Source organism: Natrix helvetica, assembly GCF_964273705.1.
Source record: "Natrix helvetica genome assembly, chromosome: 2".
Lineage (NCBI taxonomy): Eukaryota > Metazoa > Chordata > Lepidosauria > Squamata > Natricidae > Natrix > Natrix helvetica.
Genome location: NC_138552.1, coordinates 266,291,390 through 266,363,478, shown reverse-complemented (window position 1 = coordinate 266,363,478; position 72,089 = coordinate 266,291,390). Strand labels below are relative to the sequence as shown.

The following is a 72,089-nucleotide window of genomic DNA, read 5'->3' as shown; positions in this document are numbered from 1 at the left end:
AACAACAACAGCAGGAAGCAACAAAAATAAACAATTGTTGGGCTACTCTGCCTCCACTGGGTGATGTAGGTGGTAAGACATGGGGGAGAATTTGTCAACAGCACTGCGGTTTTTAATGAAGCAGGGAGCTAATTTGAAACTTGGCAGCACCCACCATCACTTTCTTCTAGAGACTGTTGCCATATTGCATCATCTGGATATATGCTGCTTTGATTCATCCTATTGTTTTTCTCCCCCTGCAGTTACAGTGCAGCAGACTCTTCAAAGTGCAGTGAAAAGGACTTGCTTTGAAACGTTAAGCTAGAAATTTTATAAAGGGAAAGTGTGGGTAATGAAATATTGGCTGAGAACTGGGATGACCCAGGTTCAATCCACCTTCAGCCATGAAATTTCAAGAGGTAGGTTTAGGCCAGTCACTCTCTCTCAGCCCCATCCATCTTGCAGGCTGTTGGCATCATTTGCACATTATCTGTATTAAGGGTAATCATCCATAGACTCTTTTTTTCAGAGGAGTGCCTTTTCTTTCCAGTGATTAATTAAAGAAATGCAGATTTTGATTTATATCGAAAATAGGCATAGTACCGCTGTTTGGGCATTAGCCTGTACTTTGCTGTTTTGATTGTAAACTCCTTGAGCTAACAGCTTAGTCTTCTTTCTGTGTGTCCTACAGGGAATAAGACTACTCGTGGTTGGTAAAACAAGTGGCATGGCATAACTCAGTTGGCATGAACTAAATACCACAGATATCAAAATGCAACTAGTTTTATGTGTACAAGTCAACTTCCTTAATGATGGTTATTGGCACTGGAATTTCCATCACAAACTGAAACAATTAAATCAATCAGAATAGAGCTGGAAGGGACCATGAAGGTCTTCTAGTCTGGCCCCCTGCTCAAGCAGGAGACCCTATACCATTTCAGACAAGTGACTGTTCAGTCTCTTCTTAAAAACCTCCAGTGATGAAGCATCCACAATTTCGGAAGGCAGTCTATTCCTATGGTTAATTGTCCTATGTCATGTGACCATACTGCTTAACAGCAGCAGTTCTGATATTCCCAGTTAGCATTGTTAAATGAGGAGTGCATGGGTCATTAAGTGAAAATTTCATGTGACCATGACTTCTGACTTCCTGCCGGCTTCCCCAACACTATTAGGGGCAAACTGCAAAGAGGGAAGAGTTGCAATGTGTGCCTAAGCAATTCATTCTTTTTGCACCATCACTCCCTTAAACAGTGTTTTGAAATTTACCTCATGTTTTGGATGCCAGCAGATAAGTAGAACCTTCTTCTTCATTTATAATGTTTTTAAAAATGACCTTTAGAGGAGAGGTGGATAAATAGATGAAGTGTAAATAATGCCTCAGACACCTTCAAGTTCCAAATAAAGTTGGAATGGTTGATGCAGGAGTGTGATATCTACGCCTATGGTTATATGTGTGACTTGATATTTCTTTAAAACAGTCACTTGTGAGCTATACCAGTAGGGAAAAGAAGCTCAATTACCATTCTGTGGTTTTGCTCTTCCATTAAGGCTGTGCTGTCCTATTCTGGCGTTTTAATGTTTATATTTTATTCCACACACATTGCTATTGCTGGGTTAGGAGGTATTTTACTGTGGGTTTCTTTGCAATAGATTTTCTTTTTTAGTTCAGCCACATAATGCCTTGCGTTGTCTTTCTTCCTATTGTCAACAAGAAGTCCTGCTGGCTTTAAAGCTTTTGATAAATTATATTTGTTCTTCTGCTCAGGTTGGCTTATAGCAGAAACATCATAAAGCTGTTGAGGGTTGTGGGTATCTTATGACTACTGCAGACATCAGCTGCATCTGGCCAGAGGATTTCGCATGTCATACCCTCCATTGTGTTTTTGTCTCTGTTCTTCCTCCCCTCTGTCTCCTCTAGCAACAACACTAGCATCCCCCCTTCTCTTAGTCCTTTATCTATTTGAATATGCAAGTCTTTTGCTTTTCTTTTAAGCATGGTTGTAGGGGTAGTTCTGGATGTGTAATCAGTGACACAGTTCTATCATTTTCTTCATAATGTCTTCACTTGAGAGGCTGCAGGGGGTTAAAAAAAGGTTTGACTTTTCAACCCTCTTCTGAAAATACTACTGAGCTGCATGCAGAAATGAAGTTCAGTCTTTGGGATATCGAGATAAAATTGGGCAGGATTCTTGCCTGATATCTTGGGGAACATTTAACAATCAGTATCGACAATGCCAAAGTAGATGGCCCAATAATCAAACTTGATACAAGGCCCTTCCTTTATACATGTATGTGGGTTAGCAGCTCTCCTTGGTCTATAAGTATCTCTTAGTTGAAAATGAGAATAGAGATTAATATCTTGTCATAGAGGCTTTATTTGTCACTACCCTGGCAATGCTAAATTGGTTTTGAATGAGCATTTTTATAGCAATGAAAGCTTCATATAGTTGATGATTCTTGGATATTTCAGTTATTTAGATAGCATTATCAAGTGGCCTATCTATGTAGGCTTACAGTATTCTGAAGCTCCAAAAACTTTAATTTCACTGGTTTATTAAATAGCATTTAACTTGAAACCTACTGTGAAAACAAACTGGCTTTCTCAGCAAGACATCTCAGGGAAATTAATTCTCAGGGTCTGATGTTATTTCTGTCCTCTTAAGCTTCTACTCCCTGCGTCTCCCTTTGCTAATTCCATTTACTGTTAAACAAGAATTTCTTGTTATCTTCTCTTGAAATGTTTTATTCTTTGGCACAATGCCATGGCAGTCTATTCACCATTACACAGCAAACACTTCAGTCTCTGATTAGTCACCCCTATCCCAAGGACGTTTATTTATCAGGTGGCATTTCTTTAACTATGGTTTAGGTTACCTTATTCTGAATTCAGTTAAATTGCTTGGGAAAGTTCTCTCATTTTTGCCCATTGGCAATGTTTGTCCTTGGTGTAAGTGGTACATCTCCAAGATACAGGATTTTCTTTTTAACCTGCTAACACTGTCATACTTCACATTCTTAGTTTTATCGATGTATGAGAGGGTTAAGTTATTGAGTCTCAGAATAAAATTGGAGGAACCTTTGTTTACTCCATTCCTTGTTTTTTGGAAATTTCAGCCAGGAAAAAAATGTCTATAGTGATACCATGATTAAAAGCCTAGGAAATGAGAATTGCCAGGAAAATTGTATGCCCGAAATTATTGCTGGCCAAGGTTTCTGATATAGACAGCTTTGGAATGTGATAGCGATGACAGAATAAAAAAAAACACCTCAGCATTCTTCCTATTTACTCATACTCTCTAGAAAGTTCCCTCTTTTGATACCACACATTTGACATGTAACAGACTAGATCTGAAGATGCAAGGCTGAAAGAACAGTGTGATATCAGGCTTCTTCTACACAACTGGCACAAATGTTTCTGTATCAAAACAAAGCCATTCATTTGTTTGGAATCAGCAACTGTGTGACTGTTATGTCACTTATTTTATCCAATTCCTCAGAGTGACTCATATCCTTAGACATCCATGGACATGAAATACTTTCATGTTCTCTGCGTGTTTATGTAGGCTTTCACTGTTGTTGCTGTTGTTGGCCTTACTTCCCTTGTTGGGAGAGAAAGTGTTTCCTTATCAGCAAATTAAAGGAAGCAAATTCTGTAATATTTAGATATCACAGACCTTCATGTACTTTTAAGCACTGAGTTGATGCCAGTGAAATCTGTGGGTGAGGAATAAGTAAGAGTATGGTTACCATATCTACATTACAGAAATCCAAGCAATAAGGTGGGAGCAAAAAACAACAACAACAGAAAATAGTAATTATCTATCTGGATTTTTGCAATCTGGATTTAATACCCCATTTTTTCAATTGCAGCATGTTTAAAGACCTTGTGATTTCTCTCCATTGATGTCTTCCGCTTATACCTCTGTGGGAACAAGGTCGCCATGGTATATATGCAGATCAGGTTTCCTGATTGGAATGCATATATGGAATTTGGGACTGGAATAAATTGAGTAGTAAATGCGGGTTGAGATGGATGCCCACTGGGAGGTCCCAAATTAGAAAGCTGTGTTTGCAATGACAATAGCAATGCTTAGATCTTAACAGGAACTTTCAAACTGAGGAAGTTACTAGCTGCATAGGAAACACGTGGTAAAAGCGCTTAAGCAGGTACAGCTAAAAATAACCATATTAGGCATAACGCTGTATTTTAACCAATAATAAATTAGGATACTTTTATTTCCTTATACGCTCTTAATAAAAGGGGGGTCCAGATAACGTTCTGGGCCACTCGTGTATCAAGAAACCTTGTCTGTTGTCTTCATTATGAGTTAGCCCACTCTTTGCGGGGGGGCAAACACGCAACTGGTGACCCCGACGTGATTCATCAGAATCAGTCTCGGACCGTCTGTACCTACTCGCCTGGAAGAGGCTGGCCTTTCGACCTGTCTGAAACACGACCGGTTACCCGTAAGTATAGGCGGAAGATTCTCTCATGGGCAAGTTTGTACATTTGCAAGAGTTGGGAGAATCAACCGAATCCTCCACTAAAATTGCCTCAAATGGAGGGAAATCTCTCCCTCGTTTGACAAAAAAGGAGTTAATTGGCCTTCTGTCTTAAATTTGGAAACAGTGTCCATAAAATTTCGACTTGGACAAAATTGGGGGAATATTTCCATGCGGCTCTTAGAGCCCCAGTCCAAATTTTGACTACGTGGCGCGTAGTCATGGAATGATTCATTATAAATTTGATAATCAGGTGCCTGCAGAAGCAATACCTCCCCTGTACGATTCTGCAATGGCTTGCGCTCATAGTAACTGCTTTATTACAGGAAACCTCAAGAAAAGCGTTATTTTAAAAGAGAGTGTAAAAATCCAAGGAGGGGCATGTCTGTAACATCTCGCCCTCTCTTTCATCAGGGATCAAAACCCTAGTACAAAATGATTTATGTGTCTCTATTTTTTCTCCCTGTCTTCCCAGAAAAGGGAGCCTGTCGTTTTAGCAACAAATTTTTTCCTTTCCTCTCACCCCCCTCTTTTTCTCTGGTGAGAAGGCAGGAGGGGGGGGGGGCTGTGTTCTTTTCACCATTTTTTTTCTTTTCTCTCCCTGCCGAACAAGCCAGCGAGAGAAAGGCGGGGTAAAGGGTGATATTTGATGCCTGCAATTGCAGTTTTTAATGCAACTTTGACTTTTGGAAATTTTTGATATTCTCATAACCAATTAAATTTCAGAGTATTGACTCAAATTACCTTATTTAGATTGTTTGTTTTATTTTTGAAGCTGTTTTTTTTACTCTTTTATGTTTTTATGTTTGCGTGCACTTTGCATACTTAACAATTGGCACTAGAAAGACAAATTGATAATGAGGATGCCCGAGATGAACTTTCTCTGAAATTGGCTTATGAAAATGGTAATAGGAATTGTCAAAAGGTTCTTTAACCTATAGCAAATTGTCTCGGGGTTATTTTAGCTGATTTCCTTCAGGCTTGTCGCATCGTGGGTACAACTGACCACAAGTTGGGGGCTCTTGCTGCTGCGTTGCAACAAAATGGCGCGTTTCCTGCTTCTTCTTCCTCTGCTTCTTCTTCATCTGCTTCTTCCCACCCTACCGGAAATTGTTTTAATTGTGGGAAACCTGGTCATTTCAAGGCTCAGTGCCGTGCCCTTGGGGGCGGTGCAAACAAGAACAATCTACAAAGAAGCTCCAAACCAAAAACTGTACCTTTCCTCTGGAACTCTATGCATCTTTGCTAGCATTTCAACAATTTTCTGATCAGCCTTTTAATCTCATTTTGGATAGTCTGTATGTCTCTCAAATTATTTCTTCTATCTATGAAGCTTACCTTGTTATCCCTTTTTCTTTCTCTACAAATTCTTATTTCAAAAAGACAACACTCCTTTCATGTTTCTCACATCAGAAGCCATCAGCCTTTTCAAAGGCATTTATGAAACAATTTGATCTCTCTTCAACAGAAGCGGCTGCAATCATTCAACAATGCCCCACATGCAGTCGTCAAGCACATTCAGTGCCTATGGGAGTAAATCCCAGGGGCACTGAATCCTGACAGATCTGGCAAATGGATGTCACCCAATATGCTTCATTTGCCCCGTGGAAATATCTACATGTTTCCATTGACACTTATCAACCACTGCATTCGTACCTTTGCAATGTTGGGACGCCCAATTGAACTGACTCACAAACATGCCCTGAATAAATCAAAAGAGGAAAAATGCCTCGGCCTCCCAGCCCTGCAAAACAAAACTCAACCCTTGTTTAATTTACTTTGAATCAATTGAATTTTTCAATTTCTAATTCGACCGCTTATCAGAGGCATTTTCAACAAAAAACAAGTTTGCCTGTTCATCTGGTATATTTACACCAATTACCAGACAAAACATGGTTTAGGACCGATTACTTTAATTACTTGGGGGTGGGGCTAGGCTGCTGTGTTTAAATCTACAGGGTCCAGCCAAAGTTGTTGTGCCACCAACCCCTGACTCCTATCCCAGAGATGGCAACGGTGACTCTACACCAACCCGATCCTGTCATGCCAGTCATCCAGTGACATGGGGAGATGTGAAGAATTTAACCACCAAAGCACACCCGAGAATTTGTGTGCTGCAATTTTTGTGTTTAATTGATAATAACTGTATTTTGAGCTGTCATATCACCCAGACATTCGCTTGAACAACACATGAAACAAGACTTATGGGTACAGCTTGCATACATCACACAAACTGATGCCTTTTGTTTGTCTGAAGTGTATATATGGAAAATTTGCTTTCTACATGTTTATTTCCAAAACCACATCTCACGTTGCCCCAGGGTCAGGTTTATGCCTTGTATAGACAACTGCAGGGATATCCCTCTCCTGATAATAGTTCCTTTTCTAGCCCTTTGTAAGAAGATGAGTTTACAAACCATCACACTATGAACAAAACTTACTCAGTGACACTTTTTATCTCATTTCCTGTGGAATTGTGCATCAAATGGAATAATTCTGCCACAAGGAAGCTCTCCGGCATTACAGACCCTGCACAAAAATCCTTCCACTGCCTGGCACCTGTCCTGAGAATGCGAACCATGGTCTCCAACAATCCTGTGCAAACATGGAAGGGGATGGACCTCTCTGATGCCTTTAGTGGATGGTGGTCAAAATTGCCTGGTTTGCAAACTGTAGTTGCGCTTATTGGAATGATTGCTTTAGGCTGCATAATATTACCCTGTGTTTTGCCAATCTTTGTATGTACTATCTCCAATAGTTTGTCATTATTGGCTGAAAAAAGGGTAACAGCACGAGTTTATGCGTTGCTACACACTCATGCCTCCTATCAACTCCTGCCTCAGGAAGATGAGGTGTCTGCAAAAGTTCCCCTCACCTTAAACAGTGAGGATGAGAACAAGGACACCACTGAACAAGCCTCTGGCAGCATCCCCTCGCTCACTGCACCCTTCGCATTAACCAACTGAGAAGGGGACGAAGAAGAGTGTCTTTAAAAAAAACAAAAACAGAGGAGATGTGGGAACAAGGTCGCCATGGTATATATGCAGATCAGGTTTCCTGATTGGAATGCATATATGGAATTTGGGACTGGAATAAATTGAGTAGTAAATGCGGGTTGAGATGGATGCCCACTGGGAGGTCCCAAATTAGAAAGCTGTGCTTGCAAAGCTAAAGTAATATCGAAACCATCTTAACAGGGACTTTCAAACTGAGGAAGTAACAGCTTGCACTGTAGAAAATGTAGCTGCACTGTGTAGATTTCTGCATATCCTGTTCCAACCACATAACCATGAACTGTGATGTTTCTATGACTTGCCACACCTACACAGGAAACTATTGTGTACGATTCGCGGAACCCTGCCCTCTTTTTTACCCTAATAAAAAGAGCTCCCCGAGACTGTTCGGGGCGGCGATTTCATCCCGAACGGTGTCACAGCCTTCTTTTCATGTGTCTCGCCCCCGGTATGAGAGGCAGCCTCAAACCGGGCCAAATTTCCCTCAGGTCGCCACTGCTAGTGGGGCCCCATGGGATCACCGCATACCTCAACTTTGAAGAACTTCCTCAGTAGCAATTGCCTATGTCAGGGTTCCAAATAGCATCCAAAAGTAAATCAGAGTCCAAGGCAAGGTATTGCTCAAAGTTCCAATTTATTAAGAAAACCATGTTGGCACATCTGGGAAAACCTGAATCTGAAAGCTTCCTGGTTTTTCCCACCCAGTTGAAATTTCACGATCTTGCCCTCACACCCACAAGTCCATCACATGGTCCAATCTCCCACTGCCATGCTGGCAGTTCCACCCCTTCCAGTTTCGGGTCAGGTGCAGAGACAAAGGATGACCTTGGCTTTCTAGAAAGAATTTTGTTGTGACTACATAGTATGTGACTCCTTACAATCCCCCTTCCCATTTTCCCACAATAGAAAATGCATAGCGGAATTATAGAAAGTGTGGCAGGCCAAAGACCCAACAGAAAAGATGACTGCACAAAAGATGACTTTCACAAATTTGTGAAAAGCCGTGCTTTATACAAGTTGAGATGATTCAGTACGGGGATTTTTAGATTCCATATTGATCTATTGTAACATTGTTTTACTCTGGTTTTAGTGTCACCAGTTACATTTAAACACACACACACACCTCTGGATTTGTGTTATATTTAGAAGCTGCCTGAAATGCAGGAATGGGAGAGGAGGGGCTAAAATAATTATGAGCCTGCTGCTTCTCCAGGGTCCTGAATTACAACTCTCATCATCTCCAGACAGCCATAATGGAGATTGTAGCCCAGAACTTCCAGACCACCGCAAGATAGAAAACGCTGCTTAGAGAGGAAACCCTTTAGAGAAAGGGTGCTTTATGTCCATGGCCCGTTTTTAAGAGGAGGAACTTTCTCAGCTTCACACTGTTGGAAGGGAGTGTGATGAGAAAACTTTCCAGCAACAAGCCTAACCCACTTTTATGTTCTCTTTTTCATTTATTTTTTCCCCATCCTGTCATTTCAAATGCCAAGATTTTTTTGAAAGACGATAACTTTTCAGCGTCAGTAATCACTCTTCCATCTGGTCCAGCCTGCTGCTTCCAAATCTGCCTGTTCTCAGCTGTGGAGCATTCAACTTCCTGCTTGTCTTCCTCTTGGAAATAGAGATGCCAGCAGAAGTTAAATTGTAACAGCCTGGTGGGGAAGCATCTTTCAATTCAGCTGAAACATTAGAAGAGGCAATATTTAGCACCCCACCATCTTTTTTTAAAAAATAAACCAAAGGTTCTTCCTTGTAACATGCTTTTCCTCCCCTCACTTCATTTTCTATATTTTTTTAAAAAAAACAGAAAACAAAAACAAAACAAACCTTTATCCTATTGCTGGTAGCACGAATTACCTCATCGCTGTGACCCTTCACACCTCTCCCTATACAAGTTTGAAGTGAGGGACAAATATTCCATTCTTACATACCTGATTTCTATGAGGGATTTTGAATTGCACAGCAGGAAGAGCAAGCAAAATGAAACTGAATCCTGGAAGTGAACGAGATAGAGAAAAGAAACCAAGTTATCTTTTTCTTGGCGTGAAGGAACATTGTTTATATAAGAAGTTGTCAGCAGAAAGGGTGGGCTTAGAGCCTCCTTAAAAACACAGAATTTAGATGCAGCAGGGGAGCCCATCCTAAGGTCACCTCATTGTTCTTATCAGACGCTACATTCCAGCTGTAAAGGCTTTGCCTGTGATGGCGAACCTATGGCACGTGTGTCGGAAATGGCACACAGCGTCATCTCTCTGGGCACGCGAGTCGTTGCCTGTTGCTCTCCTGGGTTCCGGCATGCCAGCCAGCTGGTCTTCATGCGCACAGGATCACTGGAAAGAGCAGCCACCCGGTGCACACGTGCGCACTGGGAAGATGATCTTCTGGTTTCCGGCACACACATGTGCCTCGGCCACCTGGTCTTCGTGCATGCATGCACACCAGAAACCAGAAGACCAGGTGGCCTGTGTGCATGCGCACAACGGAAACTGGAAGATCGTCTTCCCGGCACACACATGTGCACTGGGCAGCTGCTCTTCTGGTTTCCAGCATGTGTGTGTGTGCGTGCGCGCGCTCGCACCCCTATTTCAGCACTCGGTGCCGAAAAGATTCGCCAACACTGGGCTATGCTATAATTTATCATGCTTTTGCAAATCTTATATACCATTGCAGAGAATATATAACTTGTAACCTTGTTGGTTTGGGGGCTCTGCTTCCTGATGAGGAGCCTAGTCATCTCTATGGTGTGCATGCAAAAAAAAAAACCACCACCTTGTTGCATCTTCCTTGAATTACTTTGGTTCCTAATATAAGTGGGCATTTGCCCCACAACACTGGTTTCCACTTCCTATGTTAAACGAAGCATAGATTTCTTGTGTCTCAAAACCTAAACTGGGCCATGTGTACTTCAGCAGACAAATATATGCAAAATGTTTTCCCCACAGAGTTTAACGAAATCTTGGAGGGCAATACACCCTGAAGAACACAGATGTGTGTATTTCTGTTGAGAAATCTTATTGTTTTTTTTTTTTTAACAGTGTAGGTCAGGGGTGTCCAAACTTGGGAACTTTAAGACTTGTGGACTTCAATTCCCAGAATTCCCCAGCCAGCATGGCTGGCTGGGGAATTCTGGGAGTTGAAGTCCACAAGTCTTAAAGTTCCCAAGTTTGGACACCCCTGGCACTGTAGGTTATTCAGGTTTACTTCTCATTCCTCATGAAGAGGATGACATTTCTAAAAATGTGGTCAAAAATATTGGACCCCTCTATTTTTCTCCAGAGAATCCCAATTTTCCCTGGAAATGAATTGAAACTGACAGAAGTAGATACGATAATTGTTTAATGTTCTAATTGTCAAGAAATTTTTCCTTAGTTCTAGATTGTAGCTGCTCTCCATTGTATAAATAAATAAGTAAGTAAGTAGTAAGTAAATAAAGCAAATAAGCATTGTGAAGGTAAAGGCTAGAAAACTATCTCCAAAGAGCTTCGTGTTGCTGTTACCATGTTTCAGAGGTGGTATTCAGCAGGTTCTGACCAGTTCTGGAGAACTGGTGGCAGAAATTTGGAGTAGTTCGGAGAACCAGTAAATACCACCTCTGACTGGCCCTGCCCCCATCTATTCTCTGCCCCCCGAGTCCCAACTGATCTGGAGGAAATGGGGATTTTGCAGTAACCTTCCCATGCCACACCCACCAAACCACGCCCACCAAGTCATGCCATGCCCACCAAACCACAGGCCCACAGAACCAGTAGTAAAAAAAATTGAATCCCACCACTGCCATGATTGATAAATTGATAAAGAGGTGTAAGTTATATGGAATCGCGGCCACTATCCCTGGACTTGGCCACAAGAGGAAAATTGACACTATACTGAACGGAAGGAAAACTTGAATGGTGGAGAAAAGAAACCCCAGAAGAGATCCTAGCTGATCTCTAAGATCAAGAAATAACAATATAAAGTCCGCCTTCCCTTACTGTCTTACTACCTCCATGGTAGAAGACCCAGGAAGATTAGGCTTCTGAAAGCCAGCACAAAAACCTAGATTGAGGTTTGCTAAAATCCATGTTGATAAGTCACAAGGCTTTTGGGAGAAGGTTCCCTGGATAGATGAAACAAAATTCAAGCTTTCTGATATGTTACAGCAACTCTTCTAAACACCAAGATATCTTTCTGGGTGTCTGTCAAATTCCTGAACCCGTATGGCTGTGCATTTTCTGGATATGTTTGTACAATATGTTAGCAGCTGGGAAACTGAAAAGCAAAGCACCGACCAGTGCCACCTTTATTCTTACAAACTAAACTAGGCAGGTGTCCCAGTCCAAGTTTTTGTTTGAAGTTAAGTACATCACTTGCCCAAGAAAAAAGATAAAAAGAAAGGGGAAAGTGGTTAGAAAAATATCAATTTAATCTGTTAAAATCCATTTTGGCTTTCTTTTTAAAAAAATAAATGATGACATGGTGTGTTATATGTCATGTGTTGTTGCCCATCTGAGGTTGTACTTACCTACTTTTAAGAACTGCTAAGGACCATCTTGATATGTAAAACTATAGAACTCAAAGTGGGTTTACTTTCTTTTTCTCATGACAGAATGTTAGGCTCAATTCCTGTTGCAAAACAAGGAGATTTCTTTCTGTCCCTCCCTGCTGTTATATTGCCTGCACACTTCAGTGAAGGGAAACCTTTTTCGTGTATACCAGGGAGTCCTAGTGAAATAATGGAATTGGCTTGAAAAGCATAAATATTGTTGGGCAGAGCTATGTGGTCCTGTGGTCAGAAGCAAAGAAATGGCCTGGACTTTATAGTGCAAACTTTAGGACTTTCAGGCTCATATGAATGGACAGCTGGAGGGGAGGAGAGGAACCTGTATGAAGAGAAAGGTTCCTGCTATACTGATTTCCACATGCACACCTTTTCTAACGCTATCAGGTCTGGGCTATAAAAGGCTGAATGACAGCAGCTGGGAAATGTTGTGTTCCAGACCTGGTTATGCTGTCTCTTCAGTAAAACTCTTTTTAAGTGGCTTTGTTTTGTTGTGGTATTGCTTTTGTCCTTTGCTCTCAGGTAATTGTTTTGAAGCCTGATGCAAACATTTTTATACTGTTATACATTAAAAACATAAACTGGCCTATAATTTCAATTCTTCTCAAGGAAGAGGATCACTGAGAAAATGAATTGAAGACTTGAGTGGTAGGTGACTCTTAAACTAAGGGAAGCTCTAACTTCCTACCTATGAACTTTTTCATTTGTCTTTGACAGTTGCTGGCACTCCTTTGCTTCTTCAGTCCCTGTACTTCTCAGAGGGTGCCCCTCCTCCTTGTTCCTACACCCATCTATTTTCTCAGAGAAGGCAATAAATCAAAAATAGTTGCAAGTTGAGAGAAGAGTAGCAGAACTGAAGGACTTTGTACGAGTTTCTGTCCCAGCTCTACAGGGTTGTTGCCAACATTACTGGGTCTCAGATCATGCCCAGGGATGTACATATTATGACATCACCAGAAAGTTTCCCCATCTCTAGTTCGTTAATACTAATGTGTAGACCTAGCATCCTGTGTCAGCAGAATACTACATTGTGCTAATTTCCCACTAGATCAGTGGTTGTCAACCTGTGGGTCGGGACCCCTTTGGGGGTCGAACGACCCTTTCACAGGGGTCGCCTAAGACCATCGGAAAACTCATTTTTGGTCTTAGGAACCGAGACACCAATTTGATGATTGGGGGGGTCACCACAATATGAGGAACTGTATTAAAGGGTCGCGGCATTGAAAACCACTGCACTACATTGATATTTCTGTATCAAAAGCAAACTACCCACTATATAAGCCAGGTGTGTAATGTCTTCCTCAGTCCAAACCATAGGGTAGGGGTGTCAAACTTGCAGTGTCACAACAGCGTCATGTGACGTATCGGAACTTTTCCTCCACCCTTTGCTAAACTGGGCAGGGGCGGGGCCAGCATGTGATGCATCCGGCCTGCAGCTGCGAGTTTGACATCCCTGCCATAGAGGTTAGCTTCAAATGACTAGATGGAGCAAGTCATGTTCATAATAAATGTTAGCCAATAGGAACTTGCCAGATCCCTGCCTTGGAGTGTATTATCACCCATCCTATAATGAAAGCATTGTTGATCATTTATTTAACAAGTGTTGTGCAGGATAAAGAGGAAGACACAATTTTAACAGTGGACAACTACTGATAACTTCAGGTTTCCACTACAGCAGGAATGGAATGGAATAGTTAGTAAGCATCTTCATAGCAGGTTAAGTGGGATGTGAGAATGAGACTAAATGTTTCTAGGTAACAACAGTAGGGATAACACCTTGCAAAGACAGAGTATTTTCTGATCTTCTACCTTCTTTCTGCTTTGCTACAATAATAAAGGGAAAGAAAAATATCAAGATATGGCTAGGGATTCTGAATGGGCTGTTGGTCATCAGATGTTTCATGTGGAGCTGTGCAATTGGGGGAGGAAAAAACCCTCTGCTATTTATTTTAAACTTAGCATGTCATCCACAGGTTCCTTCTAGTCATAACTAACCTAAAGAGCATTCCTAGAAACAAACTAGGGCTGTTCTTTGGTGAACTATCAAATAAGTCTACTTATTGGATGATGTAGTCAGTTTTAAAAAGCTATGGCTTGTAAACAAGCAATCTCATTATGGTACTTCTAAAGGGCAGGAGTCCTTTGAGGGATTCACTTGAATCCTTGATTTAATACAGCAGGGTACTTTTTATATTCTTGTTCTTCTGTGTTTTTTTAGGAGGTTACAAAGCCTTTTGTGTCCTTTCAGAAATTTAGGTATCTGGCTGTGCTGTGTATATTTTTTTTGTTTAAACCTAGCCTTCTAAAAGGTTGTGGAAATGTTCTCTTTGAAGTGAGGGGATCCTATTTTTAATATCTAGTAGAAATATCAAATGTTGCAAGGGAGCTGCTTGTAAATGAAAAGCGTGGGGAACGTGTTAAGTTTTAACGGCTGAAAAAGAACAATAATGAGGGAAGCTGCCCCCAAAGGGGGGGGGGAAAGAGAGGCGTAGATCAGGACAGATTTTTCTAAACTGATGCCTTCCTGATGGGTTCCTGATGGCTCATGATTCCTGCAGTCAGTCTGCATGACAAGTGATGTGAGTACTCATTCATCCCCAGGTTAATCCAAGCTCAGTTACAAGACGGAGAGAGAGAGAAATTAGACTGTTCATTTCATTTCCCATCTCACCCCCACCTCTAGAATACTCTGCTACTTTGATGAATCAACTGAACCTGACATTAAAGGAGAGGGAGGAAACTTCCTGTTTCTGGAAACTTCCTGTGATCATATAACAACTGAACAGTTTTGAGATTTCACAATGCTTTCCATTTCCTAATTAGGACACGCTTAAAAGGGAACAGTTGGCATTCCCGTTGGTGAGGGCCATGTGTTACCTGCAGCCGGCCAAGTTGAGAATGAGCCTGATTTTTCTCTTACCTTCGTTCTGCAATCGGCAGCTGCTCCGAACAGGTGCTGGCTCTCTTTAGAGCAGATGGCACCAAAAGTGAGTTTATTGGCAAGTGCCTCTGCAAAGCAACCCTTCTTCTCACACATATTGATGTGTATGCAACGTGTCACACTCAGTCAGACCCCCCCCCTTTTTTTTTTGTTATAGAGCACTTCAGTTTGCAATAGAAGGCCAGTGACTTGGCCTGATGACGATTGTGATCTAAGAAGGGTTGTAGTTTAAGGACCAGACCAAATGTTTTCAGGTTTTCCCTACTATGATATCCTATTCACTTAAAGAAACATGGATTGATGGGCCCTTAATAAGCAGTCAAATATCTTTAGATTGATATTGAACCTTGCATATTTTGAAATTTTGTTTTAAAGAGGTAGTGCAGATTATTCCAATTAGAGATACTTTCGTCAGCAAACAGACATAAAAACATGGTCCGCTGAGGTTGGTCCTAAAGTGAAGTAGGCAATTCAACCTGGGTAATATTGATTGTAGCTTACTGGCTTTGCCTAATTTCCCCTTTCCCACATTTCATTTTGAATCAGTGGTTCCCAGGTTTTGTGGCTGGATGGTCCAGTGATGAGGGAAGGGGGGAACTGGGCCATGCGAATGGCAGGTGGGCACACAACTCAATGTGCAAACAGTGGGTCATCCCGCACACGCCTCTGTGCACAGCTTGATTTGCACTTGTATGCACATATGTATGTGTGCTGGCCCACTACTCACACAGCCCGGTTGGGGACCTCTGTTTTAAATGATACGTGCCTCTGCCCTTCCCTGTACCCAAAAAGCAAGATATTTGATCAAGTAAAAAAAAAAGTGAGCGGCGTATCTCTCTAATCAGTGGTTTCTATCTTTGGCACACATTAGTGATGAACTTACAGAATTTGGTCTTTGTGAATTATGATGTGAACTATCATGTTCTCTAAGATTAGAACTACCGTATCTAAAATTTGCATTTATTTGTTCAATTTTACTGCGCAGTATTTGTAAACTTACAGTAGCTAAAATAAGCTAAGAAATATGTTTCCAGTGAGAAAATAGATATAGAAGTAACATACTCACACGCATATACAGATGTGCCAAATCCTTTTTTTAAATTCCCCATTACAGTGGAAATTGGATAGAATTAACTTCAGGTAGAACAGAGATGAAAGTGACACAGCCCATAAAGAGCCATAAAGAGACTGATTTGCCCATCATTGGCTGTCAGTTGCTTTCTACCCTCAATGAGAGAATTTAAACCTGGCAAAGGAGCCTAGAGGACGATTGGCTGCAAATTCAAGTATCTCCTTATGCCATTTATTAGTAGTCAGCAATAGTAAGTAGTACAGGAAATGCCTGATTCTTCAGGCAGTCAATGCAATGGACAAAATGTTATTTAAACTGCAACTCCTCATATAATGGACTAAGTTTATTTTTGTTTTATTTGAAGGCAATCAGACAACTTATAGATAGATATAATATATACCAATTTACTCCATGTGTATCATTACGTAAATGATGTTTTACGTGCGCCTATTTATTTACATGTTGAAATGACATAAAATTGATGCAATAGAGGTAATACACACTTACTCAAATAATGTAAAAGTTGTCAGTAACATAAATTTGGATGCAGTGGATGTTCAGATTAAAAAGATAGCCTATTTGCCCCAAATGGTATATTAAACCAAGGTTTGACTGAGAGGTGGGTTCCTACCAGTTTGGACCAGTTTGGCTGAGTAGGCAGTAACTCAGCCTGCCACACCGCCGAACCGGTTCTTTTGGTGGTGCCATAGGCAGTGCCATCTTGTTTTTTGCTGCGCACAAGGTTTTTTTAGTACTGTGCATGTGCGCATAGTAAGCATCAAGCACACCCATGCACGCAGCGCATCCCTTAGCAAACCGGCAGTAGCAATAGTCAGAAACCACCCTGGTATGACTTCTAGTCACTAGCATGGGTAGGTGAGGAAGGGGAGATAAATGATGCATTGTGACATTAAAATGCAACCTCCCCCCTTTTTTGTGTGTGGGCCATAACATATGTCAAAAGCATACATTCCATTGAATAGTCCTTGCTTGATAAGTCAGATTCTTCAAGTGTCTCTGCTATGGGCTGGAGTTTTTACAATACCAGCTTTAAATATCAGCTAGGAAAGAGTACTAGCTAATTTTGATTGGTGTCAAAAGATTGAGCTCTCTGGTTAGCATTGGAATGGGAATCCAGCAGGAAATTCTGGGATGGTAGGCCCAATTGGAGAATTGAAGAAATATCCCAGAAGGTAACAGTGGCAAACCAGAAGTCAAGCTCATTTCCCACAATCTTTAAAAAAAAAAAAAAAGCAACACTGCTTTGTAACAAAAACACTCAACCAAAGAATTAAAAGCATAGCCACAAAAGAAAAGAAAGCACAGCTGAATAGACACATATGGGATTTTTGTTCTCTCATATGGTGCTGAAATTTCTGTTGAATGAGATATGTGTGGGTTGACCTTGGTCAATGCTGTTCTTATTTCTATTATAACGCAATAGAAATAAGGAATAGTGTTTATAACATTGTATTGTATTTTTAACGTTTTGCATTTAATTTCTGCAAATTGTAACTTGCCCTAAGCTACTTACTGAACTGAACGGAATATGTTTCTAATAAATAAATCTGGTTAATTAATTCGCTTTTTCAGTTCATATATTACACCAACCCAGAGACTAGCCTATACAGTTTGATTTGCTTAACAATGCTGAGCTACAAAGAAACCAGCCACGTTACTGTTAATCAGTTTAAAGTGTTGTGCAAATGCATCTGTTCAATCTTTGACCATTGGTTGTGTTGCATGGAGCTGACTTTCTGGTTTCATAGAAAAGCCTGTTGCAGTGTGGCATGGACTGACTTTTCCATAGCAGAATCCTATATAAGGGCAACCTAAAATGCAGCAGTGAAATCCTCTGAAGTTTGCTACTGGTTCGGTGAGCCTGCTACTCACAAGTGTGCACATGCTTGCCTGAGGTGCTTCCGCACAGCTCTAAAAAAGGAACATTTTGAAGCCTTCTGAGTCTGCAAAGGTAAGTAGAATAGCGAGAGGGGGAAATCTGTTGCGCCATGCGATTTAGATTAGCTAGAAAGCAGGAAATGATTCTAGCTAATATAAATCACGTGTCACAGCTGATCGTCGCCCAGTTGATTGTCAGAAATACTAGTTCGCCCAAACTGGTAGCATTTTTTACTACCAGTTCGGGCGAACTGGTCCCAATCAGTAGCATTTCTCCCCTGCTAAAATGCCACCCTTTGTGACACAGCTGCAGTTCCTTTGTAACACTTTCAGGGTAAAGTTCAGATTTAGTAGTACCGTATAGAGCAGCAGTTCTCAACCTGTGGGTCGGGACCCTTTTGGGGGTGGAAGGACCCTTTCACAGGGGTCGCCTAAGACCATCGGAAAACACATATTTTCAAAAAAATGTGGAATAAAATAATTTTATGGTTGAGGGTCACCACAACATGAGGAACTGTATTAAAGGGTCGCGGCATTAGGAAGGTTGAGACCCACTAGTATAGAGGCATCAACCACCAAAAGTGTGTGACTTTTTGCCTGCTCATCATCACCTCTGCCCCTTCCTGGATCGGGATGCTCTGTGCACAGTCACTCATACCCTCGTCCTTTCTCGCCTGGACTACTGCAATGCTCTCTACATGGGGCTGCCCTTGAAGAGCACCCGGAGGCTTCAGCTGGTCCAGAATGCGGCCACGCGGGTTGTCATGGGGGTACGTAGGTGCTCCCATGTTACACCCCTTTTAGGCGGCCTGCACTGGTTGCTGGTTGTTTTCCGGATGCGATTCAAAGTATTAATTATGACCTTTAAAGCACTCCATGGCTTAGGCCCAGGGTACCTGCGAGACCACCTACTGCCACCAGTAGCCTCCCACCGTCCAGTACGATCCCACAGAGTTGGCCTCATCAGGGTGCTGTTGGCCAGGCAGTGTCGGCTGGTGACCCCCAGGGGGAGAGCCTTCTCTGTGGGAGCGCCATCCCTCTGGAATGAGCTGCCCCTGGAGCTCCGCATAATCCCTGACCTCCGGTCTTTCCAACGCGCCCTAAAAAGTTGGCTTTTCCAGCAAGCTGGCCTCGCCTGTTAATTTTAATTTTAACTTATTTTAAATGTATTGTTTTTTTAAAAATTCGGTTTGTTTTTTTGGAAATGGATTTAATCTTTTTTAACTTTTGGGATGTGTGTTTCTTAATGTTGTACGCCGCCCTGAGTCCTTTTGGAGAAGGGCGGCATATAAATCCAAATAAACCAAAACCAAACCAAACTTCAAGGGATCATTCAGCATTTTCAAGTGTTTTAGCATAGCCATTAGCTTTAAATATTCACTGTAGCATGGTCTAAACATTCAAAGGCATTGCTAAAGTCAATGAAGCATGGATGGACCTCTATCTTATGGCGGCCATCTGATCTCATGCCCCGTTTTTGAAACCCATGTATTCATTTAGTATTTTTCTCTCCGTTGTTCTTTGTAAGATCTTCAATAAGTTGTTTATATAATGATTTACAAATTGTTAGTAATTTATCTGTTCTCTTGCACCTTTTTCTTTCTGCACAAATATATAGACCATTTTTTCCCTAATATCTAGGCCACGCTGTTTTGTTCCATAGCTACCTCTTGGCACAGAACTGTTAATGCTGTAGCTACCTCTTCTCATACAGCTTCAAACAATTTGGTAGTGCTTTCTGCTTGACAGCTGGTCTATTGCTTTTCATACCTCACTTTTTAGTAGTCAATTCTGAATATGTCCTCTCTCTACAAATGTTTCCATCATTCTACATCCTGCCTGTAAAACTTATCTTTTTCTGCAGTTAAATGGTATTTCTTCCCAACTAACTGTTTTATATATTTCGTCCCTAATTTAACCCCTAGACCCGTGCCAGTCCGGCTTTCGCCCTGGGCACAGCACAGAGACGGCCTTGGTCGTGTTGGTAGATGATCTCTGGAGGGCCAGAGATAGGGGCTGTTCCTCTATCCTGGTCCTATTAGACCTCTCGGCGGCTTTTGATACCATCGACCATGGTATCCTGTTGCGCCGACTGGAGGGGTTGGGCGTCCGGGGCACCGTTTTGCACCGGACGCAACGTGTGTTGGCAGGGGAGCAGAGGTCGACACTATGCCCCCTTACTTGTGGGGTGCCACAGGGGTCGGTCCTCTCGCCACTCCTGTTCAACACATACATGAAGCCGCTGGGTGAGATCATCCGTGGTTTCGGGGTGGGATATCATCTGTACGCTGATGATACTCAGCTGTACATTTCCACCCCGAACCACCCCAACGAGGCCGTCAAAGTGATGTCCCGGTGTGTGGAAGCCGTACGGATCTGGATGGATGACAACCGACTCAGGCTCAACCCTTCCAAGACGGAGTGGCTGTGGGTTCCGGCTCCCCGGTTCAACCAGATAATTCCATCTCTGGCCATTGGGGGCATTCAACTCGCCCCCGTGGAGCGGGCGCGCAACTTGGGCATCCTCCTAGATGCCAGGCTGTCCATGGATGAACATGTGACAGCCGTGGCCAGGGGGGCGTTCCACCAGGTTCGCCTGGTACGCCAATTGCGCCCCCTATTGAACCGGGATGCCTTACGCACAGTCACCCATGCGCTGGTGACGTCTCGCCTGGACTACTGTAACGCTCTCTACATGGGGCTTCCCTTGAAATGCACTCGGAGACTGCAGTTGGTCCAGAATGCGGCCGCGCGGGTGATTATGGGGAGTACCAAGTACTCCCATGTGACACCTCTCCTGCGCGAGCTGCACTGGCTTCCTGTGGTCTATCGAGTGCGTTTCAAGGTCTTGATTACGATCTTTAAAGCGCTCCATGGCTCAGGACCTAGTTACCTGCGGGATCGTATTCTGCCCCATACATCCCTACGACCCATCCGCTCGCACAGAGAGGGACTTCTCCAGGTGCCGTTCACCAGACAGTGCCATGGGGCGGCGCCTAGGAGCAGAGCCTTCTCTGTGGCGGGCCCAGCCCTGTGGAATGACCTCCCCCCGGATATTAGGACCACTACTGACCTCCGCTCCTTCCGTGTCAAGCTCAAGACCCACCTTTTCCAAATAGCTGGCCTGGCTCAACCATAACTTCGTATCGCTCCTGATGGGTTTTTTAATTTAGTAATTTTATTTAAGGGGATTTTAAATTGTGTTTTTAATTGTCTTTCACTTATAAGTCAACTCTCCTCTATGTCTCTGTTCTTTTTGTATATATGTTTGTCTTATGTGTATTTTTATTCGTTTTGATTGTACGCCGCCCCGAGTCCTTCGGGAGAGGGTTGCGGCTAATCAAATAAAATTATTATTATTTATTATTATTAATGGTTTGTGTACATTTTTATTTGCATCTTTTGTTTTGTATTATTTATAAATGCATTGTGCTTCTTTTTACAGTTGTAGTATTAGTACTTTCAATATTTTAAATTGTTTTGCAGTCCACCAAGGGAAACTCTGGCCATTGGGTTGATGAAAATTATTTTTCATCTGGTCTTGATAGATGCATGCTCTGTGAAGGGCAGAAATGGAGAGAATAACAAAATGCTTTTATTCCTTGGCTTAAATGGAAGAGGTTATAACATGGGATAAGAAGGACATGGTGGTTCAGTGGCTAAGCTGCTGAGCTTGTCGATCAGAAAGGTCGGCAGTTCAGCAGTTCAAATCCCTAGTGCCGAGTAACGGAGTAAGCTCCCGTTACTTGTCCCAGCTTCTATCAACCTAGCAGTTCGAAAGCATGTAAAAATGCTAGTAGAAAAATAGGAACCACCTTTGGTGGGGAGGTAACAACGTTCCATGTGCCTTTGGCATTTAGTCATTGTGAGAAAAATTATCCCAGGTAATTTTATAAATAGAAAGAAAACCAAAACAAAGAGATTAAAAGCAACAAAAAGCTTTATTTATTGATAAGAGGCTTCTTATCAATAGACTGCATGCGCATGTAGGATTCTCTAGGCAAAAAGAGAATGGTTACAGGTGGAACAGGTAACTCTTAAATACACAAAGTGACATCTCAATATACATCATCAAGCAATTACAAAAATACATGTGATCCATGTTCGTGCTGAGTAACAATGTTAGCAGATATCATACGACTGGCATGGAAATATCATGTCTCAAAATACATTTACTCTTTTCACCATTGAATTTCACTATCAAATAAAATGAAATTCAATGGTGAAAAGAGTAAGGTTCTACATTTAGGCAACAAAAACAAAATGCACAGGAACAGTATAGGTGGTACCTTGCTCAACAGTAGTAATTGTGAAAGGGATCTTGGAGTCCTAGTGGGCAACCATTTAAATATGAGCCAGCAGTGTGCAGCAGCTGCCAAAAAAGCCAACACAGTTCTAGGCTGCATCAACAGAGGGATAGAATCAAGATCACGTGAAGTGTTAATACCACTTTATAATGCCTTGGTAAGGCTACACTTGGAATACTGCATCCAGTTTTGGTCACCACGATGTAGAAAAGATGTGGAGACTCTAGAAAGAGTGCAGAGAAGAGCAACAAAGATGATTAGGGGACTGGAGACTAAAACATATGAAGAATGGTTGCAGGAACTGGGTATGTCTAGTTTAATGAAAAGAAGGACTAGGGGAGACATGATAGCAGTGTTCCAATATCTCAGGGGCTGCCATAAAGAAGAGGGAGTCAAACTATTCTCCAAGGCACCTGAGGGTAGAACAAGAAGCAATGGGTGGAAACTAATCAAGGAGAGAAACAATTTAGAACTGAGGAGAAATTTCTTGACAGTTAGAACAATTAATCAGTGGAACAGCTTGCCTCCAGAAGTTGTGAATGCCCCAACACTGGAAGTCTTCAAGAAGATGTTGGATAGCCATTTGTCTGAAACGGTATAGGGTTTCCTGCCTAGGCAGGGGGTTGGACTAGAAGACTTCCAAGGTCCCTTCCAACTCTGCTATTGTATTGTATTGTATTTGAATACTTTTAGGTAGTTTCCAGTAATATGAGTGTGAAACGTCAGCTGCCCCCTCTGGAATGTCCCCAGAACACCCCAAAGAACTTCTGATCTTGTACGTTCCCAGGGCTTAAACAATAGCATGATATTGACCACCTTCCGTCAAAACATCTCTAGAACATAGGGGACTTGCCAAGGGGACTTCCAAAACCCATTAGGATATTTTCAGCCAAGTCATCATAACTTCAACCCATCAACTTCTGCATTTTAGTTCCAACTTGTAAATTTCCTAGCAAGCAAGCAATTTATGCTAAGCTTGTAGCATAATCAAAATGGAGTTTCAGACTCAAAATGGAGTTTCAGACTTTATCCAAATAACCCAATTCATCCTTTTTCTCTCAGTCATGCCGGCCACATGACCACAGAGACGTCTTTGGACAGCACTGGCTCTTCGGCTTTGAAATGAAGATGAGAACCGCTCCCTAGAGTCGGGAACAACTAGCATATATGTGTGAAGGGAACCTTTACCTTTTTATAACATGGGATGCATAGGGAAGGGAAGCGTTCATTGTGTGTCTGCAAACAGAAGCAGTTATACACAGGGCTATCTAAAAATGGAATTCCTCTCTTGCTTTGTAGTATATGTGTAACTTGAACTCCTTGCTTCCCTTTTATCAGTTTCATACCTGACAGCAGGTTTTCTTTTCACGACCCTGCGGCTCTGAAGTCACTGGCATCTAAACTAATGGCTCCAGTTTATGTTAAAAGGATTCAATTAGCACTCCCAGAGAATGAATACTTCAGCTCTGGAATATGCTAAAATACCATATCTGCTTCATACCCTCAGATAACCATAATGATTCTCAAGCTGACCTCCATTCCTGGGCATTCCAGTGCAGTTTCTTGTCAACAGTAGAAAAGTAGGTTTCTTTTGCCTTTGGGAGGGATTTTTTTTTTCAGTCCTCCACTTTAATTTATATCATTGGGATTTTCTGGAGTGACCCTCCATTCAACTCTTAACCAGATTTAACTCTGCTTACCTTTTTTGAGGTCAGTCAAATTATGCTGCTCATCCAGACAAGGAGCACAACCAAGAGCATCAGTACTAACTTTATTATAAGGAACCATTAAACAGAATCTTGCCAGTCTGAAAATATTTCTCCCACCCTCTCTTTTTAGCTTCCAGGAAACTAGGCAGGATTCCTTCTCAAATGTTTCCCGTGCTTTTCCCCTCATCTGTGGACTTTGTTCCCTTTGTTGTCCTGGCTGTAGTGTGTGTGTGTGTATGTGTGTGTGTGTGTGTGTGTGTGTGTGTTTGTCTCCCAAGGTCATACCAAGGTCTCCCACATACCATCACAAGTTGGCTAAGTGCCGATACCTTCTGAGAAGCTTGCATTCAAGTGTACCTTAATCTTCTTTGTTTAAGCTTAGATACTTGGATGGTTCCCCCCCCCCCCTCCATGGCGACATCACATTCATTCAAGCCAGAGGAAAAAGAACTGACCAGAAGGGCTTGGTGCATTTCCTTTCTCCCTGGGCACCAAGACCCCCATGCTAGCTTGGTTTTGCTGTTCATTTTAAACAAACAACTGGAGTCGACGCAACCAGATGAGGCTGACATCTGCTTCTTCGACTCTTGCCAAGTCATTGCTGTTCCATAGCTAGCATGGATGAGAGAGGATGCCAAGTTCTCTTGGAAAGGCACAGTGCATTCTTCACCCCACCCCCCTCTCTCTGTCCCTGTCCCTCTTCCTTTCCTCCAGTATACTGAGGAGAGTATCTGAGGTGGATACGAAGCCGCTTGAAAAAGGGAAACAACTTCTCAAAGGGCTGGCCCTATTTAGTCAGGAAAACAAGAGCCCAAGTGGTGATCTAACAGCTCTCGTGAGGAGATCATGCCACAAAAGAAAACCATTTCTGCCAAATAGGCAGTATCTGTAAGCATTGAAGGATAAATTAGGTTCAGATAAAGGGCTTAAAATTGTAAGATAGCAGAATTCTGGGAACATGGCCCTTAAACAGTTGCTAAAGCACATTCTCTCTGCACAAATTCAAAAAAAAAAAAACATTGTATACCCAGCACTTTTATATGTATATACACACACAAACTCACATTTCAGTGAAGAACACAGAAACCGGCTTCATGATAGTAAGACCAATGACCCAAGTAGCTCACTGATGCTCCTCAGACAGACATAGGCACTCCCATTCCTACTTGGAGAAGCCACAGCAGAACAGGTTCACCTGGTTGAGCTTTGGAGAACAGAAGCTTAATTATTTCATAGGTTGGGAGGTCATACAGAGTGTAGGAGAAAGAGGAAATCTTCAACAGTTTCTCAAGGAGAAGAAGACCAATAGAAGTGACTGTAGGACTGCTGAAAAACTCTAGCCGAAGAAATTCTTTCAAAATTTTGCCTTTTTTAGTGGAGGGGAATTTAACTGAAGTGTGGAATGCCAGTGAAACTACAGGCTATTGTACAATAGAGAATTAGACACTCATATGTACCCCATGGCTACCTTGTAGCTAAATTAATTTAAGAACCATATACCTTACCCATGGCAAAATTTTCAACATGCTATTTTTCTTTTAAATTATTTTAAAAATAAATTTTCTTTCATCAAGTTTAGTAAGAACCCTAGATGTTTAAAGGAACAATTTCGGCTTCAAGTGCTATAGATTCTTCTTAATTTTTTATAGCTGGAAAAAAAAGTTGCATAATGTGAACTTTAATTGTGTACATAAAAGAATTGTCTGAAGTTCTCAATGGCCTATGGAATATGGAAACCATAATCCAATGGAATATGGAAACCATAATCCAATGCAGATATTTTAGTAATTGTTTTGCAAGCAGATCCCTGTGAGGAAGAGCATGGAAATCAGCTAGCTCTGATATGTTCTTGGCATCAAATAAATGTTCCAATTTTATTCAATGCCAAGAACATATTTGCAAACTAAGATTGAAAGTTGATCCTGCAGCATGGGGACTGGCGGACTTTTATCTGTTAGGGAAATTATAAACTGACAGAATCTTTTCTGCCAGCTGGATCTGGATGATGGACCAAATTGCATCTCCAATCTTAAATGATGGGTCCCTAGGAGAAGAGACTTTGAACTTTCCAAACCCATATCATATTATTCTAGATATTACTCAAAGGCTTGAGTGCAACCCAGCTTCAAGCAAATTCTACTTTTTACTTCCCCAGTCCACTGAAATCTGGCATCAAAAGCACAAACTCATTTAATTGGTATCAAAATTAAAGTTAGGCTGCCAATGTAGGCAGTTCTGAGAATCTGAAAGCTGAAGTTTATACGTCTCAAGGAATGCTCATCTAGGAAAAGTTTCCCTAATATTTGTGCATCTTAATTGTAAAAGCCATTATTACGGTAGATTATTACAGAATTTACAGAATAACAGGGTTGGAAGGAACTTTGGAGGTCTAGTCCAATCCCAGTGATCAAGCAGAATTTCTTTCTGTTCCTTCTGGAGCAGGGCTGTCAAACTCCCAGCCTGCGGGCCGGATGTGTCATGCACTGTCCACGCCCATTTTAGCAAAGAGGGGGAAAGTCCTGATACGTCATGTGATACCGCCATGATGACGTGAGTTTGACAGCCCTGTTCTAGATGAAGCAAATATACTGTACATATCCAGAATTCATCCAATTTTCTAATTATCTCAAAACTTTGGGTGCTTATCACCCCATCTCTTGTTTTTGTAAGGTGGCATAATGAGTTGAATGAAAAGTAACCCCTTTAATGTTGCCTATTGACAACAGTACCAATGTATTAATGCTCTGACATTTTCTTTAGTGCATGCTCTCTCACTTCAGTTCAGGGGGACTTGCTGCGAGAAACTTCTATCTTTTCCCCATACTGAAGGAATACCTCCATGGGTACCTGTTTCTTGCAAATGAAAAGATGGAAATGACTGTCAGGATCTGACTGAAGAAAGCAAATGTTAAAGCAAAGATTGCTTTAATTGTCCATTGTAAAAAGTATGCAGTGAATGGTAGCAATAATGCAGAAAAGTAAGCACTGGTAATAAAAGAGCTTATTCCAAGGGTTGTTTTCCCATTTCATTATTAAAATACCCCCAAGTTATGGAGACGAATGCTTTAGTTTTCATTCAAGCAAAACATGGGGAAATACTGAGGGTGATTTTTTTTATTATTAGTGATAGGAAAGTACTAATGCTAATACTCTCCACATTTTATCTTAAGTCCCTTTGCAAGACCTCTGCAAGGCCTATAATTCTCCTACAGTAAACTAAAATGAACACAGAATCATTTTTTTCTGTTACCTTTAGATCCTTTATCCAAAGAATTATAGATATACAATGTTCATATTTCTACAATTGTATCTAGTCACCTGCAAAAATTGGGGCTCTGTAATATTGATTAGATTTATAACCTAAAGGAATCTATTCAGACTAACCAATCCCTGATTTTTGACTACTATAAAGTGGCATGTCTCCTCTTCTACAGTGAGTAGACCAATGTCATCCAGGGACCGTCTAACGAGTATGGATTTGAATTTGGGTTGCCCACTCCTAAATTAATTCTCTAACCCATCATGCTATACTTGTTCAAGTTCACATTGACCCTAGATTTAGAGCCAGGCATGTTCTCCGTTAAACTGTTAAATATTTTCTCTTTCTGATTGAGTTCAAAGTTCTGTTATTAATCATTCATATGACTTCTTGTAAATGATTCCTAATAAGATTCTTTCCTTCTTTTTCTTTCTTTTGTCTTTGGCAGGCATTGACAGAAAATAGTTTGGGGGTCATCACAACTGAAATCCGCGAGGCTCCAGAGTTCTATTATGCTGAAGAATATCATCAGCAGTACCTAAGCAAGCACCCTAATGGTTACTGTGGACTCGGAGGCACAGGGGTTTCCTGTCCTATTGGTATTAAAGGATGATCCTTACTCACAGGGCAATCATTCCCTAAACCACATGTCAAACTTAAAGAAGTGTGTTTTGGCTTTTTACCGCAGACTTCAGTGTAGCTTTCACAAATATGAAATCAGTGACATTTATTCTCAAGGGAAGGTATAGTATCAAGTAATGCAAAATCAATTGTGCAACCTTTCTTGGACTATATCCTTTTGAGTTTAGATAGGGTGGGGGGGAAATCACATTTTTAAATAGAAATAAATTCATTACATTTAGCAAATCTGCATAGTGGATTCTGCCTTTTCAGAAGATAATCTTCTAAAACTATGAAGGGTCACCCTTAATAAATATAGGGACATCTGAACCATCCATGATGGTTTATATCAGAGTCATGCAATTTCTGAAGCCATGAAGGCCATAATGGTCTTTCCATGGCATGTTGAGGGCTAAACTCCAGTTGTGCAATATCCATTGGCTCAGTGTTTAAAAGATTTATGTTTTCTTAAACAAATGAATGCACAAACCATTGCAAGGATTAAGGTTAAGGAAATCTCACCCCTTAAGCACTCTCCTAACCCCTAAAATGAGAGGGAACAGTTTTGATTTTTGGGCTCTGTTCATTGGCCAGATTTGCAAAAGTGGTCGTGGTAGATTATATGTGACATATAATCTGCAATGTTGCACTCTTATAATCTTGCTGAATATGTATGCATCAGAATCCCATTAGTGCCATGTGGGTAAGATTTTGTGGGATCATATAAGCTAACATAACTTTTTACATTAATACTATAAGCTAAAGAGTTAAGGCAAATGTATGCATGTCAAGTTTAAGTAACAAGAAAAGATATTAGCAAAATTATTGGGGGGAATGTTTCCTGGGAATGAATTGAATTTGAGAAACAGGAGGCAAGGGCAGGGTTAGCATCTCCACACCTCTCCCATTTCTTTACTCAAAATATCCAATCTTGCAATTCACTTTATAAATTAACACCAGAGATACAATATTAACAACTAGCTATTAGCCTGATAGCTCTGTCCCAGGTTGTGGTACCATTATATATATAGGCTTTTTGAAGTCAACTGCTAAATAAATTTCAAGTAGGAACATTATGTAGCTATAACTACCCATAACAACTATTACATTATGCAAGAAATAGAGTATTTGCTGAAAGTAAGTGAGCGATGTGAGAACATTGATATTGAGTAAGTTTCTTAATTGATTTCTCAGCTTGATTCTGAAATGAAAAAAGAAAGCTTGAAGTTTTATGAGGTTTTCCACTCACAGATTTCTTTCATGCCCCAAATATTTGTTTCGTACAAACATGCTTAAGAAGGTGTTCCCTAATTCTTTCACCACTCGCCATCTCTTACACCAACACACATACAGAGTGAGTGAGTTTCTCAATAGTGGGAATGGCCCACATGCAGAAGAAGCAAAGTAGATTCTGTTGACCTGAGAATTGGTCTGAATTAGTAGGGAAACTGTATCAAATTATAACAATAAAAGGGCTGCAAATATAGATAATAGTTCTTTGGGCTGTTATCTTAAGTATATAAAATCCAGGTCTGGGACTTGACTTTTGGCTCACAGCTTGGTAACTATAGATCAGGTACTCCTTCCTGGAGGTCTCCACATAGCCATAAATCTTTGCAGTACATCTCTCTTCCAAATGCTCTCTTGTAAGAAAGAAAAATTGTGAAATTGTGAACTGGTGAACATCCTTTAAGTCACACTCACACAACCACTTCCCGCTATTTGCTTTTTATCTTGTTGATCGGTGATGGAAATCAGCAAAACGTATGGTGCATTTCAGTGTCGGCCATTGGCAAGGTCTTAATGTGTAACTCTGCCTTCCCTCTTGGATCCCCACCATCACTTGAAATGCCTGGTTCCTATAGTAACAGAATGTATTGTGTTGAGCATTATACCTCTGAATTGTTCTATTGTTCACTGTCAAGGAAACCAGCACTATCTATAATTTCCCAGCCACTTGGTGAAAAGGAAATGAAAGGGAGAACGGGTATAATGATGATGTTGGTAGCTTACTCCTGCTATCTTTGCTTCTGGCTAATATTGGTTGGTGTGGGTGTGGGTATTCTACTGAGTGGGATCTCTTTGGCAAAACAGTGTTCATTGCCAAAGAGCAATCACAAATTACAGCTTTAGAATCACCATTGTTTAAGATGAAAAGTGCTGTTGGAGTTTGTATTCGTTAGCACATCTTGATACCATTTGATTTTGGGTTTAGCAAAGCATCAAGAGAGGTTTTCTCCTACCAGGACACTTATTTCTCATAGTGGTTGCTTAATGTAATGCTATCGGATCATCATTTCAAACAGCCTGCCCAGCCTGCCTTAAGACTGTATTTATTTGTGTACTGCCTAGAAATGTTACTGATCTATTCATTGCTTTTGGCTTCTTGACCTTTTGTGCCCTTTGTAGAGACGTAATGAATAATTTGCCTCCTTAGTCATTATATGTTAATGTGATCTAACCAATCCAAATATAGCATATATTTAGCATATATAGCATCCAAATATATTATTTTCAGATGGGCTGCTGCATTTGCCTCCTGCAAGAAAACCAGAGAGACTTCGGTACCTTAAAGAGAATCGTGGCCTGACTCCATTTCCTCCCAGTCACAGCATAAGCATATTTGGCAACATTGTTTGACAACCATGTCCCCTCCCATGATGTTACATTAATCTTATTTCAAACCATGAATGAGACAGCTTAAATAATTCCTATCCCTACCAGATTTAAAGTAGCATTCCTCCTCCCCCCAGTTCAACATTATGCAAGATATAAAATGGTACAAAATCTATTGGGATTTGTCACCAGTAACCTTGGAGGGAAGTCAAGTGACAGAAATGATTGAGAATAGAGGCAGGTTAGAGTTTGACAATGGGAACATCAACATTCAATCTGGCAATATTTTGTGCCACCTCAAGTATGGGTGAGTAGTGCTTCAGCTCATCAGTGGGGAAAGACCCTCTATATAACATAGCCATTTACAAATGAGAATATCAGGTGCGTAAAAAATATCACGCTAGTGCTGGAGAGGGCAACCCCCCCCCCCCAATCTGCAGACAGCTGCAATCTCCCATTTGCAGCTCCCCAAATTTCTGTAGGTAGGTTTGGAATGACTTTAAATTTTTGATATTTAGGGAGGTTAATAGACATACTCAGAACCATAGTCTTGCAGAGACATAAGGCCTCTCATCACTCATTTAAAAACCCCAACTCCTCCAAAAATTGGAGTCATTTTTTTCTATTCTGGATAAGGTTAAAGAGTAAAATGAGTGTCTTGAGCTATAACTTCTTACTAACCTTCCCCTAAATTAAAAACAAAAACAAAAAACAACCAGGCCTGCCTATTGCCAGTATTTATAAAATCAACACATAAAAACAGATTCTGGTTTGGTTAAATTATAGCTGTGTTGTTTTATTGACAGTTGTCCTTATCTTGTGCCCTTCAGACAGAGTATCTGGCATTTCAACTCCATAATCAGCCACATACAAACTTAAAAACAAATATTTGTCTTCCTGTCTTCCTCCCACTCCCAAAGGGATCTGGGTAGCACTTTCTGTCCTCCTTCTATATGTATGTATGTATGTATGTATGTATGTATGTATGTATGTATGTATGTACTATGTATGTATGTATGTATATATGTATATATATATATATACATCTACAAAAACAAAATCTACAAAAACAAAATCTACGAAAACAAATGTATGTATGTATGTATGTATGTATGTATGTATGTATGTATGTATGTATGTATGTATTTGTGTTACAACCCCTGGTATGTGCTGATAAATAAATATATAAATAAAGTATGTATACACATACATACATACATACATACATACATACATACATACATATTCACACACACACTTGCAGACCTCACATATATATATATGTATATGTGTATATATATATATATATATATATATATATATATATATATATATATATATATATATATATATATGTGTGTGTGTGTGTGTGTGTGTGTGTGTGTGTGTGTGTGTGTGTATTTATGTTACAACCCCTGGTATGACTAAATATGGGAGGAAGGTCACTACTCCCTCTTTCTGTCCTTCGGCTTATCACAAAGACCATGCAGGCAGAAAACCATATTTTTATTTTTACTGTTGCCTTTTTATATTTGTGTTGTAATTGTACTGATAAATAAATAGGGTATGGCTAGCTGATGAGAGCTAATTAGCTCGAAATAGATCTATCCTAGTCTCCCTTTATTTATTTATCAGTACAATTACAACACACACACACACACACACACACACTTGTAGAGAAGTGTAGTAATTGCAGACCTCACATATATCTATACACACAGACAGACACACTTGTAGAGAAGTGTAATAATTGCAGACCTCACCTCCCAGATAGTAAAAAGGTAGATGCATGCCTTAATTCCAATAAGAGCTTGTTCCATAATAATTGCACTATGACAGAAAAAACAGCATTTGCTTACCACAATCTGGAGAGCAATAGGATTCAAAGCCAGTGATGCCCAATCCATGCTGTCTGCTACCTTCATGGTGAATGCAAGTCTAGATAATGCTTAATTCTCAGGCAAAGGTGTCATACGATGGCTGCCAGTATCAGACATTTTCAAAGGAACCAAGTTGCTTGTAGGGGTCTCTAGATGAGATCTTAAGTGGAATGAAGGACAAAATGAAAGCCTTGCACCAAAGGTTGATTCTGAGACTAAAAGAGACACGGATCATCTTCAAGCTGTGGGGAACTCCATCCTCAATCTGAATGGAGAGCAAGGGTGTCAAACTCGATTTCATTGAGGGCTGCATTAGGATTGTGTTTGACCTCGGGGGCCAGGGTTGGTGTGGCCAGCTTGACATCACTCGTGTTGGGGGCGCCTATGGTGTTGGGGGCGCCTATGCGAAAACAGGCTCTCAAGCTCCGCTTTTGCTGGCAGAGGCATCACGGGCCAGTCCTTTGCTGTTTCCAGGGCAGCTTCTGGGCCAGATCTAAACACCCCATGGGCCTTGAGTTTGACCCCCCTGATATAGAGGAAACATGTTCCCTTACAAATAGCAACAGTCTCTGCTGCTGGATGGGCAGGTTTGATCTTTGCCCACTTTTATAACACCAGATTCATAGGTCTTTAAGATAATATCACATGATCACATCAAATATTTCATCATTCCTTTGGAAGCACAAGGTAACAAAAATTAATCACATTATCCTGAAAGCCATCAATTACCTTATCTAAACAAATCATTGAGTACTTCTGGGCAAGAGATTCATATTTTATATTTTTCATTGTACCAAGAAAAACAAGAAATGGTACATTATCCTGACTGGAACAAGTGAACTGTGACATAAGACATTGTCAGTTCTGAAGGGAGACTGTGAGATCCATCATAGAATGTCTTCATAAAAGTGATACTGTTGCCTCCCTGGACTTACAGGACATCTACCTACACATTCATATACTATACTCATTCCACTGATAGTTCCTGAGGTTTGAATGCCAGAGTATTTGTTAGCAATTAAAAGCCCTGTGCTCAGCTCCTAGAAGGTTTATAGAAGTGAATGGAATTGTCGTAGCTGTTTCAGATCCCCCAGGAATATGTCTGTATGATTTGTTTTCCTGATTTTCATTTACCAAAGAAGGGGAGAAAATGACATCAGTGTGTCAAGGATTGTTTCCTTATCAGTGAAGAAATGGGCAACCTTCAACTAGCACATAGCCTACAGCTCTTCAGTACCATTCTCACCACTAATAGAGTATCTGTTAGATCGGGTAATGGATAGGCACACACAGGCTAACGGTAACAACAGCTCTTTATTAAGTACAACAAGTGAGAACAATCCAGCGAAGGTTGAGTCTGACAGCAGCCCATTTATAGGGAGCTGTCAGACCCTTCGACCAATACGATTAAACCTCTGTTCCCGCCGGAACAGAGGACCTTGGTGGAAACCACTGTGGTTAAAGCAAGTATCTAACAGTATCTTAATAAGATGGAATTTTGAACCAAGTTTTATTCTTGGCTCCTGGTTCACGGCAATCCAGGAAGTCTACTTGAATTGTAACAAGAAGCAAATTATCAACAATGGTTTCCTGATCAGTTTAGCTACTCCCATTATGTGGAACAGACAAATAGGAGTGATATTAGGGTGACTCGGAGCACTTTCTGTGAAATAAGCTATTATTTTGTGTTTGTTATATTTTAGTGATAATTGCTTATCCTACCCATAGAACATGCCACATCCAGACTGGACTTATATTCAGTTTTTCATTGATTTTTCTGGTGGTAACTTTATTTCATTTATACCAATGAATGCATGTTATTTATACACTTTTCAAGAATATGGGCCGTCACCCCACAAAATGGCTTGGTGGGCATGGAGAATATTTTCACAAAATAAGCATTTTAAAAAGTTAACCGAACACATTGTGATCAACCTGTTACTCTAATCCAGGGGTGTCCAAACTTGGGAACTTTAAGACTTGTGGACTTCAACTCCCAGAATTCCCCAGCCAGCCGCCTGGGGAATTCTGGGAGTTGAAGTCCACAAGTCTTAAAGTTCCCAAGTTTGGACACCCCTGCTCTAATCAGTTCACTGAGCTAGCAAGATAAAGTCACTGAGTCCTTCCAAGGTGAGATTATTTTGTAGATATTCCATCTTTAATCATGAGACCTAAGAAAGTGTGTGGAAAAATGGAGCCTATTAACGTTTTATTGCTAGTTGGCAATAAAGTTGGCATTCTCCCTTTAAAAATAGAGCATATATTTTGGCCTAGGTTTAGAGACCTTCTCTTCGAAGGAGTAATATATTGGCAAAAAGTTTGTGTGTCTGTGTGTACAACTTCATTAGTGTCTGAATAATTAAGGAAGAGATGCAAGAGAATGGCAAAATGTCAGTATCCATTTCATGCCGTTTTACTTCATGTACGTCAAAGAGATGGGTGGCTTGCTTGTTAGCTCAACTTTGGCAAATGGCATTAATTTACGGTTTAGAGAAAAGGGTTCATTCAGAAAACAGCTTGTGGAGAGCAAGTCAAACCTTTTCCTTCATATCAATAGCTTCCAATCTACATTATCCCTTATAATTGCTATTTTCTTTTTTAAAAACATACGAACCCAGGCTTCGTTTCCCTATTGTGAGCCTTTCTTCCTCATTATTGGAATATATGAATGCAATATGGTTTGTAGCCAGAATATACTTCTCACTCAGATTTTTCCTTTGGGTGTCCCAATTGCTTTCAATAAAATGGTACCCTTTCTAATAGTGGTGTACTTTTCTTCTTTCACATAACTCTGATCCTAGCTGGATATCTCAACACTGTCAAAGGGCATTCTGGTGTATTTATTTAGGAATTCATTCATTCTTTCTTTCTTTCTTTCTTTCTTTCTTTCTTTCTTTCTTTCTTTCTTTCTTTTTCTTTTTCTCTCTCTCTCCTCCCCTCCCACTCTCTCCCTCTTTCTCGCTCTCTCCCTCTCTCTCTCCCTAACCCGATCCTCTAGAACAGTATTATCTAAGGTTCAGTAGAGCAGGTTAATAAGAACATAAAGAGCACGTGGGATTAAATCAAAGGCCTCTTTAATCCAAAATTCTTCTTCCCATATTGGCCAACCAGATATCATTGGGAAGACTGCCAGCAGGATATGAGAGCAGTTTTAGAGTACTGAGAAAAATATCCCTGTGATCTATTAGCCATTGATAGCTTTATCCTCCAGGAATTTGGTTTGCCCTTGGAGATTGGTGTGGATAGATGGCTGTCAATTCTGCCAACACTTGCTTAATTAATGGAACCTGGAAACGAGCCAAGCAATTTTTACATAGCCCTCTTCAGCATTTATTCTTCATTGCAGAGCTCATAAGCATGCACACACCCCAATTAATTAGGGATCTGGGAGTAGTGAAGCAAGTAAAAATACAACTAGAGCAACAGTAGAAAAAGCTCTGAGTTTCATTGAGGACAAATATTTGGGGATGTTGATGGCAACAAAAATAATCTTAATTATAGGCCAGTGTTACATCTCTGCAATGTCATTGAGAGAGCTATGCTTTTGAGTGAAAGGAGGATAACTTGCCTCTCAAACAAGACTGGGGTATACCTCAAAAATCCCCATGACTTGTGTGCAAAGAATTATGTGGATAAAGATTGGTATGTAATAATCTGTTGGTAAACAGACCATAGTGTTTAGAAATGTAAGATTAGAGCAGGAATTACAAATGCCCAGTATGTAAATTTAAATATCAGGAATGATTTAAAATGGGTCTCTTTAACTTTTGGCCTGGTTTTCTATGACAGAAATGTATAGTATATTATGTTTTAAGTTCCTGTCAATTTTTTTGAATCAGTTTTGAAATCTCACATTTTTATTTTTTTCATTTTGCAAAACTTTTTAGGCACACAAGTTCTCAGTGATTCTTACAAACATTAAAGCCAAATTTCCTACCTAAATCCCAGGGGATAATTTTAATGCTTATCATGGAAATGTAGTATGTTCACTCTGTTCAATGGTTTTATTACAGCCACTAATGAGATTATCTCCTAGTTTATTTTATATCACTGGCCTTTTTGGCTTTGTTGGCATTTCTTTGCAGGATTTGTTCTTGAACTGCTATGATTGTTCCTGCAGTTTCTTTTTTTAATATATTCAACCAGAGTCATATTTTGACTCTGTGCAACATCCTTTTACTAGCACTATTTTTGGATATGTATAATCTGTGACTGTCACTTTTTTGGTAAACAGCATGATGTACAGTAATTAGTTTTCCTGTTTTCCTACAGAGTTTGTCTAATCCAGGTTGGGGACAAACAATTATTCCTGCTGTTTAGCTAATTACATGGATTGACAAAGTATTTATTGTTTTAATAATGTTTCCATAATGTAATTTAAAACATTTTTGACTCATTTGATATAATTAGAATTGATTACCTTTTGAACTAAATCAAAGGCTTCTATTAATCCTAAATTCTATTATTTCATTTTTTGAAAAGTTTTATATAGAAACCCTCCAAACATTGCTGCCAAATTATAATCGCATGACCTAATTTCAGTTAAATTAAATCAAAATTAATTTTTTTTCTTGATTCTGCCCACTTGTTTCTCCTAGAGCAGGGCTGTCAAACTCGCGGGCCAGATGTGTCACCCGCTGGCCACATCTACAACCAGTTTAGAGAAGGGGGGAAAGTTGTGATACGTCATGTGACACTACCACGATGACATGAGTTTGACACCCCTGTCCTCAAGCCCCTACTTTTTGAAATGTAACCCATAAAGTTCACGTTAAAGATCAAATATGCCCCTTAGTCTCAAACTTGCATCAGTCTTTTGGGTACTAGCCACATGTGATCATTTCACCATTCAAAAAAAAAAAAAAAACCCAACTCCAGGTTCCTTTGAAATTTGAGTACCAGAAACATGGACACACATTCATGGATTTGCAAATACCAGGCAAACCAGTGGTGAAATTCTTTTTTTTTTAAACTACCGGTTCTGTGGGTGTGGCTTGGTGGGCGTGGCAGGGGAAGGATGCTGCAAAATCCCCATTCCCTCCCCACTCCTGGGGCCAGCAAGTGGTGGTATTTGCCCGAACTACTCAAACTTTCTGCTACCAGTTCTCCAGAACCTGTCAGAACCTGCTGAATTTCACCCCTGAGGCAAATCCCAGGATTCCATTATGATGTCATCACAAGTGATTTAGGTAGTGCATGAGGTCACATGGGGCAGAGGAAATGTGGGTCATGCTTCTTCTAGGCAAATACATTTCTTCTGAGCTACACGGTGAATATTTGTAGGAAGTTCTTTGTTCAGCATTAATGTGGAGGGCCCCTTTAAAAAGATGGCAAGATGCAGCTGCTTGTACTTCTGTTTCTGGTCTCCTCCATGACTGTCTCTTATGCAAGTAGGTGGAATCCTTTCTTAATGTGTTTATTCCATACATCCCAGAAGGAAAAAAAAACATAATTTTGGAGCTGTCCACGCCATACTGTATTATCACAGAGGACTGGCTAAGACATACAGTTCCAATGAGCTTACACTTAACTTTCTCACACTTGGAAAATGCGCACAAATTTAGAGGAATGAATTCCACTTTTTTAAAACAGAATTGAGAACCTTGCCTACTGTTCCGATTTCTTCATGTGGCCTGAGTCCCAAATTCAGAGCCACTTCCTGGACAGTACCAAGAATCAAAGAAGGAACCCCAGCAGGGACATCTGAAACCCTACTCTGGCAGGTCAGCATTCGAACCAAAGACAAGGTTATCTGCAGAGGAGCAATTCTGAGCAGCTGGTGGATCCTGTCTGCAGCTCACTGCTTCACGGAGGACCTGTGAGTATTGCACAGAGAAGCTGTAAGAAAGATGTCCATACATTTGTGGGAAGTGCAAACATATTTAGAAAAATAAGGAGTGGTCACACAGACTCATAACAATTGAGTGAGAACAATGGTGGATTTCTACTGGTTCAGACCAGTTCGGCCAAATGGGTAGTGGTTTGGCAGCCTGGGTTGCTGGAACTGGCAGTGACCTAGGCCTGCCACACCCCTGAACCAGTTCTCTGGGCAGAACCAGTTCTTTGGGCAGCCTGCCATCTTATTTTTCGCTTCTGAGCATGCGCAGAACAATTTTGATTGAGCATATTAAGCACACATGTGTGCAGTGTGCACACGAACAAACCAGCAGTAGTGCCTGCCGGAACCCACCCCTGAGTGAGAACTGAAGCAGGCTAAATAGATGTGGATGCCAACTGACTGCAGAGGAGAACTAACCAAATGAATTAGGTAGGAATAGAGCTTTGAAGAGGAGCAGGTAAATAATTAAAAAAAACCACTTATCATTCATATTCTCACCACCAGTCCTCTACAGCAGGCTAATTCAAATTATCCTGCCTGCTCTACTTTGTTGCTTGAAGCAATTTAGGTTGACCTCTTTTTCTCTGTTCAAGGTCCCAGGTACACCAATCCATAGGCCATTCCATAGCGCTCCATGGCTTAGGACCTAGTTACTTGCGGGATCGTATTCTGCCCCATACATCCCTGCGACCAATTCGCTCGCACAGAGAGGGGCTCCTCCAGGTGCCGTCCGCTAGACAATGTCGTGGGGCGGCGCCTAGGAGTAGAGCCTTCTCTGTGGCGGGCCCAGCCCTGTGGAATGACCTCCCTCCGGATATTAGGAATACCTCTGACCTCCGCTCCTTCCGTATTAAGCTTAAGACCCACCTTTTCCAAGCAGCTGGCCTGGCTCAACTTTGATTTAACCATATCGCTCCTGACGGGTTTTTAACTGGGTATTTTAATTATATTTAATTTCTAGGGGTTTTAAATACAGTATTTTAATTGTTTTTATCAATCGATCTCCTCCTTATGTATGTATGTATGTTTTAGTGTACCTTTGTTATATGTTTGTTTTGTTTACATATTTATTTCGAATGTTTCGTTGTACGCCGCCCCGAGTCCTTCGGGAGAGGGTGCGGCTAAGAAATAATATATTATTATTATTATTATTATTATTATTATTATTATTATTATTATTATTATTATTATTATTATTATTATTATTATTATTCCAAGGTGGGAATTCAAGGGATTTTGAAAAAAGGGTAAAACTGAAGGATAGGTTCAAAACAACAGATATACTCATCCTTTAGAACATTTTTGCACTAAATATACCATTGACCCAACTGAACAATATGCCTTATATTTTGGATTGGTCAGGCCACCTCTTGGGGTTTGAATATGTTTCAATAATGTGTTGCCTCCATCTTTGTTCCCAAGTTCTTTAGATCTCCCCATAGTGGTCATCTTGCATGGGGAGCCTTCAGAGGAAAAGAAGTTGGATGTGATGATCATCCATGAAGACTTCAACAGTACCAGTCTCAGAAACAACATTGCTTTGATCTTATTGGATTCTCCCATCAACTTCAGTGAAAAAACGACACCAATTTGCTTGCCCCTGTTGCAGGACCTGAGCATATGGCAAGACTGCTGGGTTGCCACATGGAAGACTGCGATGGCTGGTACTGCATTTTCTAATCCAACCAGGAGCCAAATGGCCTTCCTCTAAATTTATCACTTTGACTACAATCTCAATTTAGGGAGGAATTTGCGAAATGGAGATGGGGTGGTATTTTAAAGCTTTGGCTACTGATGACCACTTCTCTCACTGCACTGTGCTTTGGGGAAAAACAAGTTTTCCTTTCTTTTTTTTTGTCCCTTCCAATAAGAAAAACTTTCTAACTCTGCCTTCCATGAAGTTTGAAACCAAATCAAAGAAAGGGCAAGAAGAATTGCATCCTACTCCTTACTCTAATTTGGCCTGGAAACAAGTTAGTTAGCCCTGAGTCAACTTTTTGGAGTAGGCCAGGTTAGGAAACTCACATCAATTACTGGCACTCTACTTTATTATTATAGGTTGGAGTGGCAGACTCTTGAAAGCTGGGTACAGATTATCCCTTTTACACTAAAGAGAATTGAGATGGGGAAATTCTGTGTTGCTTTCCTCACCCACCCACCTATCTTCTCTACTTCCTTCCCCCATCTAAGGCTAAGACGGTATTTACTTAAAGGTTACTGAGTTCCTTCTTGATGGCCATCTCCCACCCCCTTTCAAAATAAGGGATTATGAAAAAGCAAACATTTGTTATCTAGAAAGGAAGAGGGATAAAAAGAGTATTTACAAAAAATACAGTCCATAGTAACAGGGAAGGTGAATGAGCAGCTTCAAAAGGAACAATCAAGAGCGGAAATGGAAGGTTTCCATGAACAGTGTCCTTTCTGCATGAATTCAATCTAGAAAGCCCCATGCTTTTAAATATTGGTTGTTGCTATTGCTTAACAATAGACATTGGTGGGAACGCTGGTTCCAGGGAAAGGGAAAAAAGTAAAATAGCAGCCAACTTCTCTGTCCCAACTTAGGTTGCAGACAAGATTAAAGGGAAGAGCTCCCTAGCATCGGTCCCTCAATCAGCTATTAATTAGGGCAGGGCATTTTTGTAGCTGGGTGTATACAGTACGTGTGTGTAAGTACAGCACATAAGGGTATGCATATATATTCAGGTACTGTTAGATACAAATGATTAGGCACCCTTGTCAAATTGTAAGTTTCTATGATTTATTTATTTAGCCTATAGCAGTGATGGCTAACCTTTTTGTTGTTGGGTGCCAAAAATGTGAGCGGGTGTGTACAATAGTGTGCTTGCATACTAACACACACACACACACATGCACATGTGCGCGCGCGCACACACTCACACGCTGTAGTAACTTTTGTAAGGTTTGAGGAGTTCAAAAAATTATATATACATTTTAGGTTACATATGAAAATACATTGATTCATAAGAATAGAAAAATTCTGTGGGGCAGACAACCCTCCCCTGAATGTGACTGTGGTGGGGCTCTTCATCAGACACTGGCCCACATAGGGACTAGCTGCCATTTGAGAGCTTATACAGGAGGAAAGGCAGACTTTCGTCAACAAACAAATACTGCACTTAATTGGATAAATGGCCTAGATATTAATATATGTGTTTCTATGAATCTCTAAGTGAATAGAAGCTAATATAATCTCTATGCCATGCAAAGTAATGATGCTTTGCTATCAATTTGGATTCATATATACATTATTTATTGGCAGTTGTTTACAGATTCAAAATAAGAAATCTGTGTATGTGGCAGGTGCAGCGTTGACCCTTCCTTTGGCAAAAATAGGTTTTCCTGGAGCCAGCCAAGAATCTTACTTGCTAAGATTTGGAACGTTTCCCCATCCTTCTGCACCAAACTCTTTCATTTTAGAAATATTGTGAGGGAATTTTTATAAAGTCTCTAATCTGGGGGTTGTGGAGGCCTTTTCAAAACCTTTACCTTTGTTCCTGCATTTCCTAATTAATTTGGAGGTGTGTTTTGGATTGTTATCTCACTGAAGGAGCTGTTCGTTTTTTCAGTTTTGGTTCTTCACTGACTGTGGGACATCAGTTTGAAGATGAAAGAAAAATCTGTGCCTTAACTCTACTTTGAAGACTGGTATAAGTTATATACATTAGGGGTGGGTTCCGGCTTATGTTACTCCCTGTTCGCTTAGGGGTGCGCTGCGCATGTGCTTAATGCACACTACATGAACATGCGCGGTCGTTAAAAATTGCTTCTGTGCAGAAGCAAAAAACAAGATGGTGCCGCGCTGCCAATAGAACTTATTCGGGGGCGGGTCTGGCTGAGTTACTACCTACTCGGCCGAACTGGTCCAAACCAGTAGGAACCCACCTCTGATATACATGTATATATACCAGGGGTGTCCAAACTTGGGAACTTTAAGACTTGTGGACTTCAACTCCCAGAATTCCCCAGCCAGCATGGCTGGCTGGGGAATTCTGGGAATTGAAGTCCACAAGTCTTAAAGTTCCCAAGTTTGGACACCCCTGGTATATACTTTCAACTGGCTCAAGAGTGAACTTTTAAGGGGTTTTCAAGGATTTCCACAGATGATTTTAGCTAATCTAACTCATTACAGATGAGTTAATCTAATCTAACTCGTTAACGTATTTTTCCTTCTTCCTAGAACAGTATTTGTCAACTTTGTCAACTTGATGTGTGAACTCAACTCCCAGAATTCCCCAGCTAGCCTGCTAGCAACTAGCAAGCTGACTGTGGAATTCTGGGAGTTGGTTCATGTCCCTTAAGGTTGAGAAACTATGCTCTAGAAAATGTTGGAAAGTCTCTCTGACTGGATGATTTCAGCAGCACAGTCTTATTGTTCTGCAAGGACCATAGAATAAGGGAGTATGGCAACAACATGCTGCCCACACACTTCAAGCTGTGCACCCCCTTCCCTTCTTTCATAATCTATGAGGCCAGGATCCCTTTGTATCATATGAGAGCAAAGCTGGCATCTCTGACGTCATTCCATGAAATTGGCAGGGCTGCTCCTTGTTTACGGTGACAGGACCATGATGTTTCTTAATGTATTCTGCCCTGTGAAATGCTGCGTGGCTGATTTCTACCCATTATTGGTTGATTCTAAACTGTTACTTGGCCTTCACCCTTTCCTTTTGCCTGCAGATAATGTTGAGAAATTAACCCACATATTAAGGAAGGTAAAAGTGACTCTAATTGACAGAGACGTATGTTCCAAGGAAATCCAAGGGTTGATCGGGAATGTCTTCTGTGCTGTTTCTAAGGAAAACATGGAGGAGAACTGTGAGGTACACTTAATCTCATCTTGAGCTACTAGAAGAACCCAATATCTTTTGCACAACAGACTCGTGCCCATTTTTTGTTATTCAACTTTCAAACAGCTAAGTAAGATATTTTAGGAAAGTATCAAGCTAAAAGTGTTCCTTAGTGCATAGGGATATACAGTATTAAATTCAAGCCCACAATATTGGAGACCAAATATACAGAAAAGAAGAAAAGACACATGATTATTTCCTTTGCTTGTGTTTCTTCTGCTTTTCCCATCCTTTCTTTTCTTTGATATCTTTGTGGTCCTTTGACTTGTTTGTTAGCTCTTTAAGCAACAAAAACAGGAGCAAGGGTTTTGCTACAACAGACAGATCTTGTGTATTTTGTGTGGGAGAGGAAGAATTCAGAAGCTTCAGGGGTTTATTATAATTTTTTGATTGTTGTTAAATAGAACAGTTAAATAAGATTTTGAAGGCAAGGAGAGGGCCGTGGTTGGAGGAAAACTATGTTTTAAATCATTTTTTTATTATGCAAGACTATCCCTTTTGGTGTTTACAATCCAAAATCCAAGCCAGGAGAAATAAGACATGGAAATTAAAATGGAGACTAGAATATGTAGGGAGATAATATACAATACAATACAATAGTAGAGTTGGAAGGGACCTTGGAGGTCTTCTAGTCCAACCCCCTGCCTAGGCAGGAAACCCTATACCATTTCAGACAGATGGCTATACAACATCTTCTTAAAGACTTCCAGTGTTGGGGCATTCACAACTTCTGGAGGCAAGCTGTTCCACTGATTAATTGTTCTAACTGTCAGGAAATTTCTCCTCAGTTCTAAATTGCTTCTCTCCTTGATTAGTTTCCACCCATTGCTTCTTGTTCTACCCTTGGGTGCCTTGGAGAATAGCTTGACTCCCTCTTCTTTGTGGCAGCCCCTGAGATATTGGAACACTGCTATCATGTCTCCCCTAGTCCTTCTTCTCATTAAACTAGACATACCCAGTTCCTGCAACCGTTCCTCATTATGTTTTAGTATCCAGTCTCCTAATCATCTTTGTTGCTCTTCTCTGCACTCTCTCCAGAGTCTCCACATCTTTTCTACATCGTGGCGACCAGAACTGCATGCAGTTATTCCAAGTGTGGTCTTACCAAGGCATTATAAAGTGGTATTAACACTTCACGTGATCTTGATTCTATCTCTCTATTTATGCAGCCTAGAACTGTGTTGGCTTTTTTGGCAGCTGCTGCACACTGCTGGCTCATATTTAAATGGTTGTCCACTAGGACTCCAAGATCCTTTTCACAGTTACTACTACTGAGCAAGGTACCATCTATACTGTACCTGTGCATTTCGTTTTTGTTACCTAAATGTAGAACCTTACTCTTTTCACCATTGAATTTCATTTTATTAGATAGTGCCCAATGTTCAAGTTTGTCAAGATCCTTCTGTATCTTAAGCCTATCTTCTGGAGTGTTAGCTATTCCTGCCAGTTTGGTGTCATCTGCAAATTTGATGAGTTCCCCATTTATTCCCTCATCCAAATCATTGATGAAGATGTTGAAGAGTACTGGGCCTAAAGCAGAGCCTTGGGGTACTCCGCTGCATACTTCCCTCCATGTAGATGCAGTTCCATTGAGGACTACACGTTGAGTGCGGTTGGTCAGCCAGTTACGAATCCATCTGGTGGTGATGCTGTCTAACCCACATTCTTCTACTTTATCTAGTAGTAGGTTATGGTCTACCTTATCAAATGCCTTACTGAAGTCCAAGTAAACTATATCGACGGCATTCCTCTGGTCCACTAATTTTGTCACATTATCAAAGAATGCAATAAGATTAGTCTGGCATGATCTGTTTTTGACAAACCCATGTTGGCTTTTGGCTATTACTTTATTTGCTTCTAGGTGTTCACAAATTCGTTGCTTTATTATTTTTTCCAGAATCTTTCCTGGTATTGAGGTCAGGCTGATAGGTCTGGAGTTTCCTGGATCTAATTTTTTCCCTTTTTTGAAGATGGGGACCACATCAGCTCTTTTCCAGTCCTCTGGTAGTTCCAGGATCTCTGAAAGATATAATTCAGTGGTTCTGAGATCTGTCTGCTAGTTCCTTCAGAACCCTGGGTTGTAATCCATCTGGTCCTGGTGATTTGAACTTGTCTAGGGTAGACAGGTGCTCACTTACCATTTTCTTCCCTATTTCAATTTGTGTTCCTAATCTGATTTTTGTGGTGCTGTTTTTGGTAGGTTGGACTGTTTTATCCCTTTGTGTAAAGACTGATGCAAAACATGAGTTAAATAGTTCTGCTTTCTCCCTGTTGCTTGTTATCTTCTTGCCACTTTCTCCTAGCAATGGACCAATTGTTTCCTTAACTTTTTTCTTGTTTTTAACATGTTGGAAGAAGCTTTTTTTTGTTGTTGTTGTTAATTTTTACTTTTGTGGCAAGCCTTTCTTCATTGTGAGCCTTAGTTTTCCTCACTTCATCTTTACAGGCTCGGGCTGTTTGCTGATATTCTGCCTTAGTTATGTCCCCCTCCTTCCACTTTTTATACTTACCTTTTTTGTCTTTCAGTTTGTCAGATGGTTCTTTATGCAGCCATGCTGGTTTCTTTTGGGAGCTGTTATTTTTCTTCTTCATTGGTATTGTGTTAGCCTGGGCTTTTGTAATCTCATTTTTCAAAATTTCCCAAGCTTCTTGAGTTGTTTTCCCCTTGAAGATTCTCATCCATGGAATTTTCCCCAAGCTCTCTCTAAGTTTATTGAAATTAAATTTCTTTTAAATAATTTAAATCCTTTTAGCTGTATGTTCCATTTGTCGGTTTCATCCCACCAAGTTTCTGTAATGGCAATAATATTGTATCTGCCCTTTTTTACTTGAATTTCTAATTCACCCTGTTTATTCCTCATACCCTGCATTGGTGTATAGACATTTGAGTCCATTTTGATTGACCTTGTGTTTACTGTCTACATAATCTGTGTTATGCCTGACTGCCCCTATTTTCTTGCCACTTGTGTAATTCATGCACATGGTATGGCAATCACTATTAAATGCTTGATTTTACTTGACAGCAGGAGTGATAATCTTACCCACACAAACATCTATGTTACATGCACTTATAACCCTATGAATGTTAGTTTGCTGGGGACAGAAATGTTCTGTAGCTATTAATTCTCTGTCCCCACTCTTCAGTTTAAATGTTTATCAAGAAAATCTGTGAATTTAATGCCAAGTAACTCAGTCCCTTTCTTGGATGGGTGCAATCCATCTCTTTTGTACAGTTTTTCATTGGACCAGCTGCAGACATCATGCCTAATAAAACCAAAGCCTTCCCTTTTACACCACTCCTTTAGCCACACATTAAACTCTGCTACACGCTGGCCCTTCCCTTTTTGTTCTTTATATACTGATAAAACTTCTGAAAAGATAAGCCTACAACCTATACTATTAAGTTCATACCCCAAGTTCTGGAAATCATTCTGCACAGAAAGTACATCTTTCTGGGATAGATCATTAGTGCCAAGATGTATAATAGCATCAACGTCACAGTCCTTACTTGCATTCTTGACTATCTTAGGAATACGCCTCTTGTCTCTGCTGGCAGTAGCACCTGGCAGACACCTGACCTCTTTTAAAACCTCCATATCCTCTCCTAAATTTACATCCCTTACGATTGAATCACCAACCAGAAGGTGACTTCTCTTTTTTTATACCTTGCTCTTCTTCTGCGACTGATGTGTGATACCTGGTTCCCCATTTCGCCTTTCCGAAGAAAGTTCTTCATTTTGGACCATGATCCCCTGCTTATTTGAGTCATCATTATCAAAACTACCTTGACCTATCTCTTTAGTGTCCCCATTAAGGTCAGCAAGGGCACTATATCTGTTTTGCTGGGTCACAGCAAAAGCTTTGTGTTTATGGTTCACAGCTCTCAACCTGCCAGATCCCACAGCTGTCCAGACTGCTCTTCTCCTGCAAGATCTTTGTGGCAGAGGGGGCTGATAGCATGGCATCTCCATAGAGTGGAATGGCTGAACGTTTCATTTGGGTAAAGTTTCATTACAATTTTGACAGATTGGTTGGTATAAAATTTTGGAGAAAGCTGATCTTTGCCTGCTGAGGCAAAACTCAATATGACAAAGACACCTTTGATTGTCCACGATTAACATATTGTTTTGAACCCTTCAAAGCCTTTTGCATAGGAATTTGGGCTATTTCAACTATACTTTTATTTCACCAGGTGGAGAGTGGGAATCCCCTGTTCTGTGATTCTGGAAGTAACATGAAATGGTTTGTGGTTGGCATAGCAAGCTGGGGAGGTAACTGTGACCCAGAGGCAAGCCCCACAGTCTACACTGCAGTCTTCAGCTACCTCGACTGGATACAAAAGGCCACCGCACAAGAAGGAAAGCCCTTTATTCCCGAAGGAGTGGATGACATTGGACCTTACACTCAAGTCTTTATCCCTGATTCTGTTGCCGGTTCGCCCCTCCTTTCAATGACCAGCGCAATTGCTCCAGTTTTGCTACTGATGGATCCAGTTTACTGAACTGAACTCCTTTTTATTGTAAAATTCTGATATTGTGTATTGATCTGCCCCCAATCCAGCACCATCCTAATGCATTGGACAAAGATTCCTGTCCTGCCAGAAGGATGATCGGAGCCTGTTTATCTGATATTTTCAGAAAGCAAATATTGGAAAAGGTTGCTGGGACGCAGCTATAACTCTCAGCAGAGCCTTCTCGGACTATTATATATGTATAATAAATAGGTTTTTTTAAAAAAAGAATTAAAGCTTTTTGTACTGAAGTAAGACCACTTCCTGCACAATTCCGAGCATTATCTTTATTAGCCATTAAAAGGGACCCGGGTGTATATTTTGTGCAAGATAGGGAGACATCCTGTGGCCACACTGGATATTGCAGGACACTAAAGATCTCAAGAAATACTGATACGTGTATAAAAAACCTTTGTGGTGACAATTCAGGGTGATCCTACATCTGCTTTTCCTTTTGGGAGGCCCTCCAGAATTTATTATGCTTGGTCTTCTTTCATAATAGCACTATCCTGATTGGTAACTTCGACCAGAATCAACCTTGATCTGTTGGTATTGCAGCATCATAGATAAGGCCCCAAGATATTTGGCTATCATTGATCATTTTATCAATAATTTTTTGATTATTGTTCAATAATTTGATTAGTTGATCGTTGTATGAAATTGTATTTTGGGAAGAGTTCTGGGATGCAAAAGCTGTCCTACAACGGCTGGGGATTTCAGAGGAAGGTGAAGGTAATTTGGATTCCTAGTCCCAAGATATTGCAGTCACCATTAAAATCTGCCGTAAGTCAAAGGGAAAGTCAGTTTTCTTAAATGACTCTCTGCAGGTAAAACCAACACCCAGGCTTATGCAAAAGCCTGTTATTCCAGGGACTGCCTGCAGGTAGTTCTTAGGCCTCTGGAAAAGACTTTCAAATGAGACTCCCTCCCACTGCTGTTGCTGATTGGATTTGTATGGAAGAGATATTTGCAGCCCTGTTACAAGCTATGATGGTTTTTAGCTTAGGGCAGTTCTCCTCCCTCCAATCTTGGCAGCTTGAAGATATGTAGACCTCAACTCCCATAATTCTGTAGCCAGCTTTATTTATTTATAAAATGTATTTGTTAGATCGAGTGAATGAAGGCACACTCAGGCTTCAGAGTAACAAACAGCTCTTTATTAGCACAAGTCAACTATGTACAATCCAATGAAGGTTCAGTCTGACAGCAGCCCTTTTATAGAGAGCTGTCAGACCCTTCGACCAATCGGATTGCATCTCTGTTCCCGCCGGAACAGAGGACCTTGGTGTAACCTATTACCAATGTTTCTGGTATCTAACACCCCTCCCCTCTTAGATGGGCTCAACCAACTTGTGACGTAGTCATGCAGGTAGGTGGGCTTTCTGGTGGCAGGTAGCCACTCATTCTTCAATCTCCCTGTCCATGTTAGGCCACCACGCGTAACTCCTGGCCAAAGATTTCGTCCTGACAATTCCAGGATGCCCTACATGCAAGGCCTCTAATACTGCAATGCACAGTTTGGGTGGAACAATGACCTGGTCCCCCCACAGTAAACAACCATTTATTACTGACAGTTCATCACGTTTGCTGTAAAACATTTTAAATTCAGACCTCACAGGCCCCTTGGGCCACCCCCTCCACACCCAGTTCAAAACCTGTCAGAATGTAGAGTCTTTTGCTGAGTGGCTGGCGACGTCATAAGACGAGACAGGACCAGCCTCAAGACACTCAATGAGGAGGACTGGTGTCTCGGGGGTAGGGTCTGCAAGCAGTTCAGGCAGTGGGCATCAACTCAAGGCATTGGCATGCCCCAAGGTAGAGCCAGGTCGATGGACGAGGCGATAACTGTAGGCCGCGAGGAAGATTGTCTATCTGGTCATTCATGGTGACAAAGAAGCAGGGGTAGGCCGGTCCCCAGCCAGCAATCCCAGCAATGGTTTGTGGTCTGTGATAAGTTCAAAGTCAAGGCCATAGATGTACTCGTGGAACCATTTCACACCGGCAACTGCAGCCAGAACCTCACGGTCCAGTTGGCTGTAGTTCCGCTCGGCAGCAGACAATGTTCGTGAGTAGTAGGCGATGGACGCCTTGGTTCCATTGGGCATGCGGTGGCCGAGGATGGCTCCTATGCCAAATGGGGAAGCGTCGCACATTACAAGTGGCATTACAAGTGGCAGGGTCTGGCTATATTGGACCAAAAGCATGTCCGCTGACAGCAGTTTCTTCACCATGGCAAATGCAGCTGCTTCAGCTCTGCAGTTCGGTCTGATTGTGAGTTGTAGGGATGTCCTGGATTGCCTTATTTTTTTTGTTGGTCAGGTGAATCCCAGAGCCATCGATGAGGTACCCTAGGAATTCAATCCTTGGCACGTTAATTTGGCATTTTTCTTTTTTAAGACGGAGGTCTTTGTCTCTAATTCTGGCCAGAACAGTTCCCAATCTTTTAAATAATTGCGCCTTATTTGCAGCCGATACCAATATGTCATCAAAATAGGGGACGACTCCTGGAATCCCCTGCAAAAGCTGTTCCATGACGCTTTGGAACAGTCCAGGGGCGATACTAACTACGAACTGAAGGCAGGTGCATTTGAATGCACCCCTGTGCGTCACAATGGTTTGGGCCTCTGCTGTTGCGCCATCTATAGGCAACTGCTGGTATGCCTGCACCATATCTAATTTTGCAAAAACTTTTCCGGGGCCTAATGAGTGCAGTAAATGCTGTACAATGGGTACAGGATAAGCGCTTTGCTGCAAAGCTTTGTTTATCATGCACTTGTAATCTGCACAGATGCTAACAGACCTGTCAGGCTTGACAGGTGTCAATATAGGGGTCTCCCAGCATGTGTAATCTACCGGCTCTATGATTCCCTGGCCAATTAATTTGTCTAGTTCCAAATCAATTTTATGGCGGAGAGCGAAAGGTACTCTCCTGGGTTTTAGCCTGATGGGGGCTATACTGGGGTCCAAGTTAAAAGATATTGGAGTCCCCTCATACTTACCTAGATTGGTGCTGAAGATGTCCTCTAACTCCTTAAGGAATTCCTCAGTGCTTTCGTCTTGTATAGCGTTGATTCTGGTCACTTCTAGGCCCAGGGCTTCGAACCAGTCAAGCCGCAGGAGGCTCTGTAGGTCTCTGTTGACTACCGTCACTGGTAGCTGGCTGCAGAAGGTCTTGAACTTCACCCAGAAGGTCCCCTGGTCCACAATGGGGACTCCGTTCCCCTGGTAGTCACAAAGGCGGATGTCTGTAACCCGCAGCTGATGCTTTTTAAGGCTAGGGATAGCCTGTTTGAGTGCTGCCCAAGACATTATGTTCAAGGATGACCCCGTGTCAATCTCCATATTGCATGGAAAGTCCTCAATGAGGACTGTGACTTTCTGCTTTTTTGGCCGCTTCGTGCGGACTTGGCCTATGGAAGTGTGGTAGGTGACTCTGGTGTCGCCTTCTGTTCGCCATGGCGGCGGCTGCCATGCCCCTTGGTTGGGCCTCTGCTGGCAGTTAGGTATGCTTCTGGGCTTCCAGGTTGTAGCAGGGTGATCGCTCCTGCAGATCTTGGCGATGTGCCCCTTGCGTTCGCAGCGTTGACAGATGGCATCGCGAAATGGCAAAGTATTCTGAGGTGGTTTCCTCCGCAGCCAGCGCAAGGTGGGAAACCGGTTCAAATTTTTGCACTGGCTTGGTGTGATCACTGCTCATGCGGTAGCTGTCATCTTCGCTCTCTGAGCCTTCAGGCTCTGTGGCCTCACAATGCATGCCTGCGCTCTTCCGCGCACTCTTTGGACTATTTTGGTGCTGCAGGGTTTCTGTTGATTTAATTGAAGACTCAGTAGCCATGGTTTCGCCTAGGGCAATTTGGAGAGTAAGTTTAGTTTTTGCTAATAACTTCCTCTGCAGGTCAATGTCCCTAACACCGCATATGATGCCGTCAAGTAGTAGTTCATCAAGATCTCTAAACTCGCAGTACGCTGCGGCCTTTCTGAGCACCGCAACATATTTGTTGCTGGATTCCCTTTCTTTTTGGTTACGGATGTTGAATTCGTGCCTCCGGACGTATTTAGATGGTCTGTGAGCATAGTGTGTTCTCAGTGTCTGTTGTAGAATCAACCAAGCGACCAATTGGAGTGGTGTTGGCTTAGACAAATCCTTTGCCTTCTTGAACACCTCTGGTCCGCAGTAGCTCAGGAACATATTCTTTTTCCGGCCTTCAGAAAGGCCCATGAGGTCGTTGGTTTCGAGGAAGCAATCGAACCTCATCATGTAGGATACCCAGTGTTTGGTGGCTGGGTTGTACTGAATCGGTGGGGCGTGCGTTGTCATCTTGTGTTCCTGAGCACGTTTGAATTTGCCGCTCAAATATGGCTGCTCGATGCCGCGCCGTGCTCCCGGCTGGATTGACTTGCTGGATTGTTGTGCTCTTTTTGTCTGCCTAGTTATCTTCCGATCCCATCCTCGTCGCCAGTGTTAGGTCAAGTGAATGAAGGTACACTCAGGCTTCAGAGTAACAATCAGCTCTTTATTAGCACAAGTCAACTATGTACAATCCAGCAAAGGTTCAGTCTGACAGCAGCCCTTTTATAGGGAGCTGTCAGACCCTTCAAACAATCAGATTGAATCTCTGTTCCCGCCGGAACAGAGGACCTTGGTGTAAACTATTACCAATGTTTCTGGTATCTAACAGTATTGGCCGCCTATCTCAACATAGGGCAACTCTGGGTGGTTCACAGTCATAAAAATCTAATTGAATCATATAAATCAAAACAGAAATAAATAAAAGCTAAACATTAAAATCTAAGGACAGGTGGGGAGGATGGGGGTTGAGTAGGGGGAAGTGGGATCTGTGGTTACTCAACCACCTCCAGTGTGCTGGTCCCCCATTGGGGCCCCAAGCCAACTGGCACAATCATGTCTTTAAGCCCTTACAAAAGGATTGGAGGGTTGGCACAAGTGAGGCAAGCCAATTCCAGTGGGGTGAGACAATTAGCTGGACCCAGGCCATAAACAGCTTTAAAGGTGATCACCAAAACCTTGAATTGCACCTCGATGTGGGCCAGCAACCAATACAGCTCACAGAGCAGTGGCATCACAGGGGCCATCGTTCCCCCACCCCAACCCCGCATTGCTGCACTCTGCACCAGTTGTAGCTTCTGAATGCTCTTCTAGGGTAACCCCATGTAGAGTGCATTATAATAGTCCAACTGTGAGATGGCTAGGGACTGAATGACCGAGTGCAGGGAATCCTGATCCAGGAATGGCCGCAACTGGTGCACAACACAGAGTTGTGCAAAGGCTGTCCTAGCTATGACTGCCACCTGTTCCTCAAACCGGAATCACAAGTCCAGGAGAACACCTAAGTTGTGGACTGTCTCTTTCTGGGCCAGTGTAATCTCATCCAGAGTCAAAGATGACAAAGGGTTCAGTTCAAGTCTGTTGTCTCCCATCCAGGCCTCCATACCTCCAGGTACCAAGAGAGGGCAGGCATAGCATCACTTGGGTCACCACCAAGAATGGAAAATAGAGAGTACCTGTGTAGGTATACTGTGCATACCTCAACCCATGGTGATGGATGATCTCGCCCAGCGGTTTCATATAGATGTTGAAAAGGAGTGGAGAAAGTGCCAACCATTCCCATGGTTGAGAAACGATGCTTTAGGGGGATAGAGACAACTTTCCCATCAGTCCAGTGACAGTTGTTTATTTAAAAGTCTGGAGAAAACAGAAGACATATTCCCACATAGCTGGAGGACACAGGATTGAGCTTGTTCTCTGAATATTATTTTGTGTGTCCCATAGTTTTTACGTGACAGCTTGTCATTTCAGCTGTAAGAGTGCCTTGATTTCCTGTATGTCCAGTTTTTCCTCCATAGGCCCTTTACCTGACTCTCTAACTGATAATGCAATTATTAATCTTCCATTGAGTGATACTTTCCTATTTATTTGTGACTTAAAATAATTGTTGTACAAAAATAATAGGTTTTAACTGAGCGAAGAATTGCTTCTGTGTGTGCCTTCTTCCATGCCCTTTATATCAGCATTTTAGAGAGGTCCATTGTATCTACTGAGGCTAATCCTGAGTTTGAGAAACTGTACCCCAGAAGAAAGTCCTACAGCTGAAGGTCCCCACTCTTTCCTATCCCCTACAGGAGCAGAAGTAAAGGAGACCTGCCCAGATCCAATAAGATTCAAGACACTCTGATTATGAATAAATAACACACTTTAATTTTTTGCTTTCAGAATGAAAGATGGCTGCTTAAGGCAGGTACTAAAACAGAAGTCTTACAGTCTCACAGAACTACATGATTTATATAAATATGAGAATTATCTTACAGAGCAGAAACTAGGGGGGGGGGAACCCCAGTCCTTAGACACATGCTAAGAAAATGTATTCCTTCTGTCTCTCTCACTCTTTGTCACCCAATAATCAGGCAAGTTGCTTTTCAAACCCCATTAGCTTTAAAATGTCAGAAACTCCATTTTAGTTGACTTGCAAACATCTTGTTTCTTTTACCTTCCTTTTGGCACTAGTTGATTCCTCTTGTTTCTCCCCTCCCTCCTGACCCTGATCCAAATCTGGATTGTCAGATCATTGCTTTTTCCAATCGTGATCCAGCAATTATACATCAAGCTAAGTCCTCGGTTTCTTGGACTCACCCTGCCCCTGGCATGCCTAGGGGTGCATGTTGAAGGGGGCAGGGCTTCCATTGTGGTTACCGTCTTGACATAGACAATCTTGATGATGTCTCAGATCCTGCACATTGAACTGATTCTCCTCACAGTGGAAACTTGCTCACTTATCCAGCTCCCTTAAATCCCTTTTGTGTCTGAATTTTCTTTCTCGGCTCCCCAAATCTGACAGCATTATCCTTTCCTTCTCTCGCTTTGTTTTATGAGTGATTCATGAGAAACCTCCCTCTCGCTTGCCTTCTTTTTCCTTTACTCTCAGTTAACCTTTCACTTTAAATGCCTGATTCCTGTTTATTTCCTCAGCTTGTTTCCTAAGCTAACTACTTCATTTCCTTTTTTCCAGCTACTTCTTTCAGGCTTGGTCTTTCTGGGTCAAAGCTTCTATCGGTCAAAGTCCCTAGATATGTTCCTCTGAATCCAACATCGTATACATTTCCTTCACTCAAAATTTCATTTCTTTCTGTTAACTCTATGGGTGATGCCCTGCTCTCAATAGAAGGTCCCAGTTCAGGTTTATTTGTGAGGTTCCCACTATCTGGTGAGAGTCTTTGTATTTTAGACTATGATCAGCTTACCTATCGCCCGTTCCTTATCGACATATCCTTCTGCCTCTGCTTAGACACCCAGATTTCTAACACCCAGATTATTTCTTTGCTTGTCATGACATCCCCTCCATATGAACTTGCACCAACGTTATTAATTTCCTTAAGTTCACCGCAACTTCTGTGTTACATCATTTTAAGCAATATTTTTTCCCCTTTGGATAATGACTTCTTTGGAAAGGTATGTTTTTGGATTATGAAGCTGAGGGTTCCGTTTCCTTTTCCTTTTCCACACAATTTTTTTAGCAGCCCCTTTCATTGTATTGTATTAATTGTATTAAATATCCTGAACAATAGGAATGATGTTCCTGAAGGAACACAATAGCCAAAGAAGACACTGTTGCTTTGCACATTTTGTGGCCTTCTCCAACCCTGAAATATACATCAGCTGAATTTTATCTCTTCTGTTTCTGAAGGCCAGACCTCAGGGACCCATCCTCTGGAGCTCCCCGGATCTCATGTTTGGATCTTATCGTCCCAAGCAGGGGAGGTCAGGTCTATTGAATTCATTTCAGTTTTTCAGTAGCCATGTGTCACAATGACTAATTGTAGCCTTAGTGTTAAGAGACACAAATATCCCTGAATACCAGTTGCTGGGCTGGTTGCTTTGACACCCTGCTTTGGAGGCCCATGTGTCTTCCTTGACAAAGGAAAGCCCTGCATTTGAGGGCATCCTCCATCTCATCTTTCCCCACCATGTTATCCTCCTGATGAGTTAGATCACAACCTCAGTTGTGTCTAAAGGGCTGCCAGGAGCAGGTGCCTCTCCAGGTCAAGGCTAGCTGAAAGATAAAGACCCATGAGGCAGGAAGGCGGCTGAAACAGTCCATCTGCAACTGATGCCTGGACTAGCTGGGAATCTGAAGAAGCCCACAAAGAGTTTCCAACATGTGTAAGAAAAAAGAATATGCAGATGCTTTAATAAGTTGAAGCTGTGCGGATAGTTTGGTATGACATGTGAGCCTAAAAGGTGGATTAACTGAGCAAACGAGTTAAAATAAACATGAATAACTGTGTTGCATGAATATCATCACATTTCTCTATTATCTTCTCAAAGCTAATTATAAGTAGCTTCCTGAATAATTTAGAGAAGAAATCATTGAAGGATTTGTCTGAATCCTTAAATGCAATGCTCTGGAACAAGGCTTAGGAGCCAGCTCTTCTAAAGCATTTGAAATTGAATGTATGAATTAGCAAATGCCCATGTTAAGTAAAGCTGTGTCCTCTTTTGTTGTTGTTGTTGTTGTTGTTGTTTTGGGTGGAAGTATTAAGGGGCTGCCCTCTGTCTTGAGGACCTCCGGAGGCACCCCAGGGCAATAGACCAGGCTGATCCATCAAACACAACTAGTTTTCCAGGGTTGCCTGAAACCAGAAGCAATCCTTTTTTGTTCTACCAAAATATGAAAACTGAGCCTTGATGCTCCATGTCATATAATATATGTGGGCACATGCATAATTTTGTATTTATGTATTTATTTATTTATTTACTTACTTACTTACTTACTTACTTACTTATTTATTATTTTATTTATTTATTTATTATTTTATTTTATTTATTTTATTTATTTTATTTATTTTATTTATTTTATTTATTTTATTTATTTTATTTATTTTATTTATTTTATTTATTTTATTTATTTTATTTATTTTATTTATTTATCTTGTCATGTATATGTTTATATTAGAGGTGGAGGCCCTTTGGGAGCTGTATGCAAGGTAATTGTATTTTAATGTATGCCGATTACTGTGCATTCAAAGTGTCAATAAGGTATTCTATTTTATTTCATTTTATTTGTTTGTTTGTTTTGTCAAGCATGTGTAAGATAATAGATATAAATAAGTACATGCAAGATTATGAATACATGAAATGGATACGAATAAATGGGGTTGTTAGGTAGGAATGGTAGGCACGTTGGTGCACTTATGCATGCCCCTTACAGACCTCTTAGGAATGGAGTGAGGTCAACAGTAGACATTCTATTCTATTCTATTCTATTCTATTCTATTCTAGTCTAGTCTAGTCTAGTCTAGTCTATTGTATTCTATTCTGTTCTTTTCATCATGAAATAAATTTCACATGACTGTGTGTGTGCGTGCATGCTGCATTTGCAGCCTTTGAGTCACTGCTGACTCCTGGCAACTGCCTGAATAAATCCCTGCAGTTTTCTTGGTAAGATTTCAAAAGTGGTTTGCCATTGCCTTTTTCCTAGGACAGAGGGAGGGAGGGAGAGGGAGGGAGGGAGCGGGAGAGAGAGAGAGAGAGAGAGAGAGAGAGAGAGAGAGAGAGAGAGAGAGAGAGAGAGAGAGAGAGAGGGAGAGAGACTGACTGGGTGGTCACCCTTGTTCAACTTGGGCAAGAGTTTGGAACTAGTACTTTGGAATTAATCCTGCTTTGGAGGAAGATTTTTTTTTGCTTAGTAGCTCCTTAATTTACTAAATTTTCTAGCTCTTTTAAATGGATATTACTTGGGGGTTAGCATTATATAACTGGATGATAAACATAATTTTTACTGGTAAAGAAACATAGACCCTCCCTCCACCCACCCACCTAAAAATCAGAATGGCTAGAAAATAAAAAGCTTTGGGAGAGATGAGTTAATCTGGAAGGATTGGTTTATTCTCTAGCCATGACTTTGGCTGCAGATTTCACTGTCCTTAGCAGGTCAGGCAGCAGTTCCTAGTCAAAGCCTCTGAGTGGCAGCATTGCTTTCTTTTCTTATGCTTCCTGCATTGACTCAAATATGGGCTACCTTTTGTGAGCTTCTCAAATGTCATTCAACCATCTTTGATTCGAGCTACGAGATGAAGAGAACAATTTCAACTGTGTACAAAATTTGCAAACCAAAAGAGTTGGATGAATCCCTGAATCAAATTCTCTAAGAATAATTTCTTCAAAACCTATGCTTTTTCTTTAAAAACACTGAGTTTGGCAGACAGCACAGCCCAGGTTAACATTTTATCATTTAGATTTTCCTGAGACCTGGCTAGGCTAATGTCTATCCCAGTGGCATTTTAGCAAAGATTGTGGCTCGTAGATCCCTGTAGTACAATAATATGTTAGATCTAAACCCTCAATGGACTTGTTTTACTGCAATCTTAAGAGCCCTTCCCGTAATTGTAGCCAAATTTACCATTTTAGCATTCCAGAAACAAGAACTTGTTTCAACTTTCCAATTCAACGGACACTCCTTGGTTTTCTGGTGCTCTGTATTAACCAGGTCTGACTTTTGATTTTTTTGAGGTTTTTTTTTTTTGTAGGCTACCTGTTTCTACTTTCTATGGCATGATATTACCTACATATTTATTTGATTTTAATCTCAGATTCAAGTCTTATTGAAAACAACTTTTGTTGCAGCGCAAGGTCCACCAGATTTTTGGAGAGCAGTCACTCCCTGGCATGCTACTAGAGGACCACAGTCTCTGACTCATAAAAGACATTAACCAGAGGCACAGGCACCCATAGTGCTGTTCACCAGCTTCAAAATTGGATGCACAACCAGATAATTAAGGTTTCATCTCCCTTTTGTGTGTGCAATGCATGCAACCCATATTAAAAAGGAAAGGATTAGCTAGTTAGGCCTGCCATTTTGAGGCCAGGGATCACCACTGCAAAGACCTCTAGCCAAAGATAACCTCCCTCTTTGCAATGTTGGCATAAAGTACAGTAATCTCATGAGCCCCGTAAAACAATGATGGGCCACGTGGAGTCATCTCGCTCTTGTTTTTCTTAAGCCTTCACTTAAGAATCTTGAGCATGACGGCATTAACTGGAGACACTTTCCAATAAAAAGTAAAATTTCTTCAGTAAAAACATACCAATATTACCTAAGCAACTGGCAACCATATTGGATATACAATGCACAATTGGCTGAATCCTTGATTTCCTCAGCAGGTGGGCACATTTAGAATTTTGAGGACTTGTTTTCATTTATTTATTTATTTATTTATTGTTTACAACAGGGGTGTCGAACTCAATTTCACTGAGGGCCACATCAGAGCTGTGGTTGACCTGGGGGAGGGTAGGTGTGGCCAACTGGGTGGGCGTGGCCAGCTTCACACCACTTCCCAAACTGTTTCCTCTTTGCATTGGGCAGAGCAGGCCGAAGCCACACTGGCCTGATCTTTCTTCTTCGCATTGGGTACACCAGCACAGTCCTGCGTGCCAGATCTGACCATATCATGGGCTGGATCTGGCCTGCAGGCCTTGAGTTTGACAACCTCTGGCTTACAATATTAAAGAGATAAAATTTGACAAAATCTATACACAATAAGAACTAAATAAAAAAAAAGATAAATACACAACCTTAGTAAAAGATGGGAAAGGAGGAAATAAGTTGAGCTGGGGGTGAGGAGGAGAGGGGGAATCTGTTCGTAGTCTGTTCTGAAGTCTATCAGTTCTTTAAGCTCTTGCAGAAGGTCTGAAGAATTGGAGCCAACCTCACTGGAGGGAGGGGATACTACTGCAAAATGGCTGCTTAGGAGATCTTAGGGCAACCAGAGGTGGTATTTAGCCGGTTCTGACCCGTTCTGGTGAATCGGTAGTGGAAATTTTGAGTAGTTTGGAGAACCGGCAAGTACCACTTCTGACTAGCCCCGCCGCCCCATCTATTCGCTGCCTCCCAAGTCCCAGCTGTTCGGAGTCCCAGCTGATTGGTTGGGTCTTCTTTTGTTGCCCTGCACAGGAGAATGGAAAGCATGGGGGATGGGGGGGAATGGAGATTTTACAGTATTCTTCCCTTGAAGTGGGGTGGAAATGGAGATTTTACAGTATCCTTCCCCCAGGAATGGGGAGGGAATGGGGATTTTGCAGTATCGTTCCCCTGCCACACCCACCAAGCCATGCCCATAGAACCGATAGTAAAATTTTTGAATCCTATCACTGAGGGCAACATAACCGCTTACAAAGCCCTGTTTTACCAGAATGCCACCTGCTATCCTATCTAGTTCCTCCTCTCAGGATATTCCATTCTAACATTGAAGTCTCCACATATCTGGAAGGCAGCCCACCGCATAAAGCTACCCACTGTGGTTCCCTTGTAGCCTGCATGCCTTGTGTGTTTCCACCAGAGGATCCTCCTCAACTATGTTGTGTGTGAATGCTTCACCAACGGAGGCATGGAGCATTTCTTTATCAGGTTCTCATTTTATTGACCAATAGATGAAGGTAAAGGCAGAAGGTGTTCACACAGAGACATTTGGCTGGATTCAGAATTGAGCTGAGCTTTGAACCCAGAGTTTCCAGGATGACAGCAACATTCCCTGGGACTATCGTGGAAAGTATCTCTTAAGAACTTCCTGCTTTGAGGTAGACAGAGGAAGGGATCTATTTCTCACTTTGGCAATAATATGAACAAAGAGGAAAGAAGAAATTGTGAATTAACAATCCTAAAGGATTGCTCCCCCCACCTCACACCTTGCTCTCCATTCAGGCTTTGGACAATAAACAAGGTCATTTCATTCATTCAGTTCATGAAGTAAACAAAGTCTCACAATAATAAATTTCCCCCTTTCCGTTCACCCTGCTCTGCCTCCCCTCCTCTTGTCTCTAAGAATAGCTGGGCCTCCCTAACTCCCTTCTACCTTCATCTCTGCCTCTGAGAAACTGACTTGCTGCAACTTCCTCAAACAGAGTTCAGGGTTCCACAAAAGAAGCAGCATTTCCTACCCAGTGTGGGAATCTCACCTTCCCGGGTAACATCTGCATGGATACACCCCTCCCCATCCTTTCTTGTGTTTGTCCGTCATTCCCTTCTCTGTTTTGCAAAACAGAAAAAAAAAAACAGAAAAAAACTTTGAAGAGATGTTATCCCATTTGATTATTATATTATATAATATCAGAACTGGGATGCGGTGGCTCAGTGGCTATGATGCTGAGTTTGTCGATCAAAAAGGTCGGCAGTTTGGCGGTTCGAATCCCTAGCGCCGCACAATGGAGTGAGCTCCCGTTACTTTTCCCAGCTTCTGCCATCCTAGCAGTTTGAAAGCATGTAAAAATGCAAGCAGAAAAATAGGGACCACCTTTGGTGGGAAGGTAACAGCATTCTGTTCCCCTTCGGCATTTAGACATGCCAGCCACATGACCACGAAGACATCTTCGGACAGCACTGGCTCTTCGGCTTTGAAAAAGAGATGAGCACCACCCCCTAGTGTTGGGAATGACTAGCACATATGTACGAGGGGAACCTTTACCTTTTGATGTCAGAATGAAGATGAACATATGCAGCTTCAGTAAAGGGCAGCCAGTTCAGTGCAACTTCAATGTGGAAATACAGCAGTCCTTGCTTTCCCTTCTTCTCTCTGTTGGAGGTTGAACCATATGTGCTTGTGAAAGTTTCTGAAAGCAGAACCTGAACAAGTGTTTTTTGGAGAAGCAGATGTTGTAATTACATCAGCAAGGAGATGATTTATCAGAAATGTATCACAGGAACAGGCCCTGCCAAGCATCTAGCCACCTGCATCTTTCCAGGTGGAGAACATTTGGTCCATGCATGTGTGACTGAGAAAAAAGGCAGGAGAACCTGACCTAAGATTAACATTATTTAAGACAAACATCAGGCAGAGTGATAGATAGAAGGGACACAAAGTAGTCAACTACACCATACTTCCCCTCTTGTGATCAGTAGATCATGAGATGCTGAAGTCTTTGTTGCATGTTTTGGATCTCCAGGAACCAAACTGTCAGGGTTCCAAATAGCATTAAAAAAAATCAGACTCCAAGGCAAAGTATTTGTTCAAAGTTCCAATTTATTAAGAGAGCCAGGTTGGCACATCTGGGAAAATCCAAATCTGAGAGCTTCCCAGTTTTCCCCACCTAGTTGAAAGTTCAAGATCCCCACACCCACAAGTCCATCATATGGTCCAATCTTCCACTGCCATGCTGGCAGTTCCACCCATCCAATTCCGGTCAGGTGTAGAGATGCAAAGGATGACCTTGGCTTTCTAGAAAGAATTTTGTTGTGGCTACATAGTATGTGACCTCTTACAACCCTCCCCCCTTCCATTTTCCCACAATAGAAAATGCATAGTAGAATAATAGAAAGTGTGGCAGGCCAAAGACCCAAATGAAAAGATGGCTGCAGGCCTGACACAAACACTGGTTCAATAATAGGAGAAGAGTATGGCAAGAGTAGGGCACAGGCCAGGTGTTTTACTTACAGCGCTCCACTTCTGACGTGGACGAAAGCTCTAGGCTTCTTCATTGCCAAGATAAATGGGATTTGGAAATGTGTTTAGCATTTTTTAAGCCAGCATATTCTTCTAGTGGCTTCCATACTTAACATCAGCATGTAGAATAAACCATTCCACCATGCAGAATGAATTAGAATAAATGTGTAAAATTATGAAAAGAGTGTTTGGCTTTGTTTAACATAATGACTGAATCAACCTAGTGCAGTTACATAAATCACAGATTATGATTCAGGGTGTTGTGAGAATCCACCTCAATGGGATTTTTTGATAAATTGTGGTTCAGTAAACATGGTTTAACAATGTAGACATAGCCATCTCTGCTTGACTTAGGAGGGCTTGATTCTGTTAATACCACTGCTTGATTGGTATATGGCTCCCCATCCTGGCTTTTAAGAGTTGCTAATGTATCTTGTCAAAGATCATTATTTATCAGTAGAGTTTCCCAGTACTTTAAAGGAAGCAGTGAAAAGACCCCTGCTTGAGTAACCTTCACTGGCAGTGCTAATGTCAGGGTTCCAAGTAACATACCCACAGCAAACAACACTCCATGGCATGTAGATTCCTCAAAGAATCGTTTTATTGGATATGCTATTGGCACAGGCTGGTGAAAACCAACTTTAAAAGTTCCTGCAGTTTTCACCTAATTAAAAGTAGTTTTTCACTTTCTCAAAACTATCAGTCACATGGTCCAATCAGGATACAGTCCAGTTGCTAGGTGACCTCAGTCCCCTCCTTCCAAGCACCTGCTGAAATGTCCTTGATTTCCAAGAGAAAATATTTTGTTTTGGCGACAAACCCCAGCTATCTTTATTCCTCCCCCCAATCCCTTAGCTCCAGTTGTGACAGCCCGAAGCCTCAAATTGGCCTCAGTCAGGGTTAACAGCTGATGTTAATGCATAAGCCAGTAGCCAATATGCCATGTTTAGTTAAATCTATGAAGCATATAGCAGCATAGTATCTCCAGGAAAGTGATTATCTTCAGTCTTTCCTGTCCAGATATTGTTCTGAATTTGGCATGTAGATATCTTGTCATCTTGTTAGATGATCTGCACAGGTAGTCCTTGCTTAACAACCACAACTGGAATTCACAACCCTGTTGTTAAGGGATGTGGTCATTCAGTGAGTTATCCCATGACCCAGTGGTGGGATTCAAAAATTATTACTAGTGGTTCTATGGGCGTGGCTTTGCGGGTGTGGCTTTGTGGACGTGGCAGGGGAAGGATACTGTAAAATCCCCATTCCCTCCCAATCAGCTGGGACTCAGGAGGCAGAGAATTGATGGGGGCGGGGCCAGTCAGAGGTGGTATTTACCAGTTCTCCGAACTACTAAAATTTCCACTACCGCTTCTCCAGAACTGGTCAGAACCCGGTGAACACCACCTCTGCCATGACCGCATCTCGTGGTTTTACTGCTAGCTTTTCCATTGACTCTGCTTGTTGGAAGCTCTCTGAAGAGCACACATGAAGAACCAGTGAAGTGCCCAGATGGATGGAACCAGTCCAGAACTGGCACTCCACCAAAACTGGTGTTTCTCTCTACAGGGAACCCCCATAGAGTTGCCAGTTCTACATGTTTCTAGACCAGTTTAGAAGCATGGTCTATAAAGTGAGGAGATTAATCTTCACACACTTGTGCTTTCAAGCATTTATCATCACTGTTGAGGAAATTATATGCCTGGAGACCTCCCTAGGTGTTTAAGACTACAAAGTACATAATATACTGCAGTTTGCCATCTACTGTACATGCACTCCAGAGGTGCTATTCAGCTGGTTCTCGTACAGGTAGCGGCAGCTGCGGGAGGCTCCACCCACCCACCCCGCTGTAATGTGCGAGCACTGTGCATGCGCAGAAGGTGGTGCGCATGTGCAGACGCAGTGCGTGCACTCACATTTGTGAACCAGTAGGGTGAATCCCACCACTGATGCACTCCAACATTAAGAGGCATACCAGTATATTTGAAGGAAGGGAAGAGACATTCCGATTGGGCTCAGTTCTGTTCAGGTTATTAACACTCACACTTTAACAGGTTCTCTATTAATGTTGGTGGGGAGGCTGTCACTGACTCACTGAACAAAGGACTTTTTCTCTCACTGTCTGGCCAGAGCACTAGGTTTTAGCTGAAAGAACAATCTTGGCAGCCTGTGGCTACCTATCTTATGAATGAACAGAAGGGCCAAAGGAAGCACCTGCTGGGAGAGGAAATCCAGGACAACTTTTATTATCCCTTTTCACAGGTCTATTCAGAACTCCATTAGGGGTTTCCTTTTCCCCTTGTGGGTTGCTTCTGCATTCATTTGTGGCAAAAAAAAGAGAGAGAAGACCGCGTCCAGTCCAACCTGATGCCAATAGAGAACAGCCAAGACTCCATATTCTCAACCGAAGGGATATTTTGAAAAAAAAAAAAAACTAGATTCCCTGGTGACTCATTATCACAGTTATGTTTTGCATATAAAAGATGCTGCAATTGTGTGCGCCTACTGTAATTTTTAGCTTGTTTGTTTTGGGCTCTTTTTCGCAGAGCTCTCTGCTTCCCTTCAGAAAACGCAAATGCCACTTCAGTAGATTAGGCAGATCTTTTTTTCACGTGTTACGTGACAACTGGGATTCACCGGTGTTTCCTATGGATGATTGGTTGTTGGCTACATTTTTTTTAACAGGTTGCCTAATCAGCATAATTAGCGGAATGAGAGACAAGTGAATTCAAATCACGCAAGCCAAATAGAACAAAAATAGCAAACAGTGCAAAAATGCTACACAACACAGAAGGGAATGATAAAAGAGTGTGGAAACAATAGTACAGGGAGCCCTTGACTTACAACAGTTCATTTAATGACCGTTCAAAGTTACTAACGACACTGAAAAAAGTGTTTTTCACATGTACAACCTTTGTAGCATTCCCCATGATCATGTGATCACATTCAGATGCTTGGCAACTGGTTCATACTTATGACCGTTGCTGTGTCCTGAGGTCGTGTGATCACCTTTTGCAACTTTTTGACAAGCAAAATCAGTGGGGAAACTAGATTCACTTAACAACTATGCTACTCTAATCAACTACTATGATTCACTTAACAACTATGCTACTCTAATCAACTACTATGATTCACTTAACAACTATGCTACTCTAATCAACTACTATGATTCACTTAACAACTATGCTACTCTAATCAACTACTATGATTCACTTAACAACTATGCTACTCTAATCAACTACTATGATTCACTTAACAACTATGCTACTCTAATCAACTGCTGTGATTCACTTAACAACTATGCTACTCTAATCAACTACTATGATTCATTTAACAACTATGCTACTCTAATCAACTACTATGATTCACTTAACAACTGTGGCAAGAAAGGTTGTAAAATGGGGCAAAATTCACTTAACAAATATCTCCCTTAACAACAGAAATTTTGGGATCAATTGTAGTCATAAATTGAGGACTAGCTGTAGTAGGAAAGTAGCTAATTAATTGGGATCTAATCACAAGGCAAAACAGATGAAAGAAAATACAATAATAAAATACATAGATGATAAACGCAAATAATCAGCCTTCATATAAGTACAGCATCCTTACATGATGCCCCAATGTGTTTATTATAATGGTTCTTAGTTAAGCTGCCTTGACTATATAAAATTAGGAGTTCTCCTTACAGCATCCAGATGTGCTGACTTAGCCTTCCTGATACAGTAAAAAGCAGATGCTTGGTCCCCAAAATCTTCTTTTTATTTCAAAGGCTGTGAATTATGTTCATTTACAGCCCGTAATGAGTCCCAAATAGTTTGTAAAGAGTTTGACAGTAGGCTGTCAAAGTCTTTCGGGATAAGGCTGATAAGCACCCACCTTTATCTTCCTTGAAACACTGCCAAAGACTTAATTGGGAATTAGCTTGGCAAGGCCATGCAGAGCAAAGAGTCAAAACAGAGTTTCAGAATGTAAACCGATCAGCATGAACAAAGTTGCTTCCTGCAAAGGCTCATGTGCCTTTGCTCCTCCTTTAGGTCCTATGGGATGGGCTAATCACCTCCAAGCCTTACTCCCAAGCTGTCCCTTCTGTCTTAACTGTTCTTGCCTTCTGGCAGCTCTGGGCACGTGTGCATTGGGAATAGGCTCCCCCTGTTCCTCTGCCTCGCTGATGTCTGACACTGGAGGCTCCAGAGGCAGCACATAACTTCCAGATGGCCCTGGCCCCGTCTTCGCCTCCAACACAGAACCCTCATCTGAGCTTTCCCCAGGCTCCAGGACTGGCCCATGCTCCTCCCCAACCTCCTCACTGTCCGATTCTGCTGCTAGCTTTGCAGGCCACTGGCGGACCTAACACCAGGAGGAAATAAGACAATATGAGATTCAGGTCTCCACGGGCTGTTCTTTCAAATAGGGATGTTAAATATCTAGGTCTATAAGGGGCATAGAGTTGTTGACCAAAACACGAGCAATATCTTCAATGGCTGGCTCATGTCCTCATGATGTGGTAGGTGATGGAAGAGCCCATATTTGGCCATGGAATCCAACAATGCAAAACTTGGTTTAGAATAGGTCCTTCTTAATCACTGCGTCAAACTGATTGACAAGTATTGCTTGAACTGGTTTTAGTGGAAATAGATGCCTTTAAAAATGGCTGGAATAGGAAGGAAGGCAAAAATTATCTCATTTTATTGATTAGATAAAGCTTCCCTTTGAGAATTTAAAATGGCACACTTTATCCTCAAAATACCAGGTGATGAGATTTGTTAGGCTGTGAGAGAATGATTGGCCCTAATCATCCCATGAGTTACTATGATCAATTCTGACCCAGTCCCAGTCCAACATTTTAACTATTATACTACACATTGGCCGTACTATACCATGGCTGTCTTAGTTAATGTAATATTTGTTTCCGCAGTCAGTTCAGTTTATTGGATTAGCACAACATGGCATAAACACATGGGCTGGATTTGCACATCAGCTCAGGCTAAACTGTGGTTGGTACGTTTGTAGAACTGTGTCCTCTTCCAATAGTCTGGTTTCTCCAATGGTGAGAAGACCATAATGGGTTAACTTTTGTCCTGTAGAATTAAGATTGCAATCAAATGTATGTGATGTGACTTTGTACTGACAAGGCACAAATGACTGGCAATAGCAATAGCACTTAGACTTATATACCACTTCAGAGTGCTTTACAGCCATCTCTAAGTGGTTTACAAAGTCAGCTTACTGCCCTCAATAATATGGACCCTTATTTTACTGACCTTGGAAAGATGGAAGGCTGAATCAACCGTGAGCCTGGTGAGATTCGAACTGCCAAACTGCAGGCAGCCGGCAGAAATAGCCTGCAGTACTGCACTCTAACCATTGCACCACCACAACTAGACTCAGATTACCCTACTTTGGATGTGTTACGCAAAGATCCAGCTGTCTGGGAAAGGCTGCAATGTTGGGAGAGATGGAAGGAAAGAGAAGACGATGCATGAATTGGGTGACCATATTCATTTGTGAAAGGAAGGAAGGAAGGGAGGGTGGGAGGGAGGGAGGGAGGGAGGGAGGGAGGGAGGAAGGAAGGAAGGAAGGAAGGAAGGAAGGAAGGAAGGAAGGAAGGAAGGAAGGAAGGAAAGATGGATCCAGCTATAATGGGGATGGGTTCACTAACATGAAAGTCCTGGTTAAGGACAGATGTATTTTATTTATTTTTATTTATTCAATTTATATGCTTCCCCCCCACCACCACCACCACCAAGAATCAACAATAACTTGACGGCACATAATAATCAATCAGCCAACCAATATTTCTCCTGATAGTAGAAATACCAGTAGATGCCACTAGAGCCAGGAGTAGCTTTTTCTGCTGCTCACTTTATTAACATTTCAAAAGAACTAAATCCAGTGAATATGCCAATGTTACTGCATAGAAAAACCTCCGAAGATAACTGAGCAATAGAGTAAGATTGCAATCAATTTGTGCTGCCACCTGGTGACCAATCAGGAGACGGCAGGTTCTTTGGGATTTTAAAACTTTCCTCAGAGCAAGATGAAATCTCAAAAAAGATTTCAAGAGAATTCCAGAGAAAGATACACCTATTTTAATCTTTGCAGCTTGTCATGAAAACTGAGAAATAGGAGCAGATGTTACTACCGGTTCTGGGCAATGCTTAGGCAGCACCTCTCCTTCCCAGACCTTTAAGTCTCTGCTTAGGTTTCAAATACCTTGGGACTTTGCCATCTTGTAATACTTTTTAAAAAGAAACATTTTCTATTATAATACCTGAAGAAGGCTTGATAACACATCTTATCAGTGACTTGTTCATGACTTCAATCAGCTGAGATATTTTCAAGTAAGACAGACAGTACCTGGGGAAAGTCTGACTGGCGACCCTGACCATTACCCAATTGATTCTATGACAAAGATGAGGCATCATTCCTAATAGACAACACCTGGAGGTTATATCTGGTCAATAACTTGTGAACCCACATGAGTGACCTTTTGCTAAGAATTTCCTTTATGAAAAATATTTCTAGTGTTTAGCCATGGCTCTTTCTCCCCTTAATAGGTGTTAGAGTACGGAACTTGTATCATTCTCTTTAATCCAATAGTTACAAGTATGAATACAAGTAAAGGGCTTGTGGGTGAGTGTGATTTATAATATAATGACCCAATCCTTAGTTTGCTGAGTGACTTTTTCTCAGTTTATATGTGGAGGAATGTACAGTTCAAGTCTGTTAAGTTAAAATACATATACCCATGATGGCAAACCTATAGCACACGTGCCAGAAGTGACACACAAATGCCATCTCTCAGGGCATGCCAGCCATCGCCCATTGCTCTTCCGGGTTCTGGTATGGAGATGCGCGCCAGCCAGCTGGTCTTCATACGCGTGGGAGTGCCAGAAACTGGAAGAGAAATCTCTCTGGTGCACATGTGCATGCTAGGAAGCTAAACTCTGGTTTCTGATGTGCCAGCTGGTCTTCGTCATGCATCCATACCAGAAACCAGAAGACCAGGGGGTTGGTGCGCATGCGCATGCCAGAAACTAGAAGCTCAGTTTCCTGGTGCACACATGTGTGCCGGGGAACTCCTCTTCTGCACTCCCACAGTGTGCGTTCCCATTTCGGCACTTGGTGCCCAAAAGGTTCTCCAGTGCTGACATATACATCGCCTTAGCTGGCTAAATCTTATATGCACAAAAAGAAAAATGAGGTACAGACCAATCTCCCTCTGTGTGAATACACTTATCTAATACAGCCTATCCTTCCCAACTCAAAATTCTAAAAAGAATCATGACAGCTGGCCTGGTGTAGTGTTTGAGGCACCAATCTACAAACCAGGAGGTTGTGAGTTCTACTCCTGCCTTAGACACAAATCCAGCTCAGTGATCTTGACCACTCACTCCTTCTCATCCCTAGGAAGCAGTCAAGGGCAAACCACATCTGGAATTCTTGTCCAGAAAACTGCTTGGATTAGTCTATGCAGACACCAGACGTTGACCCTCATAAATAACTAAGTTGTGACACATTTGAGGGATGCATAATTATCTGAATTCTCTCTACATTTTTATGTAGGACTTGTGCAGCTTCCCTGCCACTCATGACCCCGGAGTGCTGGTCTGCTTTCATAATAACATATAAATATAATATAAACCAATTTTGTTGTATTTAAGTACAATGACAATAAAGATTATACATACATAAACATATAAATCCCATATACCTCGCTGGTCATAGTATTTTACCATAACAGATATGCTCCCAGGTTTTTATTTTTAGGAGAAATGGCTTTCTTAGTTCCCCAAAGAGGTGTTCAAGAGGTATAATTATTGTCCATTACTGTAAACAATGTTTATGGACTGTCTGTGGACTTGGGGGTCATGCTGAGTGCTGCTCCTTCTCATTGTTGGGGGGCGGTGATACTAACTTCATTTTTTCCTCTGCAGATCTTAATCAGTGTTGTTGTTTGAGCCAATGCTCATATAGACCTTCTGAATGTCAGGCTTTTGGCTGTGTTTTCATAACAGGAAGTGGCCTGCTCCCTCTTGCAGTAGAAAGGAACTCCATTGTATGTGAGAGAATCCGTACCAGAAATCGGAAATCTATTAGGTGTAACTTTGTTGCCAAGTTTCTGAATATTCCTTGTAAACCAAAATAAAAAGCAAGGCAGGTCTGTTTACTCTCCAGAACAACTTTCTCCAACCCAGTGCCCATCACACATGCTGCATAATGCCCACTTTTCTGGCCCTCTTTGTTAGAATCATAGTAGGATAACTCAAATGCAGTTAACTCAGGGCTTCTGGACATCAAGTTACTTCTGGCTACATTTTGAGCGCCTGTCAAATTGTTGGCTCTGCATTCTTTAGATAACCGTTTTATATTTTTGTATGTATATGTGTGAAGGACGCGGTAGCTCAGTAGCTAAGACACTGAGCTTGTCGATCAGAAAGGTTGGCAGTTCGGCAGTTCAAATCCCTAGCGCCACATAACAGAGTGAGCTCCTGTTACTTGTCCCAGCTTCTGCCAACCTAGCAGTTTGAAAGCATGTAAAAAATGCAAAATAGAAAAATAGGTAACAGCGCTCAACGCTCCTTTGGTGTTGAGTTACATGACCACGGAGACGTCTTCAGATAGCACTGGCTCTTCGGCTTTGAAATGGAGATGAGCACCACCCCCTAGAGTCAGGACCTTTACCTTATGTATATGTGTGTATATGTGTGTGTATATATACTGTATGTATACACATACGTATATGGATATGCATATACATATACTGCTGGGATACTGAAAAGCAAAGTTCATTCTTACAATCTAAACTTAACAGCTGTCCCAGTTCAAGTTTTTGTTCGAAGTACCTCTCTTGCCCGGTAAAAAAGATAAAAGAAAATAGAAAAGCAGTTGGAAAAGTTTTAATTTGATCTATTAAAAAATGAACTATATTACTAAACAAGAATGATTCTGTGCCATGTAAATATATGCAGCCTCTTCCAGTTGGGTTAATCCAAATGCAGTTCCATAGATCACATACTTATATGTCAGATTTGCTGCAGATGCAAAGGCTGCTGCAATGAGTTACTTTCTTCATAACTGCAATTAGAGGGCATCAAATTACCATTTGATCCTGAGTTAATTGGGTAATTACTTAATAGCTACTTGTACCAGGAAAGAGTCATCCCTGGTCTATACATGGGGAGCCTGGGCATATGAAATGGCTCTTGATTCCAGGTGCCATTTTTGGAACAGGAAGCCAGATTGTGCCAAGTTAAGGCACCGGGACGTGATAGTATATTTGCACAGCTGGTGCCTCAACTGTACCCATTCCTGGTCATCTCCGGTCTGGTGATAGTGACTCACACTTTTGTCTGGCCACCTTGACTAAGACGCCTTTGCAACATTTTAAAAGTTGTTTGTGTCGGTCCAGAATTCATCTTCTATGCTGTTGAGCAGGTGGGATGCACAGAGTAAAGGGCTTCCCAGTTACAACAGTGGCATTGCCTTCCATTGCGTTTCTCAGCACATTGAAATTTCTGGTGGACTGATAAAGGATGGTGAACGTGAATCTTTTATTCTGCTTCCTCATATTATAGAGCAGGGATCTCAATCTTGATTTCATTGAGGGCCGCATCAAGGTTGTGTTTGACCTTGGGGGTGGGGTGGGCATGACCAGGGTGGGTGTGACGTCACTCATGTCAGCGTCATCTGTGGTGGCCCAAGTGCTCTGCCAGCGAAAACGGACTCCAGAGCTCCATTTTCAGCTATGATGGACCCCCCTGAGCTCCATTTTTACAGCAGAGGGTGGCAGGAGGCCGTCACAGCTGAAAATGGAGCCTGGGAGGGCTGCACACTGCTCTCCTGAGATCCATTTTTGCTGGCAGAGGCACCCTGGGCCGGTCCTTTGCTGTTTCTAGGGCAGTCCTGTGGGCCAGATCTAAGCACCCTGTGGGCCGCATCTGGCCCCTGGGCCTTGAGTTTGACACCCCTGTTCTGGAGGGATGGAAAAGGTGATAGGATGAGGTGTCTAGAAGAGGTAGGTAGGTATAAATTTGCCACCTTGAGTTGACCAATAGCTGTGATAAAAGTATAACAGTAATAA

At 41.6% G+C, this 72,089-nt stretch overlaps 2 protein-coding genes across 2 annotated transcripts in view; both read left to right on the top strand.

Annotated features, from left to right (window-relative positions):
* The window catches only part of MSRA (methionine sulfoxide reductase A), a 224,203-nt gene extending 194,865 nt beyond the window's left edge, over window positions 1-29,338 (top strand). Inside the window, exon 6 of the mRNA XM_081943808.1 lies at window positions 27,675-29,338. Coding sequence (XP_081799934.1) covers window positions 27,675-27,839 — 165 coding nt within the window. The 3' untranslated portion in view covers window positions 27,840-29,338. The remainder of the gene's footprint in view (window positions 1-27,674) is intronic.
* Window positions 29,339-37,678: 8,340 nt separating this feature from the next.
* Window positions 37,679-47,794, top strand: LOC309387456 (serine protease 55-like; the record flags this gene model as incomplete). The annotated part of the gene is made up of 5 exons (XM_081943937.1): window positions 37,679-37,733; window positions 38,011-38,161; window positions 39,605-39,846; window positions 42,881-43,023; window positions 47,243-47,794. 5 exons carry the CDS (start codon window positions 37,679-37,681, stop codon window positions 47,549-47,551), a joined length of 900 nt encoding a protein of 299 aa, XP_081800063.1. The 3' UTR covers window positions 47,552-47,794.
* Window positions 47,795-72,089: the final 24,295 nt, after the last annotated feature.